General features: G+C 43.0%; 1 protein-coding gene and 1 pseudogene across 3 annotated transcripts; one reads left to right on the forward strand and one right to left on the reverse strand.

Moving 5' to 3' along the window:
- Positions 1–23877: 23877 nt before the first annotated feature.
- Positions 23878–26974, reverse strand: LOC136454750 (transcription factor-like protein DPB; annotated as a pseudogene).
- A 10942-nt stretch (positions 26975–37916) lies between these two features.
- On the forward strand, positions 37917–44548 carry LOC136450058 (zinc finger CCCH domain-containing protein 7-like). 3 transcript variants are annotated; one of them, XR_010758251.1, is made up of 10 exons: positions 37917–39225; positions 39667–39729; positions 39836–39958; positions 40305–40355; positions 41243–41383; positions 41493–42038; positions 42311–42426; positions 43055–43167; positions 43341–43645; positions 43792–44547. XR_010758251.1 is itself a non-coding variant. In XM_066450322.1 (6 exons), exons 1-6 carry the CDS (start codon positions 38077–38079, stop codon positions 42030–42032), a joined length of 2067 nt encoding a protein of 688 aa, XP_066306419.1. In that variant the 5' UTR covers positions 37917–38076; the 3' UTR covers positions 42033–42122. The 3 variants fall into 3 exon arrangements, 1 of the variants encoding a protein (XP_066306419.1); XR_010758250.1 differs by having other exon boundaries at positions 43341–44548; XM_066450322.1 differs by lacking the exons at positions 42311–42426; positions 43055–43167; positions 43341–43645; positions 43792–44547 and having other exon boundaries at positions 41493–42122.
- The last annotated feature ends 27541 nt before the right edge of the window (positions 44549–72089 follow it).

Below are 72089 nucleotides of genomic sequence, written 5' to 3' on the forward strand. Positions count from 1 at the left end.
TCTGGGGTGACCAGATGCTGGCGCAGAGTCCGGTCAGTTCATTTGATCAAGGTGAAATCATCAGGTGTGACCGGATGCTAAGAGGTGAAGTGACCGGACGCTGAGTCCTAGCGTTCGGTTGACTCCAGTAAGGTTCCAGAGAGGGAAAATCATGATCGGACGCGTCCGATCAGTGTTGACTGGACGTTGTCCAGCGTCCGGTCACAACTTAAACACTGGAGTTCAGGGAGAACTGACCGGAGCATCCGGTCAACAAGACCAGAGCGTCCGGTCACCCCGCAGAGGCACATAATGGTTCGTTTTCAGCCATGGTTATAAATACTTCCTCCATTCATGTGTGGGGGTACTTTTGCTCATTCCAATAGCTAAGAAACACCTTTGAGAGTGCCAAGAAGAGCAAGGTCCTAGTGAGGTGATTGAGATTTGAGAATCCCAAAGAGAGCCCTCGTTAGTGAAAGCAAGAGTAGCAAAGTGTGCATCCACCCTTCTCATTAGGCTTGTCATGGTCAAGTGAGAGTTCATGCTTGTTACTCTTGGTGATTGCCATCACCTAGATGGCTTGGTGGTGATTGGGAGCTTGGTGATCATCCAGTGGAGCTTGTGGATGACCCAACTCAAGTTGTGAGTGGTTGTGGGTGATTCACCATGACGAAGTGTCAAAGAATCAACCCGCAGAGAGCACTTGATCCATACAAGAAAAAGATAAGAAGAAGAAAAACAAGCCATACAAGAAGAGAGATGGCAAGAAGAAGGACTTCCACAAGAAGAAGAAAAGTGGAAAGGCATACATCATCGGTGATTGGCTTACGGACATTGATTCATCAAGTTGCTAATCCGATGATGATAGTGATAATAAGAAGGTGGCCACCATTGTGATTGACTCCCCATCATCTTCACCAACACCACCGCTATCATCCTCTACACACCTATGCCTTATGGCCAAGGGTGAATGAAAGGTATCAAATGATGATGATAGTAGTAGTGATGATCATGCTAACAATGATGATTGTGATAGTGATAGTGATGATGATGAATTTGAATCACCTTCATATGATGAACTTGTTAAATTCCTAAACAGATATACTAGAATCATTAGAAAAACTAGAGCTAAGAATGACAAGCTAGAAGCTAAGAATGATAATCTTTTAGCTAAATGTGATATAGCCGAAAAGGCTAGTGTTGAGCTTAGAGAAGCAAATGATGCTATAGCATCCAAACTCAAGGAGCTTAAATCTTCTAAGAAAGAGCTTAAAGATAAACATGATAAACTTGAGAGGATACACAATGAGCTCATCACTAGCCACAACAAGCTAAAAGAAGATTATACTACTCTTAAGATTAATCATGATAATCTTATCATTGCTCAAGAATTTCTATCCAATGAGCCACATGATGCTACTAACAATGTTGTTAAGGTTGATATTGCTACATCATATGATGATTTGATCATTGAGAGCATTAAGCAAAGTTCTAGTAGCAAGGGCAAGCAAGTGGTTGAGGCCGATGATTATGATGAGTTTATCAAGCTCAAGAATGGCAATGAAAAGCTCAAGAAACATCTTGAAGAGATCAAAAGCCACAACACTATTGTGCTAGAAACTCTTGATCATGATAGTGATTTGACTCTTGAGAATGAGAAGCTCAAAGAAGAGAACAAGAAGCTCAAGGAAGAGAAAAATAATGATGCTCTCAAGGAAGAGAACAAGAAGCTCGTTGGAGAAAGAGCATCTCAAGATTGGATTGAGCAAGTTCACAAGAGACAAGCATCTTCAAAGTGAGCTACTAATGAACACTATCATGAAGATGGATAGAAGTGGCATTGGGTACATGGCAAACAAAGAGAAGAAGGCTCAAGATCAACAACAACAAAAGTCAAAGCCAAAGCCAAAGAGATGTTTTGAGTGTGGACAAGAAGGCCACTTTGCCCATGAGTGCCAAACTCCACCACCACAACCCTTGCCCAAGCATGCTAGACCTTTTGCCTTCAATGCTCATTACATGCTTAGAAAGGATTCTAGTGGGAAGATGAAAGTCATGTTCTTAGGACCTCCCAACAAGAATAGGCCTAAGAAAATTTGGGTAGCAAAGTCACTTGTTGAGAAGGTGAAGGGCCCTCAACAAGTTTGGGTTCCTAAAGCTTGATCTCTTGTGTGTAGGTGAACTACAAGACCGGTGGAAGTCATTGGGTTATTGATAGTGGTTGCACACAACATATGACCGGTGATCCTCTTATGTTCACCTCACCAGATGAAGAAGTAGATGGACAAGAAAGAATCACATTTGGAGATAATTCAAAGGGCAAGGTTAAAGGATTGGGTAAAGTGGCAATATCAAATGATCATTCTATCTCAAATGTGCTATATATTGCTTCATTGAGCTTCAACTTGCTATCCGTTGGACAATTGTGTGATCTTGGCTTTCAACGCTTGTACACCAAGAAGGAAGTTGTTGTATCTAAGAAAGATGATGATCAAGTGATATTCAAAGGATTTAGATTCAACAACCTATATCTAGTGGACTTCACCTCTGAAGATGCTAACTTGAAGACTTGCCTATTCACCAAAACAACACTTGGGTGGCTATGGCATAGAAGACTTACTCATGTTGGGATGAGCTCACTCAAGAAGCTAATGAAGAATGATTTGGTGAGAGGGTTGAAGGATGTGAAGTTTGAGAAGGACAAGCTTTGTAGTGCATGTCAAGCCGGCAAGCAAATTGCAAATACTCATGCAACAAAATTTTTCATGTCAACCACAAGAGTGCTAGAACTCCTTCACATGGACTTATTTGGACCAACAACATACAAGAGTTTGGGACGAAATCTTTATTGTCTTGTGATTGTTGATGACTATTCAAGATACACATGGGTATTCTTCCTTCATGACAAATCCTAAGTCGCATCTTGCTTCAAGAAGTTTGCCAAGAGAGCACAAAATGAGTTTGAAGTGAAGCTAAAGAATATAAGAAGCGACAATGGGAAAGAATTTGACAACACAAACATAGAAGCCTATTGTGATAAAGTTGGGATCAAGCATGAAGTCTCCGCAACATATACTCCTCAACAAAATGGTGTAGTTGAGAGAAAGAACCGGACATTGATCACTCTTGCAAGAACAATTCTAGATGAGTACAACACCCCCGAAGCTCTATGGGCGGAAGCTTTCAGCACTGCATGTTATGCATCTAACCGTCTATTCCTTCAAAAGTTCCTTGGCAAGACACCTTATGAGTTGTTCAATGGGAAGAAGCCGGGTGTCTCCTTCTTTAGGGTGTTTGGTTGTAAATGCTACATCCACAGAAGCGACAACACCTAGGGAAGTTTCATAGGCGTTGTGATATTGGTTTTCTTATTGGTTACTCATCAAAGTTCAATGCATATAGATTATTTAATTATGCCACCGACTTGGTTGAAGAAACATATGATGTGGAATTTGATGAATCTAATGGCTCCCAAGGAGCACATGAGAATCTTGATGATGTAGGTGATGAACCATTGAGGGAGGCTATGAAGAACATTCCGGTTGGAGACATCAAGCCTAAAGATGATGAAGATGATGTACAAGTGATTGATCCACCATCTTCATCAAGTGTGCCACAAGATGGTGATAAAGATGGGAGAGTAGAAAATGAAGATACTCATGTCTCCCATGATCAAATGGTGGTACAAGCACAAGATGTTGATGCTCCACAACCTCCTCCTCAAGTGGTCAATAGAAGAAACATGTAAGATCCTGGCCCAGGGTTTAATAGGATTAATAGGATACTCATACCAACAAGTTGCAACTTCTTTTCTGGAAGCCCATCTCTAAAGAACTCTGAGGTTAAGCGTGCTTGGCCTAGAGCAATTTCAAGATGGGTGACCGATCAGGAAATCTTTCCTGGGTGCGCATAAGTGAGGACAAAGTGCGTAGAAAAGACTTGTGTGGGTCTATGAGGGCAGTCTATGTCCTAGAAAAGCTGCCAGATGTAAGCGGGCCCGGCCTCATAGAGGCAGGACGTTACAGAATGGTATCAAAGCTGACTCTCGTGGTTTCACAGGAGCGTGTGTCGTAGTTGTGCAGGCATGGTGCGCATGGCTGGATTGGTCCTAGAGTGGTCACACAGCATGGCACATGCGCTGGCACTAGACACATAGATGTGGCCAAGAGGGGATGTTCCTAGCTTGGGATTGATTGACGGGGACATCGGTCTCTTAAGGGGGTGAGGATGTAACATCCTGGCCTAGGGCTTAACAGGATTAATAGGATACTCATACCAACAAGTTGCAACTTCTTTTCCGGAAGCCCATCTCTAAAGAACTCTGAGGTTAAGCATGCTTGGCCTAGAGCAATTTCAAGATGGGTGACCGATCGGGAAATCTTTCAAAGTGTGCAGAAAAGACTTATGTGGGTCTGTGATGATAGTCTATGTCCTAGAAAAGCTGCCAGATGTAAGCAGGCCCGGCCTCATAGAGGCGGGACGTTACAGAATGGTATCAAAGCCAACTCTCGTGGTTTCATAGGTGCGTGTGTCGTAGTTACGCAGGCATGGTGCGCATGGCTAGAGTGGTCCTAGAGTGGTCACACAGCATGGCACATGCGCTGGCACTAGACATACGGATGTGGCCAAGAGGGGACGTTCCTAGCTTGGGATTGACTGACGAGGACGTCGGTCTCTTAAGGGGGTGAGGATATAACATCCCACCCTAGGGCTTAACATGATTAATAGGATACTTATACCAACAAGTTGCAACTTCTTTTCTAGAAGCCCATCTCTAAAGAACTCTGAGGTTAAGTGTGCTTGGCGTAGTTGTGAGGAATAAGGCAAGACTAGTTGCAAAGGGGTTCTCTCAAGTTGAAGGTTTGGATTTTGGAGAGACCTTTGCACCGGTTGCAAGACTAGAAGCCATTCGTATCCTCCTTGCATATGCATCACATCATGACAGAAAACTATATCAAATGGATGTGAAAAGTGCATTTTTAAATGGCTTTATTAATAAACTAGTCTATGTTGATCAACCTCCCAGGTTTGAAGACCCTAGATATCCTAATCATGTTTATAGGTTGTTCAAGGCGTTATATGGGCTTAAGCAAACCCCAAGAGCTTGGTATGAGCGCCTTTGGGACTTCCTCATTGAGAAGGGATTTACCATTGGGAAGGTTGATACCACACTATTCACCAAGAAGCTTGATGGACATATCTTCATTTGTCAAGTGTATGTTGATGATATCATCTTTGGATCATCAAATGAAAAATCTTGCAAAGAATTTGGTGAATTGATGTCGAAGAACTTCGAGATGTCAATGATTGGAGAGCTTACATTCTTTCTTGGTTTTCAAGTCAAGCAAATGAGAGAATGGATTTTCATCTCTTAAGAAAAGTATACTAAGGATCTTCTCAAAAGATTCAAAATGGATCAATGTAAGCCAATCAAGACACCAATGCCAACTAATGGACATCTCAACCTAGATGAGGGAGGTAACACAGTTCATCAAACTCTCTACCGCTCTATGAATGGTAGCTTGTTATATTTAACCGCATCTAGGCCCGACATCATGTTTAGTTTGTGTATGTGTGCTAGATTTCAAGCTAATCCTAAGGAAACTCATTTGATTGCCGTTAAAAGAATCCTTAGGTATCTTAAGCACACACCAAGCATTGGCCTTTGGTATCCCAAAGGAGCTATATTTGAATTAGTTGGCTATTCCAATTTGGATTATGCCGGTTGCAAAGTAGATAGAAAAAGCACATTCGGAGGGTGCCAATTGCTTGGTAGATCACTTGTGTCTTGGTCCTCCAAGAAACAAAATAGTGTGGCTTTGTCCACCGCCAAAGCAGAATACATTGCCACGGGTGCTTGTTGTGCACAAATACTTTACATGAAGCAAACTTTGCTAGACTATGGTATAGTTCTAGAAAAAGTACCTCTTTTGTGCGATAATGAAAGTGCAGTAAAACTTGCAAATAATCTGGTTCAACACTCTCGCACCAAGCACATAGATATCCGCCATCACTTTCTTAGAGATCATGTTGCTAAAAATGATATATCATTAGAAGGTGTAAGGACCGAGGATCAATTGGCGGATATCTTCACTAAACCGCTAGATGAGGCGACATTTTGTCGATTGCAGAATGAGCTCAATGTTCTTGATTTTAGTAACTTCACTAAAAAATGAGCTTGTGTTGTCCCTTGCATTGCATTATAATATACAACATGTTTAATTTTTGGTAATACATATATGGCTTGTCTAACATGGTTAAGATAATCGTCGTAAAGCGTGTGAAGAAGCTTAACCTTGGATCAAACTTGACAAGCAACTAGATTTACCTTCAAGTATTACATTGCATATGCATGAATGTTGCTTTGTTGTTTATCTTCAAGTGCCCTCTTATTGCCTATTTTCCTAAAAAGAATTATAGCCTAAGGCAAAATATTTTGAAAAATTACAGGGTTTGAGAGAGGTCACTCACATCAATCCCAATTGGTGTTTATTTGGATCTTATTGAAGTTGGGACTTGATTGGAAATAGGCAGCACGAAGGACTTTGAAGATTTGCTGGAAAAAGAGTGATCGGACGCTGCACCGGACTCTGAAGTCCAACATCCAGTCAGTTCATAGGAGGTGAACATGCTACGATGGAGTGACCAGACTCTGCTATTCAGTGTCCGGTCAGATGGTGGTTCAGTGTTTGGTCGATCGAAGATGAAGGAGACTGCTTACAACGGACTCTGGCTACGTCTGGTCGGTCTTCACCGAACATGTCCGGTCATGATTCCAGGGGTTTTGGACCTCTCTGGAATCAATCGGACGCTGGGTGGTAGTGTCCGGTCGCTGCCACTGGAGCGTCCGGTCAGTAAATATCATGCGATTTCAGGACTTCTTCGTCATTGCCGCCGTGCCTCCATCGCCCAAACCCTAGCCACTGAATCCACGTCAGTGCCGCCGCTCGCTACGCCGCCTCCCACACCATCGTGTTGCACCACTGCCTGCCCGTAGCCATGCCGCCGCGCTGCCATGCCCCGTTCACGCCCACGTGCCACCGCGCTGCACCGCGCCTTCTCGAGCCTGCTCGTTGCCGTATGCTCCGCGTGCCACACTACTGTAGCTTGCTCGCACCGAGCCCACGCCACTAGCAGCACTTTCATGTCATGCCCTAGCTCCACTCTGCTCCGCCATCCACGCGCCAGCGCCGCCACCAGACTCACCAGAACCCTAGCTATCCTCCACGTCATGCAGCATTGCTCCAGTGCCCACATTGGTTCTCCACAGCCGATCCACGCTGACCAACGTACCCTAACCCTAGGATTCCTAGTGGTTCCCCATGTGTCATTCCTTTTCTCGTCAATTCACCGGTTTGTCAGGTTGCAAGCCCTCGTTTCAATTCTGTACCTATTGCTTGCTTCTTAGGGTTCGTATCTCTAGATATGTTGTAATTATTTATAAATTCAATATGTTCTAATGTATAGCGAGTCGGTGTTTCTAAGGTCTTAGTGGCAGTTGATAGTCAACTCGGGGTCAAGCTCATGAGTACGGATCGAGGCCAAGCCTCGGAAGTGACAGTTGATAGTTGATCTTTGTTAGCGGCAGTTATTCTTTTCAGATCCATCAGATGGCTCGTGTTAAGAATGTCGAAGGTGGTCCTGGTGATGAGGATCCAAGGCCCCCACCTTGCCAGCCTATAGATGCAAAAGGCAAGGCGATGAAGAAGTTAGCGACGAAGAAGCGCAAGTACCCTAATGCAGATACAGAGAGAGCAACCGCAGTTGCTGAGGCCGCAGAGCGTGCAGAGAGGGGAGGTACTCAGAGTGGTGTTGTTATTGTAGATCAACTTTCTCCATTTATGAGGGCTGCACTTGAGCAGGTTGAGCACCGTCATGGTGGTCTAGCTAGGACTATCATGGTTGGAGGATGGCGTGTGGCTATTGATGAGAGTCAGTCTTAGGGGGAGTCACAGCAGCAGCCATAGCTAGCAGAGCAGACTTAGGAGGGAGAGTATGTCGAGGAGATAGAGCAGGCACCTCAGCCACAGCTCCACCACTCTGGTCGTACCCGTGCTCCAGTCACACCGAGGTCAAAGACACAGCAGAGGGGTTCTTGTCCACTGCCTAGACCACAGGGTCCGCCTCCAGTGACTCATCTATATTTGAGGGCCGCCATAGCCAAGTAGGTGCAGCAACTCATATTTGTGGACTTTGAGCAGTGGTTCCTGTCGAGGAGGGATGACCGAGCTTTAGAGGGCTTCTACACACCACTGCAGGAAATTTTTTATAATGCATATCTTAACAGTGGGGCTATATTCAGATCTTAGAGGGTGTGCAACATTGAGTCCATTGTAGCAGCAGCTGGAGAGCATATTCACCCTTACTTAGCTTACCTATCAGGGCTAATAGATTTACTTGGATGTATAGGCTTAGATGTTCCATCTTGGGTCCGTCAGTTCTATGCTACACTCTGGGTTGACCCGCAGCACAGATTCATTCACTTTGCTTTTAGAGGCAGAGATTACAGGCTGATGAGCTCTAGGGTTAGAGAGATACTCAGGCTTTAGGAGCAGCCCATCCGGCTTCATGAGGTTTGCTACGGATAGACAGCGCCTCCCAGACTCCCTCACAGCGGTCTTGTGCCTCCTATAGATCTAGTCTATCATTGCTTCATAGAGCCTTTTGGTGAGGGGTCAAGCAGGACACCTAGTGATCTCACAACTACTGCTAGAGTGCTTGATGCTATTATGAGGAGGACACTGCTTTCGAGGATGGGGTATCGTGAGGGCTTGACTCGCATACAGCTATGGCTACTGAACTCTCTGATGCAGCAAATAGTGTTTGACATGTGGGATCTCCTTCTATCAGAGATAGAGGATACTATTGCAGAGGGGTTCAGGGTCATAGGCAGCTGCCATATGCTCACTAGATTACATTCTTGATCCATAGGGTAGTTATTGTGAGGCCACCTGAGATGCTGGCAAAATATAGTGGTGCTACTATAGAGTTCCCTACATACAACATAACTCAGATGATCCGACATAGTGTAGTGAGGACACCCAGCCAGCCAAGCCAACATCTAGAGGTGCCAGAGATTGCAGCCTAGTAGGATGAGACTATCAGGGCCATAGCAGCTACTGAGGAGGAGCAGTTAGATGCTCAGCAGGAGAGGATGGTCGAGAGTGACCCCAGTGACAGCTCAGATGAGGACTACTGCAATATCCCTTAGATGCCTCCACAACGACATGACCATGAGGCCGGTAGCTCTAGTTCAGCTCCACCTACACCACAGACAGACCCCGCTCTACTTGCTATACTTGAGCGGATGAGGCAGGATCAGGCTCGCTAGGCTCAGGAGACCGTTGCTACTTTTGCATAGTTCTAGACTAGGTAGGATGAGTTCTAGCGATAGTAGTAGGTGATCTAGCAGCAGCAGGCCATGCATCAGTAGCAGCTTCTCATGCAGCAGTAGCTACTTGAGTTTATGCAGCATGTTGTGATAGCTATTGGCGCTCCACCGCCACAACCTTCACCCCAGCTTGGTCAGCCTGCCACCACTTCTATGACTCCAAATTTACAGCCCAGTGGGCTTCAGAGTCAGGGACCACCAGCGCCACAGTTTCCTTCACCTACAGAGCAGGTGTCCTAGTGGTTTGCTTCGTCAGTGCTAGCCCTGCAATTCACTCCTCTTCATACGGGCTTTACTACACCTCAGAGTTCGTCAGTGCTCACCCCAGTTTCCATGAGCCTTGGTGCTTCATTTAGTGAGTTGACAGAGCAGCCTACTCCGCCAGAGCTACATGTCCTAGGTCCTTCCATAGTTGCACCTATTATCAGGACTATAGAGACGCTCCCTTCATCTGTTGCATCATCAGAGCAGGTAGCGCCAGTTATAGATCCGACCCAGACCGCTTCAGCATTGCTTCCAGCTATAGAGGGTCAGACTGCTCAGAGCTCTAGATCAGATGATGATGGCACATAGTTTCAGCTCACTCCTCGTACCTCAGCACCCGACTCGTCCGTTGTAGCCCCACCGACCGACCCTTAGGTTTTGGTATTTGACACCAAAGGGGGAGAGGGATCGAGTATGTTAGACTTAGGGGGAGCGACTTAGGGGAGCTTAGTATTCTATTTGGTTTTTATGTGTGATACACTATTATGCATTCGTGTGTTTACTTTTATGCATCAAACTATATTTATGTGATAGTGATATCTACGTGATCGTGATATTTGACATGTGTGCTCTCTACTTTGAATCTTGTATATGTCATATCACTTGTGTTATGCTCATTTGCTTTGCTTCTGCGTTTAACTCCAATGCAAATGAGCTTTATTACTTGTACTCATGCTTATTTCATACCTTTGGAGTACATTATGTTGGCTTGGGTCATATATGCTTGCCTAACTCTTTTGTTCTTATTGACAAAAGCTTATGTGATCCAAGCATGTTAAAAACCTCAACTCTTGTAAATACTCGAGGAGGTATTGTCATCAATCACCAAAAAGGGGGAGATTGAAAGCATCTAGGCCTCTAGTTGGGTTTCGGTGATTAATGACAATACGTGATTACTGTGACTAATGTGTGTTTTGTAGAGGCAATTAAGTTAGGTCACGGTAATGGAGATCGATTGGGCTATTATGGTGGTCATGCCCCTAAGATGGAGAACATTTCGATTTTCAAAGGATGGATGACAAGGTTAAGGATGGACTAGTTCTAAGTGTCGATTAGAGTTGAAGAGACACTTAGAGTAGTTTAGGACTTTGTTTTTTCCTTTGGTCATACTATTAAGGGGGGTATGGATGGGTAGCTTGACCTAGGTGAGTCTAGTGAGTTAGGTGTGGTGCACACTTGTTAAATCTAGCACTAGGTAGCTCCTAAAAAGCCCGTAGATCCATTGGAGCAAACTTCATTCACATATGATCGAGAGTTGAAAGTGAATGGAGGGTCAAATACTGACCGGATGCTGGCTCCGGGGTGACTAGACGCTGGCATAGAGTCCAGTCAGTTCATTTGATCAAGGTGAAATCATCTAGTGCGACCAGACGCTGAGAGGTGAAGTGACCGAACACTGAGTCCTAGCGTTCGGTCAACTCCAGTAAGGTTCTAGAGAGGGAAAATCACAACTGGATGCGTCCAGTCACAATTTAAACACTAGAGTTTGGGGAGAACTGACCGGAGCGTCTGGTCACCCCGCAGAGGCATATAACGGTTTGTTTTTCAGCCATGGTTATAAATACTTCCTTTATTCATGTGTGGGTACTTTTGCTCATTCCAACAGTTGAGAAACACCTTTGAGAGTGTTAAGAAGAGCAAGGTCCTAGTGAGGTGATTGAGATTTGAGAATCCCAAAGAGAGCCCTCATTAGTGAAAGTAAGAGTAGCAAAGTGTGCATCCACCCTTCTCATTAGGCTTGTCGTGGTCAAGTGAGAGTTCGTGCTTGTTACTCTTGGTGATCGCCATCACCTAGACGGCTTGGTGGTGTGAGCTTGGTGATCATCCGGCGGAGCTTGTGGATGACCCAACTCAAGTTGTGAGCAGTTGTGGGTGATTCACCGCAATGGAGTGTCAAAGAATCAACCCATAGAGAGCAGTTGGTCCTAGCGTGGATCAAGGGGGAGCTACACCCTTGCGCGGGTGCTCTAACGAGGACTAGTGGGGAGTGGCGACTCTCCGATACCTCGGCAAAACATCACTGCATTCCTCTTGCACTGTAGGATCTCGGTGTGGCTTTGCCTGTAGAGCTCGCCCTCAATAACGACAAAGGACTTGGCGCGACGCATGAGCCACCAAGCCTCCATTTTGTCCATTGGCAGCGCCTCACGGAGGTGGGTAGTCGAGGTAAGGCATCCTCTAGTTGGCCAGAGGGTCGGGCTCTGTTGCTGGATCCTCATCAAGCTCCATGACTTTGGGGTTGGATGGAGCTGAATAAAAGCGTCACGGCCCAGTCCCACCTGCTCGAGCAGAACACACGCCTACCCGCACACGCCCGCACCTAGCCGCCGTGCCCGCCACCACGCCTGCCCGCCACGCCCGAGCCTGCCCGCCGCCGAGCACGCCAGCCGCGCCATGGCCGTCGGTCACTCGCTGCGCCCACCGCGCTCGCACGACGATGAGCCACCCCCTTCGGCCACGTAGCGGGCTGTCCACCGCACCCACCAAGGCCTGCGCCCACGCCTCCCGGCCCGGTCTAGCACGCCACCGCCGTGAGGTACTCCCTTAGTGTATTTATTGATTGAATCGATATTGTTAGTATAGTAAGTTAGTAAAATAAATAAAGTTAGGATAATTAGTAAAGTATAGTTAGTATTTAGTTAGTATAGGTAATATAGTGAGTTAGTATAGATAGTAAAGTTAGGTAGTTTAGTTAGTACAATTAGTGAGTCTAGTTATACATTGTATTTAGTCTAATTAGTTGTTGTAGTTAGCCGTATAGATGTTAATATTAGATTAGTTAGTATAGTTATAGTTAGAAAAGGTATTAATATTACTATGGACATTACGTACGACGATTTCGACGACTTGATGAAGTTTCTTGAAATGCTTTTGCAGATGGATTGTTGTGTTAGAATTTTTACGGAGGAAGTGTTAGGAGAGAAAATGGTTTGTTTGAGGATATGGAAGAAGAATTGAAATGGTTTGATGAATCACCTAGTTTCAACGACCTTTGTGTCTGTTTGAATGCAAAGTTTGGCTGTGATTTCACACTGAAGGAGAGGTTTGATACTAGGAAGACTAGGGCACACTATGTCCTCATGCCCTTGCGTGCCCCTGCTCACTAGTCCCGCTACACTAGGGTGCTCCAATGTTCCAATATGCCCATGGCTGAGGTGGTGGTGGAGAATGGGTACAGGATGCAAGGTGTCCAGAACGGCTCGTCCATTGATGGTGTTGGAGGCAATGAACAAGAATTAGGGGTCAAAGGGGAAGCAACTCAGGGTGACATGGATTTGGACGGTAAGTTGACGTAGGAGCAGTTTCATTCAACTATAGTAGGTTGTATAAGCAATGACTTCGATGTGAACGAGTTCGAAAGGGAAGAGGAGGAGCAGGAGGAGGAGAACAGGATCGGTGATGTAGTTAGCCATGATTCTGATGATGACCAAGGAGGTACACATGCTATGCCAACACCGGTTGATGCCATGCCAGTACTGGTTCATACTATGCCATTACCAGTACCAACTAAGATTTTGCATGGTATCCAGGCTTAGGGTAGACTAGTCATAGATTTGGTAGCAGATGATACCCCCTATGATTCATGGGCCAGAATTAGCGAAGCGCAGCAGTATGTTCCACCACCACCTTACACAGCGACTGAGCTTGAGCAACTAAGGTCGATGAACGTACCTTTCAGGGGTGTTTCGAACTATAGGGATGTCAGCATGATGGATATGGCAGTTTGTGACACCGGTCTCCAGATGTGTAGGAAATCATTATATGACCATGAGAAAGAAACCCTTAGGAAGGGGATGATATTCAATACAATGTCAAAGATGAAGCTCTTCCTTCAGGACTATGTTGTGTATCACCATAGGCCATACACTGTCACTCATTCAGACCAGGAGTTGAGATACCACGTGATATGCAAAAACGGTTGTATGTGGAGGTTAAATGCATGAAAGAGACTGAGTGATGGCAAGTGGAGGATAAGTAAAGTTGTTGAACCCCACACTTGCCTAACAAATAGGGCGAAGGAAAATCATCAGCACCTCACTGCACGTTACCTTGCCCGTCATATATTGGGGCTCGTTGATGACAATAATGACATTTCGGTGTCTTCTTTGCAATAGTCCATATCTAGATTCGTTAAGTACGATGTGAAGTACGAAAAGGCTTGGCGTGCTAAGCAAATTGCCTAGGCAATTCGATGGGGTAGTTGGGAGGAAGCGTACAACAAGGTGCCCTGCATCTTATGTGCAATGCATTACTACAACCCTGGCTTGAAATGGTTTGTGGACACCAGAGGGATGTGTTTTCGAGACCCATTGAGGCATGTCCTCTATCGTGTGTTCTGGTCATTTGCGCAAACGGAACATATATTCTAGTTTTGTCAGCCAGTCATACTTGTTGATGGCACTTTCCTGATAGGAAAGTACAGGGGCACCTTGATGATGGCTACTGTTGTTGCTCCTAAGGACTAGATAGTACCCATGGGTTTTGCTTTGGCAGAGGGAGAGAACAATGAATCGTGGTCATGGTTCATGTGGCTTCTATGTGTACAAGTGCTTGGCCCATCTCGCACTATATGTTTGATCTCGGACCATCACCCAGGGCTTCTTAATGATGCAGCTGAGCATATAGATGGGTTTCCGCCTCTAGTGCATAGATGGTGCATGAGACACTTTGCCGCTAATTTTTGGTGGCGTTAGAAGAAGCAGGAGGTACGTGACAAGGTACAGGCTCTATGTTGTGTACGTATAGAGCACCAGTTTAAGGAGACAAAGAGAGAACTAGACAAGATGGTAAATGAAGCGGGAAAGGCCTGATTAGAGGTGCAAATGGAATAGAAGGCTCAGTGGGCATTAGCATATGACGAGGGGGCTTTTAGGTATGGCATCATGACCACTAACTCCTCGGAGTCCTTCAACCGTGTATTCACCGGAGTTCGATTGTTGCCTGTGTCTAGAATTATTGAGTTCTCCTTTCATAAGTGCAACAAATATTTTGTTAAGAGGTGGAAACTTGCGTAGAGGAATATAGCTGAGCAGGGGCGTTTTGGAAAGGCTGGAGCTGAACATTTGAAGGAGGCCGAGGAATTGGCCAAGTAGCACACCACCGAGCCATATGGACCCTGCCACCATATCTTTAGTGTACGAGGCAAGGGTGGCACAAGCTTGGACGGCGAACGTTATGGTGAACGAAACTACTGAGTTGATCTTGAAAAGGTAGAGTGCAGTTGCAACGTCCCTCAGATCATGCATGCCCCTTGCTCTCATATGATCACGGCCTACAGGGTTCGTGGATACAACTATGAGGATCTACCATATATGTCACCCTTGTATCTCCGTTCGAACACCGTTAGTATTTGGGAGACGAGCTTCGAGCCATACCTTGACCCGACACAGTGGCCACCTTATAATGGTTATGACTATGTGCCGCATCCAAATCTAATGAAGGTAGGGAAGGGTAGGAGAAAGAAGAAGTGACTCAAGAGGGACATGGACGCTATGAGAGGGTACGGCGAAGACATGTACGGAGGGGGAGACTTCAACGAGACTCGTGGCAGGAATCTTTGCTCCGTTTGAAAAGAATCTAGTCACAAGGCTAGCAGGTATAGAAGACAAGGGCAGCATGTGCGTTCATATTGTGTTCATATTGCATAACATGTAGTTCAAATTTTGTAATGCTATATAATGTTAATTTGAATATTGTTAATTTGAATACTCTAACCCTTTGTTTATCAATTTGTAATAGGATGGCTCCTCCCACGCCACACTAGATGTACCCCTTCATGAGGAGGAGTACGACGACGAGGTTTCCAAAAGGCGTTCGAGGGTTCCTTACACTCCTAGGACTTAGTTGGTTATGTCGAATAAATATTGTCGTTCGAAACTTGTAGACTCATGAACCAATGAAAATGTTATGTGGCAACTTGTCAACTTGCGCACGGACTCCATTTATTTGCTTCATATTTGTTTCAACTTGCGCACGGTCGTGGCAGCACTTGTACTTGTTTACAGCACCGACAACAGCTCCTGATCAGCTGGAATTGAGGCTGGTCAGCTTCTGTCTGTGTCCAGGTCCTGCCACGTCGTGGGTCTTGGCGCGTTAGTGCCACGTCGTGGGCTTTGGCGCGATAGAACCTGGACATAGACAAAACCTGGGCTTAGGGTTGGCGTGTCGATTTTGTTTGTTTTGGAAATTCTCAACGCATAGGTCGGAGGGTGACAAATGGATGGGATCACTTAAGATCGACCATGGGTAATCCGAGTACATGATACATGGGTACAATACATCAATAGTTCAAATGGAAAGCAAGACAACACAATGAAAGTTCTGATACGCGGCGCAATTCAAAAACCCTTAGTCAGAAACATACTAAGGCCCTCTTTGGCGTAGCTTCTGGGGGCTCCGGCTCCTCATCTTACGACATTGTAGCAGCACTATAGCGACACTATAGTAGGAGCCGTTTCAGAAATCGAGGCAGAAAATGAACTAGGGAGAGGAGGAGCCAGAGAAGCCATGATTTTGAGCTTCTCCGGCTCCGTGCTATAGTAGTGGAGCCAGAGCCGGTGACAGCCATGCCAAACGAGCCCTAAGTAAGCAACTCGTCGTCCGAGTACCAATCCTCTACCACAACCCTATTGTTGTGCTAGGGTCACCTACATTGCCCTAATTTGTCTTTCACCTATAGTAAGTGGCCTCAGCTTCATCTGTGGTCTCTACGGCCTGAGTGAAGAATGCATTGTCATCCTCCTCCGCCTGCAAGCCTGCCTCTGCTAGAGCGATGAGCTCGCTAAGTCTGGCAGTGCTGTTCTCATCCTCGTACCCCTCATCAGACAACATAATCGGTGATTGAATGGTGCGACCAGCTCATGTTCTGTGCTCATCTAACTTCTTTTCCTCATACCTTGCATGAGCCACCTCTCCATCATGGTCCTCGCTGCGTCCAATCCCTTCATATATAAAATGCAATCAGTTAGCAACGCGATTAAAATGCAATCATGTATAAAATGCAATAAGGCAACGAAAAAAGGCTTTCAAGCACTCACTGGCACATAATACAATAACATGCTCGTTCAAGACCTATATCTGTACTCTTGTCTCCTCCCTTGCCTCCTTCCTTGCCCTCTACTCCTCTAATGTCATCCATCTCTCCAATCCCCATTTGTCAAGCCCAACATCAATCGGGTTACAAATACCGCGCTGTCTAGCAAACTCACGCATCTTGTCTTTGTGATGTTTAACGAATAGGTTGACGTAGTCAGGTCTATATCCCCTCTTCTGTGCAATTACTTGCTTCCCCTTTAGTTCATCCAAGAACTTAGCTTGACCATCATAACATTTCCACCTGCATTTCCTAGTGCTCTATTCAAATGAAAAATTATATCATATATGTCTTCACAAAAGAAATAACATACAATTTCATGTTTACCACAAAAATAACCAACCTCGTCATAGTCAACCATATGGCCGCAATAATGGCCTATTCCAAGCTCTGAAGGGACTAGACCATAGTTGGATTTAACACCACATTCGCACTTGATTGGAGATGCTTTGTACATTAACCATTCTTTCTTCTTTTGCTTTGCCTTTGGCGGTTTTTCCGGCCATTGGTTCTTAGGACCATACAGCCACTCCTTGAAATGACACTTCGCCATTGAAAACACCTAAATAAGGTGACATTAGTACATTAACACATATAGCTCAACATTTCAACACATACACTTTGCACTTACTTCATGCTTGTTTGGACACACAAACTCCAACGTATTCTCAGGGTTTATCACAGCTCGATCTCTGCAATCATGCATAGGAGGTTCCTCGAGTTGTCTAACTATGGCTAAGTGCTTCTCCTTAGCGGCCATTGGAAGGGGGTTAGGGGGAGGTGGAACCCACCGCTTAAAGTGCTCTCTTGGATGTCACCCTCTCCACCAATCGTCGAAAAGGAGGTACCTGGGGTCAAACTTGTCTGCACCGTCGATCCACTAAAAGAAAAAGCACCTCTCATGGGCCTACACAACAAAATTCCAATAAAATATTAATAACCTAGCAATACAAATGAAGAAAAAAACATACGAAAACAATTATTTATATTAAAACGACTGCATGTGTAGAAGCAACGAGCCGCTGTGTCTGAATGTCTCGATTGAAACACGTCGGCCAGACTACCACAGTCATAGTTAAGGACGAGGAGGTCAGGAGGGATGGGGGCATCTTTGCTAGACTCGTCGAGGTACAATTCTCTAGGACAATCCCGTTTTCGCCACAACTGCTCTCGAAACATGTCTTCCATCTATAAAACGGTTCAAATTAAACATCAGTCGAAACAACACAAATTAATTAAAAATATAATCATTTGCATTGCAACTCAAATAATATAACAAACACTTATAGCAACAAAAATAGACATGGTAAACATACTTCTAACTAAATAATTAGTTAAGGCGGGCGGGCAGGCATGAGGCGAGCTACCGGGTGCGGCAGCCGACAAGCGTGAGCGGGCGCGGCGGCCGCGTGTAGGTAGGCAGGCGGGCGTGGGTGTGCGTGCAGGTAGGCGAGCGGGCGCGGGCGTGCATGCGGCAGGCGGCCAGGCGAGCGGGAGCGGTCAGGCGGCGGCAGGCGTGTGCGGTCAGGCAGACAGAGGGAGCACGGCTCACGGGCGATATATATACCGGGAGTGACGCGTCGTGATGGATGGTGCGGTACTACCGCGCTAAGATCGGTGGCGCAGTAAGCCCTGCCACGTCACCCGTCAGCATTTCCAGTCGTCACCACGTCATCCACCTGCCGCGCCACCATGCATGGCGCGGCACAGGCTTTTCGACGCGCCATGGCAATAGACGTGGCCAAAAGTGTTAGTTTAAAAAAAACAGTATTAGATTTAAAATTAATTTACAAAAAGTGTTAAAAATAAAAAAAATCGCCGTGGCGCTAGGGTGCGGAGGCCATAGCATGCATCGTGCTTCGCCCATGGCTGCCGACTTCAGTGCTTGGTGGTGGTTTCGTGGTGGCTACGGTGGTAGCATGCAGATGTTGAGGGCTCTGCATTTTGTGGACGCTTGGAATCCGGGTGGAACCCCTTCCCGACCTTAGCTCTGGGCCAGCGGCAATGTCGCAGCCTGCATCATTTATCTCTTTGGAGGCATCATCAAAGATTCCATTCCGTCATCCGCTTGTTGGCGTCGGTCATGGGCTGACAATCATTCATGCTTGCAGCTTCATCCAATGATGGTGGCGTCCATGAATATCACTCTCCTTTCTTAAAGGCATCGTTGTTGTGCACCTGCCACAGTGCCTCTACTCGATCTATTGTTCATCTCGCTGGTTCTGCTCCTTTGTCGTACTTGTGTATGCCTCGTACTCTTCGCAGTAGTCTATCCTACTAGAGTGCTTGGCTTAGCCACCGTCGTTTGGATCTCAAGGTAGATGCTTTGCCGCCTTCTTCCCCGGCGGATGCTTGGCCCTATTGGTTTCTCTGGCAGATGCTTTGTCTTGATGTCGCTTTGGTCCCCTCTGGCAGATACTTTGTTGTCATATGCACATTAGCATCTCGCATTGGATATGCTTTGCCGTCAAGGTCGCTTTAGTCTTCTCGGGCGGATGCTTTGCCGCTCTTGTTGTTGTTTGTTCGTCTCGCCTTCTCTAGGTGGATGCTTTGCCATCGCGGCTATGTCTTCTATGTAGACAACATTTGCATTGATTTATTTCCTCTTATAGGTTTAGGTTAGTAGGGTTTTAGGGTTGTGGGTTCTTCCCCATCACTGCTCTGTCTTTTTCTTTTTCTAGTTGCTTTGGTTTGCTCCGGGTCGCTTACTACTGGCTTAATGGTTTGTAATCTGTGCTACGAGGGCTTTCTCGTATGCACATCGTGTAATTCTTTTTCTCTTAATGAAAAAAGTAATTATGCACTATCACAAAAATAATCATAGTATTAAGAAACTGTGATATTGAGAATAAGTAATTATGGAACCCTATAGACTTGTAAAACCATTTTTAAAAAAAAGAAAGAGATCTTGAGTGGTCACCGTATGATCCGGTGTGCCTGCGTGGCACCAAATAGATCAAACACTAAGGCCCAATCCTTGGCGTAAGTGACCAGCTCAATGATGCGTGCCATATGATCCTCTGTGCCTCTGTGACTCCTGACAGATCATCCAGTGAAGTCCAACTTGACATAGTGACAAATTGGACATGTTAGTCGTGTGCACTTTCTGATCTGGTGGGGACTTCCTAACTCCCCATTTGATCAAACGACTCTATGCTGCACCATATGTTCGGGTATGACTGTATGATACATCGACATACCATATTTCGAGGAATACTATGGTATATTCCCAACTAGTCATTGTTGAAATCGACCAGATCAGTAGCCATATGATTCGGTATCAATAATGGTGGACAACGGATCATCCGGTGAAGTTTGCATGTGTCATTTTTTCCAATGGCCAGTAGCCCTTTCACCCTTTATACAAGTGCGACCCCTAGCTTATTTGGAGATGTTCTTCCACCGCAATATTCACTACGCCAGATTCTTACACTAGGAACAGAAGCATTTTTACTGTAGGGGCGGCTGGGGTTGGGGGCGCCCCTACAGTGGACGTCCTCGGACCCCAGCAGCTCAGCCGCCCCTACAGATGGCACTGTAGGGGTGGCTGGTAACCTGAGCTGCCCCTACAGTTGAAGCTGATCTGTAGGGGCGGCTCTATCACCAGCCACCCCTGCAGTGCCCATTTGTAGGGGTGGCTTCCACCAGCTGCCCTTATTGTTCGACTGTAGGGGCGGCTGAATCACCAGCCGCCCCTACTGATGGCGCACGAATAAATAGCAGCCACTCCTTCTTCTACACAAAAAAGGTTGGGAGGCCTTAGGCTTCTCCTAAAAATTGCTCTACTAAGGGGGAGGTTTTGATCTCAAATTCTTTGGTGGAGAGGCTCTAAAAGGTAAGAAAATGCTTCTCCAACTCTTTATTTGAAGTTTAATTCGTTGGTTAGTGAGTAATTTGATTTTTGGTTTTCTCTCTCTTCCATGGAGCTTGAGCTAGTTATGAGTGAAATTGGACCCTAATTTTCACTATACTAGGGTAAATTAGGTAGGGAAGTAAAATTGCACCCTTTGTTAGTACATCTTTGTTGATTTTAGTGTAGTATTAGTGAAGTTTGGTGCATGTGTCATGAAACCCTATATCTAGATCTAGATCTAGGATTTTGTTTTTTTTTTCTTTTTCAATTTTTTTCTTTATGTGACTAGGGTTTGCATGTAGGTGAATGTGTAAGATTTTAATTGTTGCTAATGTGTAAAATATCCTCTACCATGGCTACTAATTATCATTTAATATTTATTTTGATTCCTTTCTATAATGTGTGTTTTTAATTAGTTATGGATAAATAGGCCATTAATTAATTATCCTCTACTATGAAATTGGAATGGAGTTTGCATGCAAGCGTTCGATGCTAAGTACAAAGCAGAATTCAGTGATGACCCACGGAATGTACGGTTCAACTTGAGCACCGATGGAATGAATCCCTTCAATGAGAGGATGACCGACCACAGCACATGACCAGTCATCTTGACCATGTACAACCTCCCAACGTATTTGTGTCAGAAGAGGAAGTACCTTCTCCTCACCATTCTTATCTCTGGCCCCAAACAACTAGGCATTGATATAGACGTGTTTTTGGAGCCTCTGATGCAAGAAATGGAGAGGCTATGGAGGTATGGGGAGCCGATGTACGATGCGTTCTGGCGGGAGAACTTCATATGCAAAGCTAGTTTATGTAAGTGTGTCAGTGTTCGTAAGACTACATTCATGTATGTGTGTGTGAGACTACATTTATGTATGTGTGTGTGAGACTACATTTATGTATGTGTGTGTAAGACTACATTCATGTATGTGAGACTACATTTATGTATGTGTGTTTGAAACTACATTTATGTGTGTGTGTTTGAGACTACATTCACGTATGTTTGTGTGAACAATGTGTACTAAGAATTTATCAAATTATGAAATTACCAAAATAAAAGTTGTAGATCTTCATGAGTTATTCAACTTTGGTATTCATTACTTTCTCAGTTGAAATGATTTGGGGGTCCAAATTATGGTTTCAACTTGTCTTTTTTCAAATTTCAAAATTTGAAAGGTTTAAATTTAGTCAAATGATAAGATAACCAAAATAAAAGTTGTAGATCTTGATGAGTTGAACAACTTTTGTATTCATCACTTTTACATCTGAAATCATTTAGGGTTTTAAAATTTGGTTTGAACTTGTCAAATTTCAAATTTTAAAATGTGTAAAACATTGTCACATCCAAGTTTGATCAAACTTAAATGCTGAAGCATGATTTTATAAATTTTTAAGAAAAAAACTATCACATTTGGAGTTAGTACGAGGAAGAACAACTAGTAACAAAGTTTACCCACAGATTAAAAAGAGAAATCACACTGTTCTAGATGATCCTTACGTGATCATAGTGAATAGTGTGATTTCTTTTTTTAATCTATGGGTCAACTTTGTAACTAGTTTTTCTTTCTCATGCTAACTCCAAATCTGATGATTTTTTTCCTAAAATTTTCTAAAATCATTCTCTATCAATTTATTTTGTTGATTTTGTCAATATATACATATGAAAAGTTTGAGCAATTTAAATTTTGAATTTCAAAAAATATAACTTCAGACAAGATTTTGGTACCCCAAATGATTTCAGCTGAAAAAGTGATAAATACCAAAGTTGAATAACTCATCAAGATCTATAACTTTTGTATTGGTCATTTCTTCATATGACAAAGTGGTAATGACATTGTTCATAAATATGACACATCTCTCATAAGGTTTTATAAACTATATGAGACATGTGTAAGATTAGTGAACAATGTGTGCTAAGAATTTATCAAATGAAGAAATAACCAAAATAAAAGTTGTAGATATTCATGAGTTGAACAACTTTGGTATTCATCACTTTTTATGTTGAAATCAATTTGGGTCTCAAATTTTGGTTCGAACTTGTCGTTTTCAAAATTTTAAATTTGAAAGGTCCAAATTTTGTCAAATGACAAGATGACTAAAATAAAAGTTGTAGATATTAATGAGTTGAACAACTTTGGTATTTATCACTTTTTATGTTGAAATAATTTTGGGTCTCAAATTTTGGTTCGTACTTATCATTTTTTAAAATTTCAAATTTGAAAGGTTCAAATTTTGTCAAATGACAAGATGACCAAAATAAAAGTTGTAGATCTTCATGACCTCTACAACTTTGATGTTTATTAATTTTTCATTTGAGATCATTTGGTGTCTCAAAATTATTTTAGTAGTTTTGATTTTAATTTTTTAAAATTTAAATTTTTTCCCCATTTTTAAAGGTTCAATTTTGCAATTTTTAACTGTTGTAGTTGTTTTAGTTATTGTATATGTAAATATATATATATATATATATATATATATATAATTATAAAATTTTATACTGTATTATTTATTATTTACATTTGAATAATTCATTTTGATTTAGAATTTTGAAAAAAAAAATCAACTATAAGGGCGGCTTATAACCTCAGCCGCCCCTATAGTGGCTCTGAGGTATATCAATGACCGTCGTTGTGGCCACCCGCTAAGTGTTGGGCGAAATCTGCCTGTGGACGCCGTCAAGCTGCCCAACTTCGACGGCGGCTAGGGTTTAGGAGCGCTCGCCCACGGCACGAAGGAACCGAGGAAGGAAGGAACCCCGCCGCACTGAGGAGGCGAGGACCACAGGCACAGGCAGGCTCCTGACGCGTCTCCGGCGGCCGGCCCCCTCCCTCTCCCTCTCCGCTCGCCAGATCCGGAGCGTCGTCAACACCGTCTCCTGCATCCGGCGGGACCGAGGGCGCCGGCGATCTCCCCGCCCTGCTCCTGCCGAACGCACGGCGGCGGGGATGCTACCCGCACTGGCACGGCTACGGGTTCAGCCTCAGCGTCGACCTCGATGACATCCGCACCTCGCCCGTGGCACGAAGGAACCAAAGAAGGAAGGAACCCCGCCGCACCGAGGAGGCGAGGACCGCAGGCACAGGCAGGCTCCCGACGCGTCTCCGGCGGCCGGCCCCCTCCCTCGCACACGTCCGGTGGTGGCAGGGCGCGGATCCTTGTCGCGCGCCAGGAGCTCGAGTCTTCGTCGGTTCCTTCGTCGGATCTTCATCGTGCCGATGCCGCCCAGAGGAGGACCTTCTGGCCCACCGCCGACGCCTTCTCCACGTGAGTATCCTCGCCCCCATCCCCATTTTCCTACCTCTTCGTTTTCCCTGGAAGTGGATGTTGTACTTGTTGCCAATAAATATTTGACATGCTTGAGCTCTCACCTCCATTTGATGTTGACTCTTGAGCACCGCCATGTTGTTCTCTTCCACAGAACCGCATTTCTTTTAGGACATATGAGTCATCATGCAGCTCAAATGGGGTGCTGCAGTTTCAGAATACAAATTAGAAAAGAATACAGCAAAGTCAATCTAAGAAGCATATGCACAAATTCTATTTAGACATTTCATTCACAAAGATATCACTGAAACGATGTTCAAAGTTTATCTTTTCTAATTCAGAATCCTGGTGGGTGCTTTGTCCAGTTTAAGCTAGTGTTGCGCACTTGCACCCGCACACCATTCTCATACAAAACAGACACAAAATCGTAAGTAGCAACAACTCTACACTGAGAACCAAATGGTATTTGTATTGATACAAGTTGCATCATTGCCAAACCTAAAAATTAGTTTTGCAAAATCTTCTGGTTAAAATTAGAGCCTATTCTGCATGTCACAAAAATTATTCTAAGACATAGCCAACAGTTAAAGCAAATAATTCACATTAAGAATAATGAACATGATGGTTCTCCCATTGCACAATTTGCAAACCCTTGACAGCAAGCATACAAATGAGATATGAACATGTGACGTTCCCACCAGCAAACTTTCAAGCTAAAGATCAATCAAAGTAATAGCCACATTTGACAAAAAAAGAGTATCATTCCCGGTCTCACCTATTGAAGTCAAAATGCACCAACTGCATATCTTCTGATATTTCAACTTCCACAGTTGCATGAGGTCGGGTCTGCAAGCAAAAGAATAAATATCCGGCATTTAACTCTAAACCATGCGCAGAAGCAGAGTTCACTTCCATTCGGTCCATTATATACAAAAGGAAACAGAACATAGAACTGAAAACATATTCACCTGGACTAGGATAAATGGCAAAGCCACTCCACCAGAAGGTGTGTTTCCTGAACCATATAATTGCTCATTTCATTGAATCAGGTTTTGCAGACCTACATACTTGATATGCCAAAAAAACAGCCCACGGATATGAAAATCACAAATTGGGTAGGCGATAAGAAAATAAGAAATACTAGTTGTAAGAAATAGCAAGCATAAAATATAAAGAAATAATAATTGCAATTGTTTTCTGTGAACCAATACTGTGACAACTGACAAACAAGGTTAGGAATGATGATGGCACACCAGGTTTTCAGTAAAATTAGAGTATGGAATTTCACCGTTTTTCTGGCAGATTACAAGGGCAATTGGTTTCGCAAAAACTAGCTGGTCCAGGAGCCAACCTGCTACAGCTTACTGAATGTGACAATTGTATATGACAATTAACTTATGTGTTCTACAAATCTAAACCAGCACAGAAGCCAGAGTGGTGGACCTTGATATGATGATGTGGAGAACATATGCTAATAAAGACACTGAGTTACACTAAATATGCAGCATAAGAGGCAACTATGCTTCTGTGTAAACAATAAAGAAAATATTTGTGCAATCAGTTTACAGTTGAAAATAACGGATGGCACACAAGAGTATGTATTTGTTCTCCACTGAGACTTTAGTTGTGGTAAAGCCACAATGAAACAAAGTATACAATACCATCAGCTCTTTTGCTCTAAGGGTTGTGACATATATATAATATATACAAGTTACAACTGTATGAAGCAGAGGTGGGAAGAGGAAACTGATGTCATATCCTTACTTGGTCTTGTAGCTCCTGTAAGTAAGCACTTTTCTTCTCAACCCTACCTTTCAGTCCCACAAGCTCCTTCTGTAAAAAAGGATAAAGCAGTGGATAAAAATAGCATAAGAAAATACAATGTCAAAATGCATTGTTAAGAGTGACAAGAACCTTCAATTCTTCAATATCACTTATACTAGTCCGCGGCAAGCCCTTCCACTGGATCTCCTTTTTATCTTTAGATATAATGTCCATAGCCATCAGAACATTTAAAGCGTCATAAACTCTTCGTCGTATATTTTTCTCATCATATTGTTGCTGCATGTTAACATACAGTGAGGACCAAGCACATATCAGATTAAATAAATAAAATCATGCCCAGGAGAAGCACATATCAGTTTACTTTTACAGTGTATCCAACCTTCCTTCCTCTTTCAAATAGTGGATCAAATCTTCGAAGTAGAGCATAGACGTAATACATGCAAAGGAATAAAAGAAACAATGCAAATTTGCAGGGTTTTTTATCAGAAGAAAAGCAAGCCAATCTGATCTAGAATACACTGAATAAATGGGATAATATAATGAAAAGGCACTGACCTCATTATATGTTGTTCTCCCTTTACTTTCAACTTTCTCACAAACTGCAAAGGAACAAATGAAACACGCATTAAGTCACCTATGATATTTTGCATTCACTGCTTTACTGTACCATTCACTATACACGTAGCCTTCAAATGTATCAAGAAATGGATGCACTGATGTGATGGAAACATAGATGGCATACTTTAACTGCCCAAATGTTTACATTTGCACTATGCTCCTATCTTAACTTTCCAAAGATAACTGTCATATAGTGCCATAGAGGTATAACATGGAAGGGGAAAAATAGCCTCACCTTTCATACTAAACTGGCGCAGTCCTCGGTTACATTTATCAGGACCCACTGCCCGTGTGCCTCTCCTTTTCTTCTTGCTGCAGTTTTACAATGCCTCCAAAAGCTTAGATAAGTAACTAAAAGAAAGGATACAAAAGAGAGTCTTAAGAAGTAGAAACTCCTGCTATGAATTTTCAACCTATTTACTATAATAATTAACTGTGTCTGCACAAGAGTCTGTGTAGCCTGTCTAGAAACAGCTACATCGTAAGACAAGACAAACCACATGAATGCTAGCAAAAATATAATGTACATTGTTAATTGTTAGGTTCAATTTATGCAGTATAGGATTGTAGAACAATACAAGTCATATGGCTAATATAACAGCTTAACATGGGTGCATCCTTCAAATAGACAATACATTGCATTCAGTCCACCATTTAAAAAGTTCATCTTGTCTAGCAAGCACTGGCGGAGCTATGGCTCAGCCAACCTGGGCGAAATGTCCATTTAAACTTTTTAAATGAAGCTATGAACCATTTAAAAAGTTCATCTTATCTAGTAGTAGTACTAGTACTACTACTACTACTACTACTACTACTACTACTACTACTACTACTACTACTACTACTACTACTACTACTTGTACTACTAGTACTACTACTTCTACCACTAGTACTACTACTTATACTACTTTTTTTCTTGCATCTCTTAGAACAAGGCACGAAATGTCGCGAACATCAAAGAGGGCATCCCGATGCCCCGTGAATGATGAGCAGCCATCCCATGGAGAGCAAGAACTAGATGACCAGCTTACTCAGAAGCAGTTCGATAACGAGTTAGAAAAGAGTCTAGAAGTGATGCTTACTCAGGAGGATCTTGTCGATGATGAGGATCCAGTGGGGGGAGCCCAGGGAAGAGAAGGCGAAGAGGATGCCCAAGGCGAAGAAGGGGGTGATGATGATGATGAGGATGAGGATGAGGATGACGACACCTCATCAGGGGGATATGTAAGTCCCGATGATCCTTTCCCACTAGAACCCAGACGGAGGCCAACGGAGGACGAGTTGGACAAGGATTTTGATCCGAACGACGAGGTACGGATAAAGCCTTACAAGCTTGTAAATTTGGCTAATGCTATACACAGGTCCATTAAATTTGGCTAATGCTATACATTCCATTACTTTTGACCTGCCGTATACACAGGTCGTCCCTACTCAACCTCTGAAAAGACGACGTCGGCCTCCGGCTCGTCTTGCCGGACAATACGTAGCGGGGCAAAGGAGATCAGAGGAAGGAGCCACAGATACTCACAATGAGGCCTCCGCTCCACAACCTCAAGACACAACCACGACTAAGACTGCCCAGCCAAAGATGAAACGAGGGGGATTAGAAAGCCAAACCAATATCACGACAAGGCATGCTATGTGATAATGGAGGTCGGGCCAGACGGGCAAATCCTTGAGCCATATACATACAGGGCGAAATTCCGTAATCACATCGGGTTTGTAGTTAGAGATAAGTTGAACCCAGCTATCCGTGGCTGGAATCTTGTACCTATGAGCCAAAAGGTAGACCTATGGGAGAAGCTGAAGCAGAACTTTAGGTTTCCAGAGGGAACGCACGAGTTGGTACAAGAAAATGCTTTTAAGATAATGGGGCAGAGCTTCCGACGTTGGCGGTCGGATCTGAACAAGAACTTTATCCAACAGAAGTTAACTCCTTTCCACGAGTATGGCAACATAACTCCTAGCCAATGGGAGGAGCTCGTGGCTGAGAAGACTTCAGAGGCATCATTAGCCCTCAGTGCCCGTAACAGCGAGCAGGCGAAGAAGAACCAACACTACCCTCGTCTAGGCCCCGGTGGCTACGCTGGCAAGCAAGAGGTCTTTAGGAAGATGGACGCAGAGGTCAAAGCTGTCGGGAATACGAAAGTGCCGAAGTTGAAGCCACGCCTCAAACAGTGGATATACGCGAGGAGTGTGGATTCATCCGGTAGTAGCTTCCAGTTTACTAAGCCGGAGACCGGAGAGGTAGTATCAAAGATACTGAAACTTGCTGAAGACAAGGAGAAGGGCGCATTCAACCCTTCCAGAGAGAGGGACGAGCTTACCGTTGCCTTGGGAAACCCCGAGCACATAGGACGCACCAGGGGGCTAGGGAAGAGGATGTCCTGGAAGCACGGATTCGTAGAGGAGAGGCACATGTACAAGAAACATGGCAGAGACCGAGAGTCTAATCTTAAGCGCCAAGTGAAGGCTCTATTTGAAAAGATGTTGGTGGAGAAAGGACTGTCTACGATGGAGCCACAGACACTAATAGGGCCACCCGGAGAACTAGCAGTAGTTGGCAGCCCTCCGGATGTTCCCAGCAGTCAAGGATCCAATGCAACTGAAACCCCCATCGATCGCATACGGGCGCCAACCAGTTGCAAATTGGTGGTTTCGATGGGCAGGCAAAACATGATCATTGAGGTGGCAACGGGCGTGGCACATCCTCCGGGCGGCACGTGGCACAATAGGGACATCCCGCGGGACTACACTCGGGTCGAGGTGCATACCGTGAAGCCCGAGTTCATGACTTGGAAGATAGAACACCCTACTCCCGAGGGGCTCGTGTTACTCGGAGACGTCATGAACCAGTTCATCCTCTGGCACAGATGGGATATTGTATTGACCGAGTCTTCACCAACTCCGACTGAAGTTCATCCTCTAGAGCGACCCGTCGAGGACGGGGAGGTATACTCACCGACCCATGACCATGACCACCACACGCTAGATACTTCACCTCATACCGAGCAAGGGCATGATGACATGCCACATCCTTCTCCACCTTGTACTGAGCATGGGCATGATGACATGCCACGTCCTTCTCTAGCTCGTACCGAGCAAAGGCATGATGAGATACAACATCCTTCTCAATAAGCGCAGTCGATACATGAACAACAAGTGTCTCATGAACAGCAATTGCCTCGTGAACAGCTGATACATGAAGAACAAGTGGCCCCTGGAGCAGGTGATGCACAAGTTGACAAGGACGTGCCCAAATGGGAAGCTCGAAATAAAATCCTAATCAAGATAAGGCCATCGTATGTGGGCATTAATGATGTCTCATCGGTGCACAAGTGGATGGCCCATGACTAGTTCAAGCCTAAGAACCAAGTAAAAGAATTCAGAGCACCAGCTTCTGAGGAGGGCACCACTAGCAAACTGCACAAAGGGTTTAAAAAGTATCCAGCTGTTGATAACCTCAAATGGTCAAATGATTGCCCGGATAAATATGAAAAAGGCAAGAACTTCCTACCAAACTGAGTCATACAGTGCTTGCCACGTGGAATGAGAAAGCTCCATGATTGGTACTTGCGTGCTCAAATAACAGAATTAGAAATCTTACAAGCATGGATCCTTGCCAGCACATTTGGAGCCCTAGGTGGGCAAATTGCCGTTGAGTTTAAGGATATCTAGGCATGCTTCCACCTCGGACGAATGGAAATGAATCTAATTCGTATGTGGTGCCTGTAAGTCCTTGCCCTCTCGATATGATATGAATGTAATCTTTTGATTTTGTTGTAACTAACCCGCGCCGTGATTTGTAGAATGCAAGCGGACTTTGTGAGAAAGAGGCCAGCTCTGAAACACGGGTATATAGACCCTTCACCTATAGCATCAACAAATTTTAATTACCCTAAAGAGTGGGAACTAGATTGCAAAGAACTAGGAGGTGGAAAGACACTTAAGGAGAAAGAGGACATCAGGAACAAGAAAATATTGGAAGAGTCCCTCAAGGTTGCGGCATACATTGCCCTATGTTTTAAAAATCTCCAACAACACGATAATATATGGATACCATACCACTTCAAGTAAGTTCGACTGTATACTTAGCTTTGTTCAATATACTTTGTTCGATGCAAAAGAGCTTATGTGTTCCTTCTATGACTAAATTCATGCAGCGATCACTGGATTTGCATAGATGTCTGGCTCTCACATAGCATGGCATGGGTCTTTGATTCAGCGGATTTCCCAGTCGAGACATACAAAGACTTCATAGCGATTGTCAAGACGTATACATATCGACAATCCTCATTTTAGCTACTATGTTTGTATACATACTTGTAAGATTCAATGTGGGATACTAACAAGTTGCATTTGCTAAAACCATTAGAACAGGACATTCAGGCACTACGTCTAGGAACATAAGGGGAGGCATCATCCAAATAGGAAGGAAAAGTTATATGTCAAAACTCTATGTGCGGTAAGTGTCATTTACTTTGGTACTCCATATATTACGTGTCTGTCAATAGCATTACTTAACGTCTTCATATGCAAAACACACAGTGCCCCAAGCAGAAGCCTGGGAGTCTATATTGTGGATACTACATATGTATTATGATGAATATCATTGGTGGCTACAACAGAAACCCCAATCTGGTAGGTTTGAACATCTTCGCTCGTAGTATGAAAAGTTCGCATATGTTGTGATATAGTAAACCTAAACTTGTTCTCTTGTAGTTGGAGAAAGATAAAGACACGAGAATGAACCCATACAAGGATTACGAGCTCTTAGAGATGGTCGGCGGCCTTTGCAACTTCATAATGGACCAGATTGTGTACCATAAAGATACTTACCATCATCTTCTTTCCGACTTAGGTAGTAATCCTCTATACCAACACCTTCGTGAGACTGATAGGCTAGCCCTAGACCGTTGATGACAATGTAGACTTGTGGTATGGTTTGGATTAGACTTTGAAACGGTTTGGACTTTGTTTTTAATGAACTGTGTTATAACGATGGACTTCATAATGGACTATGTTGTAATGATGGACTTTTGTGAATTATGACTTGTGATGATGTTCTAAATAATGATCTTGTGTTTGTGGATGTATATATGTATATTTGTGGCGGTCAGATTTGAATTAGAATTATATATATATATATATATATATATATATATATATATATATATATATATATATATATATATGTGTGTGTGTGTGTGTGTGTGTGTGTGTGTGTGTGTGTGGTCAGATTTGAATTTGAATTTTTTTTGCTGGAAAATCCACTGTAGGGGCGGTTCTTGATTGAACCGCCCTTACAAATACATACAGCAGGGGCGGCTGGTGATACAGCCGCCCTTACAGAAGTCCACTACAGGGGCGGCTAATATTATCAGCCACCCCTACAGAGAGCACTACAGGGGCGGTTAGAAAACCGCCCCTACAGAGGCACCCTCTGTAGGAATACCCTGGGAAGGGCGGCTGGCGCAGCCGCCCCTATAGAGGCTCTAGAGTCGCCCCTACAGTTAACTTCTGTAGTAGTGATTGCTGACACTTATAGGGAGGATTGTGAAGCCTTTAGAGAGCTATCATCCAAGTTAGGGAGTGAGATTTGATTGTTATCCTTGTGTGCTACCAGTGTTCTTGCTTGGATTTCTTTGAGTTGGAGTCAGAGACTTGTTACTTTTGGTGATTGGCATCAGTTAAACGACTCAGTGGGGTGGATTGGCAACCTTTCTTGGTAGAGTTCTTGTTTAGGAGGCTCCCATTGATGCTCATGATTTGATCCCGTCATTCCAGAGTGGAGAAGGGGTATTCAACAGTGAAGCGGCTTAATGAGTATTGGTGATTTTTTGGTGCTCTAGCATGGGCTAGGGGGTTGTGGCAACAACCCGATAGGAAAAGAATCTGGTTGACTCTATCTTTTTTCATTCTTGCATTACTTCTTGTTTAAGCTTCTTTGTGTACAAGTTTTTCTCAGTGACAACTAGAATTGCATGATGAGTGTTTTATTAGTATAGATTTATGAAGGAATGAAATAAAGTTATGTGCTTTTATTTTAAACCTATGGATCCTTTTGTACAAATGTTTATTGTTTATGGAATGACATTGTGATGTACTCGGTAGATGAAGTAATTACATGCATGAATAAACTGATTCTGGTATACACAACATGACTTGCATTCAGTGCTCTTCCGGTGTATCTCTTCTTCTGCATCGCTCGCCAGGATTTCGCCGACACTGCTAGATTTTATAATTATGTAATGTCCTACAGTAGTTCAAACGGACCATACGACAAGTCTCGCAAAGTGCCATTCGTTCATGATCGACTATCTGGTTTAAGATAGCCGTCGTTGCAGGCTGTGCACCAAGTCAAATTCACATCGTTTTCGTATCTAAAGTCCATGTGAGACGCATATTATCACCTAAGATAAGAATAGTAAAAAAAGTAGTAGCTTTATATCATGTTTACTGGGTTTGAGCATTCAAGCAGGTTTTCTTCTATTTCACTGAATGACATATTTGCTAGCAAATGTTTATTGAAATGATAGAAAGAGAGAGAAAAAAATGTGTGTGTCGGTAGCTCGCTAAGTGCCATTCGTTCATGATCGACTATCCAGTTTAAGATAGCCGCCGTTGCAGGCTGTGCACCAGGTCAAACTCACATCGTTTTCGTCTAAAGTCCATGTGAGACGCATATTATCACCTAAGATAAAAATCACGTTGTATAAGAGCGAGTTTTTTTAGTTGGTTCTCTCTATAATAACTATTTGATCCAGACGTCGTGCTATATGAGCCCTTCATCATCCATGATTTTACATGTAAGATGTAAGACTCCTCAAACAAGATTCCTCCTGGACTTCGAAAAAGGAAGCACACTATAAAAGAGGAGTTTTTTTTAGTGGGTTCTCCCTCTATAATAATTGTTCGATTTAGACGTCAAGTCATCCGTCATCCGTGATCTTACATGTAAGATGTAAGAGTCCTTCTCAAACAAGATTCCTCCTAGACCTCGAAAAAGAAAAATAATAAAAATCTGAACACAAGTGAGTGTAAGACTCCAACATCCATACGAGCTAAATTATCATGTTGAGGACTCCGACGCCCATACGAGCCAAAAAGGACTCGGACGGCCATACAAGCCAAAATATTTATACAAAACATATTTATACGAACCAAAAATATTATTGTGAAACATGTTTGAACTCGATGTCAAAAATACTAATGTGTAACATGTTTGGAATCGATAGTTGCTCAGTAGAAGTATATGCGTGGCCCTATCATTGAGTTTGAACCCATCTATAAAGATATTCTATTTCTATATCTATATTTAAAAATTGTCTATGATATATATGAGCTAATCGGCTCGTTCGCTGGTTGGTTTCTGGGCTGGTTTGGGCTGGCTGAGGCTGGTTTGTTGTGACAGAAAAATACTATTGGCTGGCTGGTTTAGGCTGGCTGAAACCAACCAGCGAACAGACTGAATATATCAAGAACTCAATTAATATTACCATTGTATTTGAAATATTTTTTATAAACACGTGCATGTTGTATGGGCATATTTACTAGTAGGAAAAAAAGTAGTAGTTTTATATCATGTTTACTGGGTTTGAGCATTCAAGCAGGTTTTCCTCTATTTCACTGAATGACATATTTGCTAGCAAATGTTTATTGAAATGCTAGAAAGAGAAAAATGATGCAATAAAATAAAATACTATTAAAAAAGGACTTGTCAGGAGAGGGCAACTTATGAGAGAGCTCTCTTGAGTTTCTTAATCACCTCACCCACTAATTTGTTCGGGTTGCCGCAAGGCAATTTCTTGCCTCACTTCTCTGCGCTGCGCTCCCCTCTGCTGCAAGAGCGAGGGCAGGGGCTCGATCTAATCCGGCGCTCCCCTGCTGCAACGGCAGGGGGCTTTGCCAAACGCAGTCAAGCCACTGTTCGAGGGTCCTGCACCTCCGACGGCCCTCAGCATGTTCGATGGCTGGTTCGTAAAAAAAATATTGTTAATTAGTTTATATGAGAGAAAAATATTATTTTGACTAAAAATTTACGATCATTTACGATAAGCCACAGCCAAATAAACAGGCTCCTGTATCTTCATAATTCACATGAGCAGTTGCTTTTCATTTGTTCCCGTGCTGTTGTACTGTGGCCTTAATATTATATATTAAATGTTGCTATTGTCAAAAAGAAAAAATCCCCCATCGGGTGAGCACCCCTAGCTGGTGGCCAGCTATTTCCGTCTAGACGTCTCCAGACATCTATATACCTAATAATTATTATTATATTATTATATAATAATAAAAAGATAAAATTTCTGATTATTTTTTTCGTCTATCTATTTTTTTCGTCCACTTATCCCTAACTAGCGGGAGTCGCTTATATATATAAGACGTGCTCATAGAATCAGAATAGCTTTTATCTAGCGCGATACGGAGTCCGATTCCAAAACGTATTGAATTGTGTACGGTCTATTTTAACAAAAAAGTCCATACTCATGCGCAAAAAAAGTCCATTTCCAATACGATAACTATATATAGTAAATTTGGTTTTTTCTTTTTCATATACCTTCATCTCTTCGGCCTTTTCCGTTTTCTAGACTATCTCCAATCAAGTTACTGTATCCGATCCGTTTTTTATTTTCTTATTCGTTCCACTTCATTTCCTGATTTTCTCTTTTTGTTTTTTCTTCTCCTTTTTCTCTTTTTTCTTTTCTGGACTATCAAGTCCGTTTCATGTCCTTTCCCTTATTATTTTGTATGTGATTTTTGTTTTCCCGATTCTCTCATGATTTTTCTTATAAACATAAAAATAAATAATAAACACAATATTATGGATCTTTGATCCTTCATCCTTTCCTAATCCTTAATAATAATCAAATATTCCTACTACTAAATTATTGATGTAATTTGATTAAGAATAAAAAATATTCTTATCATAACCTAGATCAGCTAATGATCTAATTAATTAAATCATGAACATAAATTTTAGGCAGTTTATTGTCCAATCTAACTGGGAAGCGGCAATGGGGGTTGCGATGCCAGTAGATGTGGCGCCGCGGGAGGCGGTGGCAGCCGGGTGACGAGGCGGCCATGACAACCTGTTGGGGTGGGGAGGCGAGTGGAGGAGGAGAAGGGAGTGAGGAGGTGGTGGCGGACGCCGGCGAGGTAGCTGCCGCTGGCGGCAGCGACGACGAAGCGGACGTAGCCACTACGGCGGAGCTCGCCGCCCTAGAGAGCGAGGCGGGTTGTCTGCAGGGATTGCTCTTTTCCACTGAACTTTCCGCTCTTTCATGCATAATTAAATATGTTCATATATTTGATTAAAAAATAATATATGTTTATATATTTCTACTTATTTTGCACGACATAAGAAATTTGTTAATTTGGCTGGCATTATTCTAAATTACACTTTTATAGACGGTCAATGTTCTAACGTAGGAGTAATTATTGCTTCATTGCCAATGGATTAAATACAAAATATACATATATTTAGTAACGAAGTAAAGATATAAGTTTTGATTTTCTTTCGTTGCAACGCATGGGCATATGTGCTAGTTAAAATAATCCTTTTGGTACTAATTTTTCTACGAGGAAGCAAAGAGTATATGTATACGCTATATATACCCATACACTGAGCGCATGGCCCTTGCACGGGCTCTCTCGATATTTAAAAGACCGGCCCATTGGTGCTCCGAACACGGTTTTTTCTTTTTGCGAAGGAACACGAAAAAATTGTATATGCAGCGTCTCTAAAGGTGAAAAAACAATTATACATGAAATATCTTTCAAATCAAAATAGAAAAAAAGATGATATGCCAGTTGTCGGATGCTACGTGGCTTCACCTCATCCACTTATAGTACCCACCACAAATATCTGATGCTACACACTGCCTCTCAAGATAAAAAAAAAAATCTCTCACTCTGCAAGCTGCCAGCTACGCACACACGTTCTGCTTCTGCCAGATTCAGTCCACGTACTCTCACTCTTCCCAAGTCCTACAGTCAAAGCACCGCCCGGCGATGGCGTCTTCTCCCCACTTAGTCAAGCTCCGGACCTCGGCGTCTCGCCGTGGCCCACCACCGCTCTCCTCTCCTCCTCCGCAGCCGCACCCTAGCCCTCATTCGCCCCCGCCTCCTACTCCTCCTCACCGTGGCCCTCGCCGCCACCACGATCTTCATCCTGCTCTGCCCCGCCCCTCACCGTCGTGACCACGACGTCTACTGCCACGCGACAGCTCTCCAAGCTCCCCCAAGATCGTGGTGTTGCTCATATCCCCAGATGGCTTCCGTTACGGGTACTAGTACAAGGCCCCTCTCCCTCACATCCGCCGCCTCATCGATGGCAGCACTGACGTCCTCCTTATCACCTCCTCCTGCGGCTAGAGACGGCAAGAACGTCGTGGTGGTGCTATATTTCACGACCGCCTCGAGGCTCGCCAAACATGGTGGTCGCCGTCCACTAGAGTGACGCTTTGACATGTTTCAAGCACATGTTTCAAGTGTTTAAGGGGTTTCATATGCATGTTGCAAGTGTTTCGTGTGGATGTTGCAAAAGTAGATCAGGATATTGCATATGTTATAATGGTTATACACGTATATTGCAAGCGTTTTGTTCTAAATGTTTTATCTATTTTTCAATGTATGTTGTAAATGTATTTATTTAGATATTGTATATGTTTCACACATACGTTGTAAGTGTTTTATCTGGAGTTGCATATGCTTTGCAATGGCTTTTTCAAGTGTTTCAGGTTCTTTCTCCAAGTGTTTCAGACGCATGTTTCAAGTGTTTCATCTGTCTCCAGATGTATGTTGCAAATGTTTCATCTTGATGTTTCAAAAGTAGATTGGGTATTGCATTCCCCTCCTCGCCTTCTGCTATCTTGCGTTGGTGCCTCGTCATCCTCCCAGCATCGGCTGGGCATTTGCCGTCCCCTCCCCCTCTTCTCGATGCTCCAAATTGTTTTCAGCTGTTTCAGACGCATGTTTCATGTGTTTCATCTGGATGTTGCAATGACTATATAGGTATGTTTCAAGAATATACTGCATATGTTGCAACGGTCAGACAGATGTTGCAGAAGAGATGAGACGTTAGGACGGGGGAAGGGGCATGGCTGAGACAGAGTGCGGCTGGGATGGCGTCGGGGCAAGGGGAGGAGCGCGGCGGGCTTGACGCCAGGGCACATCCGGGATGGGATTGAGTCACGGGTGGCCGGACGCGATCGCTGACACAGGATGGGTCGCGGGCGCCCGACGCGATTCGTGGCACGGGATCTGATGCGAGCGCGGAGGCGTCCGATGCGAAGCGAGTGCGGGTATCGGAGCTGCTTGTGGACGGGGGCTAGCCTTAACATCTGGGCGCTAACCACGCCGCAGCATGAATGGTGCAACACGAGTAGAGGTTTTGTGACTGTAATGGTTACTGACCCCGTGGTAGAGTAAGCATACAGTCTACAGATTTTAAAGAAATTTTAAAAATAAAACAACGAACGGGCCTAGTGGGCTAGTCTCACACGAAGCTGGTAGGCCGAATTACTTATGGAGTAGCGCCGCCGTATACTGGACGGATTTCCTACTCTGGCCCACGCCCGCCTCTGCCGAAGGCCTTCGCGATGGCTTTTCTTTCTTCTCCTCTTATTCGCCATGTTCTCTACTTTTTTTTTTCAGCCAACAACGAACAGAGCAAATTAGCGGTACTTTCGGCCATTATCAGGCAAGCGCAATTATCGTCGAGCCGCCCCCGCCGCCGCCGCTGCCGACGGCGAGCTCCCGCGGCGAGGCGAGGCGCCGCCTCAGACCCGAAGCCCTAGTTCCAGCCCACCCAGTCCCTTAATCATGGAGGATGACGTCGCGCCGCCGTCTGTGGCGCCGACTCCCTCCCCCCTCGCCGCTGCTGCCGTCCTCACTCGCCGGCGGTCACACCTCGACAGCGCCTCCTTCCGCACGCTCTCCCGCCTCTTCTCCCACTGCCTCCACATCAACCCGTCGCCCTGCGGCACCGCGCCTCCCGAGCCCGAGCCCGAGCCCGTCTCCGCGGACCCTGTCGGTGGGGACGCCGACGATTCCCCAGGAACGCCTAATGGCGCCGATTTTGATCGGCAGAAGGATGTGGAAATCGAGACGGTGGATGCGGGAGGCCCTTCGCTCGACGGGGCCGTCTATCAACCGGCCGCGGCGAACCCTACCCTCGACCTGGGTGAGGCTGAGGCTCTGCAGGTCGAGGGTGCGGACGCGGTAGTTGTCGTAGAAAGCACCTCGTGTATGACCAGAGCCGAGGTGGAGGAATCAGCGGCACCTGTGGTAGAAAGTACCTCGTGTAAGACCAGCGCTGAGGTGGAGTCAGCGGTTGGAGCTGGATTGGCGACCGTGGAGGACGTATCTTTGAAGTCGGTGGAGTCTCTCTTGGAGACGAAGGTTGACGAATCGGTAGAGGTAGCAGTGGGTGATGATGAAGGTCGTCTTCTGCTTGAAGCCATGATGACAGACTTTACAGGGTTGATTGATGATGTTGATGCTGGAGTGATATCAGCACAGAGTTGTACAGTTTCTGGAGGTGACCTGCAGAATAGCAAGGCATCTGAGGATTTGAAACAACTGGATGGTGGGATTGAAGAGGGAGAACCTCTTAGAAACTGTGATCATGGGCAGAACGATGGTGGTGGTTTCGAGGAAGGAGAGATTGAGGGCGAGTTTCAGGATTTGGGTTCAGAAGAATCTGGAGATTCCGAGCATGGAGATGAAGATGGTGAAGATGAGAAATTGAAAGGCAATTCCGTCAGCAGAGGCTCAGGGCCAGATAAAACTTATGATCATGGCACACGGTTTGGGAATTTGCACTCAACACCTGAAATAGGAAATGATCATCTTATACTGAACAGGGATGCTATTGTCAGAGGTGATGCACAAATACCTGTTACCAAAGCTCAAGCTGTCACTTATGATGACGTTGTGGATTGGAATGAGACTCCGCTACCTGACAATGAGGTATCCGATACTGGTTTCAAATGTTATTGTTTGTTTCTTCTTCTGTCTAACCATGCATTTTCCAGTTCATTTATCTAGTGAGGTTTAATGTTCCTTGTGCTGCCTTTTTTTAAATGAATTAAATATATTTTTTAATCTTACATGTCAAGGTTATAAGCTATACCTTAAAAGTTAAAATGATACATGTGCACTCTGTAAGGGCCTGTTCGTTTCATGTCAAAACCAAGGGGATTGGAGGGGGATTAAATTCCCTACAAGTCAAAATCCTCCTCAACCCCCTTGATTTTGGGATCAAACGAATAAGGCCTAAGAGGAGCACAAAACTCCTTGCTGCAGATCGCCATCTTCATGCCTTGATCACATAGGTTCTTCTCTGCTGATATAATTTTTTTTTGGCTGAATATACTAACTTTCAGTATCTGCCCTTCCAATCTATTACAGGCTCCCAACGCTGGGAAGAAGAGAAAACACACACTGACAGAACAGAGGAAGGCTAAAAAGACGGTATGTTATAGTCTTGACACCATTTGAGTTCCAATCGCTTTTGTATGAATTGTTTCTTCTAAAGTGTGAAATTTGCTTTCTAATGTTATTGACAATTGACATCCAGAAAAATAAAAGAAGGAACCGGGCACTGCAACGGATAGCTGATGGAGTCAAAAGACCAAAACTTACTCCTGTTGTAAAGCCAAAAAAACCTTGCCACTTCTATGACCATGGGAAGTGCCAGCAGGTGAGTATTATATGGCCAACCTAACTTATTTCCTTATATCTATTCACTTCAAGCAGATTGTGTTTTCATCTAATGCTACTTTTCTTTTTACATTCTTTGCCTTATTTTAGGCTGAAAGTTCATCAATGGTTCTGGTTTCCTTGTACTGTGATTTAGTCATCATCACAAATTCCTGATTGCTAGATATCATGGTCGAGCCGTATCAAATGCGAAATTTGTTTAAATAATGAAATTCTCCATTTTATACTTAGTGGATATTATTTTTAAAATAACAAAGATATATTAACTATTTTTTTTTTTGCTGATTGTTTATCAATTCTTCTGATTCTCCTTTTCTCTTTTGCAGGGTAATAATTGCAAGTTTTCCCATGATTTTACGCCTTCAACAAAATCTAAGGTACCTATATATTGAACTTATCATATGATTGTAGTGTTTTTTTATGCATTATAGTTATTATAGTTACACTATTATGTGGGTAGTTCACTAGTTTGTTTCTCAAAAGCAGTATGTCCTTCATAGTAAACCTATTTTCCAAAGCCATCACTCAATCCATACTGAGTTACTGTCCTAATTCTGCTTTATATTTAGGAATAGGGTACCACCCACTTAAAAAAAGCAGAACACATTTCATCCTCACTTATGCATACTTAATATGTCAATAATGCTTCATTTCGACCTGTGCAAGATGCTACTCCCTCCGTTCCAAATTATAAGTTGTTCTGGCTTTTCTAGATACATAGCTTTTATTATGTATCTAAACATAATGTGTATCTAAGTGCATAGCAAAAGCTATGGATCTAGAAAAGCTAGAACGACTTACAATTTGGAATGGAGGGAGTAAAACAAAATATCCGTATTGGTGCTTATAATTAAGTTTTGCACGATGGGTGCTAACATGGTATTTGTAATTGGATAATTCCAAGGATCTGTTCAGATGGGGTGGAGTGCTAACTGCTAACCTTAGCTTTATCAAAGTGCATCTAAATTTCCTCTTACATGGATTTGTTGCATGCCATGTTTTTTCTAAGGAAAAAGTCTACTTAACCCCCCACCTTTCATACTTGGTCTACTTCACCCCCCCAACTATGAAACTCTAGCAAACCCGCTGTTACTGTAGCAAACCCGCCGCTGAAAACCGCCCAGGGGGTAAAGTAGACGGTTTTAGAAAGTTCAGGGGGTAAAACAGACGGTTTCATAGTTGGGGGGTGAAGTAGACCAAGTATGAAAGGTGGGGGGGTTAAGTAGACTTTTTCCTTTTTCTAATGTCTTCTCATTTTTTGCAGCCCTGCACACATTTTGCATGTGGTTCTTGTTTGAAAGGAGAAGAGTGTCCATATGACCATGAGTTGTCAAAGTACGAATGCCATAACTATAAAAACAATGGCATGTGTGCCAGAGGTGATAAATGCAAATTCTCTCATGTGGTACGTAATGGACCTAATTATTTCTGGCATTTTATACTTATTTAAGTGTAATAGCCTGGGACAATTTAATTTCCATTGAGTAATTTATACAAATTTCATTCTTTATCAGATGCGAACTACAGAAGGTACTCCCACACAAGATGCAAAGACTTCTGATGGTTCACTGGCATATGAGAAAACAAACCTCAAAGAGCATACAAGAAGCCAGAAGAACACAACAGTTCACAATGGTGCTCCTAGTAATTCTATCCTTAGAAACCTCGCTGGTGTCTCCAGCAAATCTCAGAATGTTTCTAATCGTATTCCAAAGGGCGTGCAGTTTCGTCCCTTTGGTAAAGGTCAATCAAATTTGAGCAGCCTGCACCTGGATGCCTTGTCCATGGAGAAGCAAAAGAATGCAAATGTTACTCAACATAACCTCGGAGGACATGAAGCCGAAAGGCAAAAAATTGTGAAGCAAAATAGCCAGACACCGAATCTATTGCTAGAAGATAAGAATTCATCAAAAGAAGCCAATCCATGTTCAGACCCCAAAAAAACTACTTTACTTGTTGATTCTATTGCAACACCTGGATCAATACATACTCAGCATGAAGTCTCAGAGGCTTCTAGGATTTTGCAGGAGTTCTTGTTTGGTACTGGCAGTTAGAGGAAAGTATGTGTGAACTATTCTGCCTTTTGATACCTGTATTTTGCACTATATATTAAGCCAATATAAAATTTCGCCAGTTGCTGTTTACATGGATTTATTCATACCCATGTCTATTTGACTCTTCTGATACTCTGCCAGTTTCCTTGCTGTAACTGCATATCAAAGTTTGTTTTCTATTTTGGCTTCTTGTAAGGTCAACAGGAAAATTTCACTGCAGGTGAATGTATATAGTTGTTTTGTTACTAATAAAGTTGACCGAGGACTTAATTTTGCAGAAGTTGGCACATATTTACTATTTCTCCAGTCGTCAAAGGATGACTTTTGTGGACTCCGTGAACAAGTTGAACCCACACTGTAGTTACATGGAGCAAATAGTTGGATGAGCTTACTGGTATGACAGAATGCCGCCTCCAATTAGTACTTGCATGAACTAACTCAATATGTAATTGTCATGAGTACCTCCTTGGACTAACTTTGACATATAATTATAGTGAACTTCACTTTGGAAGTCATTTCTCAGTTAAGATGTGAACTTTACTTTAAATGCGGTTTATGTGAATTTGTGCATAATAGTAATCCATGACTTCTCAACCATCCTCATGTTCTTGATATGCTTTGTTTAATGTTCATTATATTGATGGATTAATTCTCCTTGTGCCACCAATAATTCATGAATTCCCTATATGCCATCGCCTGTGTTGGCATATAGGGATTTCAGTGGTTTTGCTGTGGCACAGGGATAATTGCATCAACTTGTGTGTAATTCCTCTGTTCAAATTTATTGATGCTGTTCTTTCTCTATGCAAAATGGAGGAATGATACTTTTCATGATTTTGATGGACTTTGACAACTATATCTTGCCTTTATATATCCGTAGTTGTTTAAGTGTTGACAATTTTTGTAAGGGCCAGGCGCCAGGGGGGTGGTATCCTGTTTCTGACAATAGGGCTTGTTTAGTTGATTCCTTGTGAGTAATCCACAGCTTTGATACAGAAATCTGACGTGATCCCTTTTCTTAGATGTCATGGAAAAGTTGAACCTCAAGTCACGAGGTAGCTCAACGGGACTTGATGTGTCATTATTCGGTTCCTAACAAGCGGACTGTTTTGTGAGGCACCTCCCCTCCTGTCAGGTGGGTTCCGTACATTGCTTTCTGTTGAGCTTTCTATTGAAAGATGCTTCCCCATGAAAACACACTGTGTCTGGGCCGATTTCTCCAGCTGCTTTGGTATCAAGCTTCTGCCTTGCCTTAGAAAGAGTTTGAGGAAAGAAAAGTGATCTTGTCAACTTTTTTTTTCATGCCAGGGAACTCAGATTCCCATTCATTCCTCCATGCAAGAGCTTTACGTCCGTTTGCCACATGAGAATGGCAGGCAGCTATCGGGGCTGTTGTTTAGTCTTAGATCATCATCATGATTCGAGACACATCTGTGGCAGACTTGTGGGTACCTTGCTGGTGACCAACATTAGCCTGGTGCAGTGCATGGTCTGGGCTTTGCATGCATGCAATAGCCCCGGGATCTCCGTTCCGATCTCTTGGGTTCAGAATTACTTGTGAAGTATTATAGCTGAAAAGATTGGTACGCCATAGCAGATGCTGAAGGCCCCAGGTATGTGCTGGACTGATCCGTGCGGCTGCTGCCCCATGCCTAGTTGTGTGCTGTCGAAATCTCTGCAGATGATGCATGCATCGTTTCAGAATTACATTCACATGGTCACTGAGAGGGTTCACATGTTGATTCATTCATCACTGCAGCTTGCCATGGAAGCAGCAGGCATGTGAGTTGTGTCCCTCTACGCCTGACTGTCGTCACATGACCAGGTGACAGTGACGCTGTTTCTCACTACTACAACAGTCAAGTTTGTTCTGTCCATCATATGATGGTGTCCAATTCCTTTGAACAAATTACCCTACCTTCGGCAGTAAACCCACGGCACCGTGCTCTGTTGTTTCTTTGTGTATGTTTGCGCTTGCACGCGCGTGTGGAGGGGTTCACATGCAACGGTCATTTTCCATTTACCAAGAATCCGGGCCGAGGTGTGTGCGTGGTGGTTATCTTAATTTGCCAAGTATTACTGTCACTGTCACTCTCGAAAGGAAAGCAACTGAGTCGAAATTATGGTCTGAGCGACTTGTGCGCCTCAACATATACTCTGTGCTTCACGTCATGGGTACTGGATAAGTTCATTCACGTGTCGATCTGGCGGTGAAAATCATTCCCGATAATGTGGGCGTGGCTAATTTGTCGCTTTCTCTTGCTATTTGTGCAGAATTTACGTTTGCAATTATGAGTTTACCAAGGGTCCACTTGGATATGTGGTCGCACGAAAGATTGTAATTTGTTCAGTTGCAGTGAGTTTACCTGTATTCCTGTATTATGAGGTCAAGCAGAATACGTGTTTTCTTTTTTAAAAAAAAATTGGAAACTATGTGTGTGTGTGTGTGTGTGTGTGTGTGTGTGTGTGTGTGTGTTATATAGCATAAAGAGGAAAAAAGGACAATATTTCGGCTGTTTAGCATAAAAGAGAACAGCAGAAAAAAGGACAACATATGCTAATGTTTGTAGACCTAGACAAAGTTTGCTCGGCTTGGTTACATACCACAAAATATCTTTCCATTATTCATTTATCATCATTATCATGTACCACCTTGATGTAGCTAAACACAGCCCGCTTTCTCCAGCATTTCGTCATACCTATCAGTTGCCCTTCAAGTGATCTTATGCGCCACAAACATTTTGAGCAGCTGAGGCAGGGTTGAACGCTTTCTGTTTTTATTTGGTCAACATTAGACTGAACCAAACCAATACACTTGTCAGATGCACAGGCTCTGGTTTTGGAAGGAAAACATAATTGCATGACTCTTTAGGGCATTTCTTTTCATATTCAGGCTCTGTGTGTCTCCCATTTGTGGTTTGTCACCCTTGACATCACGCCACTTGCATTCTGTTTTTATGCTTCAGTACTTGCCATTTCCTTTTGCACTGTTCTCATGAATGTGCGTGCAATAGAGGAATGAAAAAAAAATCATAAATATGCAAGAGAATGATAAAAAAAATATCATGAACATTATGCAGTTACTACCTCCGTCCCAAAAAGAATGCAACCCTCGCATCCCAAGGAGTCAAATATTCTTAATTTTGACCAAATATAAATAAAAAATATTAATATTTATAATGTGCAATAAGTATTATTAGATTAGTCATAAAATATTTTTTTTATAATAAACTTAATTGGAAATCCAACTATGGATAATATCATCTATAAATTTGGTCAAATTTAAAGATTCTTTGACTTCTCGAGAAGCGAAATTTGCATTTTTTTTTGAAAGGAGGGAGTATTTTCTTGTAAAAAAACCCACATTATTTTTTCTTATGAACACCCCATTTCCAAGATAGCAGCTAGTCTGTAAAAAATTTAGGCTCATCAGATGAATTGTTGGACCGCCGCAAAGTGAGCAGAAATGTGATGCATGTACGCTATTTTTCAAAGATGCCCTGTTCGCTTGGATTATAAGTTGTATTTTTTCAGCCAACAAATAGTATTTTTCTCTCACAACAAATCAATCAACAATACTTTTAGCCATGGTTTATCAGCACCTGCTGTATTATGAGCCAACAATACTATGGTTGATGCCGTTTCTTGTCTTGTCTTCTACTCTTCTCCCCGCACCTGCTGTATTAATCCTGCACAGGCACTACTGAGGCTGACAAAACAACTCCTCGGCTATGTAACAGGGAAAAACCCCGGCATCATTCAGGCTGTGTTTAGTTCGTGAATTTTAAGAATTTGGCTACTATAGCACTTTCGTTTTTATTTGGCAATTAGTGTTCAATTATGGACTAATTAGGCTCAAAACGTTTGTCTCGTAATTTCCAACCAAACTGTGCAATTAGTTTTTTTTCGTCTATATTTAATGCTCCATACACGTATCGCAAGATTCGATATGATGGTTACTATAGCATTTTTTGGGAATTTGGTTAGAAACTAAACAAGCACTCAGCTAAGGTTCTGAAGAACATGGATGGCCCCTCTGAATTCAGCTGGAACAGACGCTTCCTGAGACGCCTCTGCTCCCGCTGAATTCCTAATAGGATGCCTCCTGTATGTATTGTGCACTACTACGTCACTGTTTTTAAACTGTCTTTACTTTGACCGCTGTGCAAGAATAACCTTTGTTGATGACTTTCAGTCGCTTTCCCAGCCTTGTCAGATCAAACCGCTGCAATAACAAGTAGTACAGTTTATTTATACTCAACTGATAAATAAATACTTAAACCTCCTGGAATTAAAATGCGTCATTTCTTCCCTCCTTTTTTTGTCAACTTAATTACATGTTTAGATCAGATCAGACATGTGGACTGAGGTTATGATGACGAAGCGTTTGAGCAGCAATCAGCAGCTGGTTACTCGCCATCGCTCGACACTTATCGATAAGTATGAGGAATTTTTGGGGAGGCTAATCATGGGTTCCGGACCTGTGGACACTGCTGAGCCTTTTCCAGTGCCATCTTGCTCGCGCTGTACATTCATCCATCCATCCCCTTTCTTGGCCGCCGTACATCCTGTTCGTTTGGCTTATATGCCATACTTTTTCAGCGAATGAATAATATTTTTCTCTCATAACAAATTAATCAACAGTATTTTTAGTCATGGCTTATCAGCCAAACGAACGGGACAGTATTTGGTGAAGAGACAGTGGGCATCATGAGCGCGTCCTACCAAAACTCGATTTTCTTGGCGGCAAAGCTTGCAGGAGAGGTACCTGTCGGCCTCCTGCTTCCTGCACCTTCGCCAATGGCGCCCCGCGCCCCGCCCTAGCGTCCAAACAACCTCCCGAACGCGATTGATGCCGACGAATCCTTGAACCCTGGATCGTGCCTCGTCCAGTTGTCCTCATGCTCACCGCAGACATTTGTCTCCCAGCCTACAAAAACGCCTGTGCTTCTTCTCTCATAAAAAGGTGTTATACATGCGTATCCTGCTCCTCATGCTGTCTACTATCTCGTCTGTCCAAATCCAATCTTGTACGAGATACGTACTACTAGCTGACTAACCAACCATTTTTGTATTTCAGCAGTTCTGTTTTCTTGTATCGACGACGTCGACAAAATGAGCAATGCACCGGTGCAGGAGAGCGTTCGCTAGCGCTGTCCATGAGATTCTTGTATTCCAGCTTTCTTGGCTCATGCTCTGCCTGAATCCTGAGCCGCTTCCTTGTCCCAGATTCAAAAAAACTGCGTCTGCATTCCGCAACCGCAACAGGGAGGGGCCGCCTGTCCTTTTCTTCGTGACACGGACGTGCCTATATCCAGGCTCATAATTCGCGCCTTGACCCGCCCCTTTTTTTAAAAAATCATACACGATTAGAATTTGAGTACATTGACGCTGATATAAATGGCCCTACTGTCATTCATGCAAGTAGAAACACGCATCAACATGCTTATTTTGCCCTTGTTTAGTTCCATCCCAACTTCCAAAAAGTTGCTACAGTATCTATCACATCGAATGTTTGCGGCCTGTGCATGGAGCATTAAATGTAGACGAAAAGAAAAACTAATTGCACAGTTTGGTGGGAAATTGCGAGACGAACGTTTTGAGCCTAATTAGTCCATGTTTGAACACTATTTGACAGATAAAAACGAACGTGCTACAGTAGCCCCAAAATCTAAATTTCTCCAACTAAACAAGGGCTTTATTTACTACCGGTGTCTCAAAAAAAAAACTACCACTACGAGCAGCTAGCTAGCTAGAGCATGCAAACTGTGTGCATTGACTGCTGACGTGTAACCGTGTTTGCTGCATTTCGCTGCTGACTGGGCAGCTTTGCTGGCACACAATGCCAAGCAATTACTCCTGCCGGCTAAGACTGTGTTCAACAAACCGACCCAAAATATAAGATTTATTCGTTATTTGGGTAGTGCTATAGATAAAGAATTCAATATCTATTCAACATTTTCTGCAAATGAGTCTACAGAAGAGAGAATACTCAGATTTAGATTATGCCTCTTCTGGTATCCAAAATAAGCCTTCTATATAGATATTCTATTAAAGGCTATAGATATTATGTTAGAGACCCATTTTAAGTTTGGATTTCGTAACATGTCTGCTGAAGACGGTCTACTAGCAGCTCCAGTGCTAAATCGAGCTGAACTGACAAGGTTCGGTTGGGTATAGTTCGGTTTAAGGGATTCTCTGGCCGCTCCTAAAATTCATATCACATCGAATATTTAGATACTAATAAAAAATATTAAATATAAATTAATTACAAAACCAATTACATAGATAGAGGCTAATTTGAGAGACGATTTTTTAAGCCTAATTAATCTATCATTAGCACATGTTTACAGTAGCATCACGTTGTCAAATCATGAACTAATTAAGTTTAAAAGATTCGTCTAGTAAATTAGTCGCTAATTGTGTAATTAATTTTATAATTAATCTATATTTAATACTCTATACATATATCTAAATATTTAATATGACAAAAATTTTAGAAGAGCACGCAGAAACCAGACACCCCGTATTATGGCGTCGGTGTTTGCTCAAAGAAACATTAAACAAATCGGAAGTGACCCTGGCTACGAGGTTTCACAGGCAACACCATCAATGGTTTGTCCTGTGCAAGGAATTTTTTTATTGAAACAGCCACAGCACGGTTCGACGCTTGAGTTTGGTTCGCTTTTACTTCTGACAACGAGCAGCCGAACCGTCTAGTGTTCTCGGTTCGATTTTTGCTTCTCCCTCGGTACGATTCTGCAGTACTCCACTGGAGGTGCCCTAATGATGGTCGCTGTTGTTGTTGTTCACGTGGATCATCCTTTTTGTCTGGTTGTGCTGGGAGAAGGCTGAGGCTGGATCTAATCTTTCTCTGGATCGATGCCAAAACACCTGCATGCCACCTTTGCTAGCTGCTGCTCTGCAATCTGTCAATGATGCGCTGAAAAAAGCCAGATCAACAAGTCGTGAAGTGGATGACCGCTTTTGCAGCCCCAAAAGGACCGGAGCATAATACAGGGAGCGAATACATGTGCTTCCTGGTATTGGCATCAGTTTCTTTCTCCAGGGTGTAACACTTTGACTGTTGGATATACTATGAATATAATATTTAATAAATCCTATGGCTTGTATTAATTAATGCATGATCTATGGTTTAATATCATACACGATTTTGACTCAACGTTGACTCAGTTTATATGGTTGGACATTGTCTATCTATATTAAGAAGCTGAGAAAATGATGATTGATGTGCCACACGCGCGCGCACCGCCCGCCGGGCCGTGGGCGTGGGCGTGGTAGGCGAGCGGACGGGTTTTGCCAATCAAATCACATAATTACGGGAGTTACTTTCTTTTTGTGTTAGTAGCGGCTTCGTGGTGGAAGTTTCGCCTGTTAATGCCGTCGGCGGCTTCATAGCGGAAGTTTCGCCTGTTACTGTCGTCTCCGTCCTTCTGCGCTCGCACGTCTTCTCTGTCCTCTGATCTCCTTCTGCGCCCGTTCACTTCCATGGCTGTGAGTTTATAATCTCGGCTCCTCCGCCAGTCATCTTCTTCACTTCTGAGACAACCAGATATTCAGCTGCCCCAAAGCTTCTCCGTCCCCGTACTTGCGTGCACGAGTCCTGAGAGAGTAGGCCTCCGAAACGCCTATCGGCTACGAGTTTGCCTGCTCGGGTGGAAGGCGGTAATCACGTTTTTGGGGAGTGTCGTTGGTGGCACGACTACTCGCTATTGGGGAACTCCATCTTCGGTGATCGACACTGACAGTCATTATGTCTTCGAGTGTATTAGGCTCTGCCGCTGGGTATGTTACTGTTAATCCAACCTTTCCCATAAGGTTTTTGGCTTCAATCTCGTTTTTTAGTATGTTCTACATATTAGCCGCAATAAGATCACACAAGCACATACATGATGTCAGAATTTTTTTTATTATTGCTATTTTTGGATTAAATTATTACTAAAATTACCTAAAATTCTAACAATCCAAAAACATGATAAGCAATTCTCGATAGTTGGCTTTACGGGTATGCTGAAACCAAATATTTTTTAGGGCACTCATTACAAGAGATGGCGAAGGAGATGCATTCTATGGTTGACTGCTATGCATTGCTATTTTGTTGTTGAACCTAGGGCTGTTGGGCCGCATACTCCTAAGGAGGAGCGTGCGTTTCAACATGTTGATACTATGTTCAAGACTGTAAATTTGAGCGTGCTAGGAGACTCCATAGTGGATGCATATGTGCTGCTACAGACTGGTAAAGAGATGTGGGATGCACTTGGGTTCAAATATGGAGTTTCTGATGCTGATAGTGAGTTGTATGTCATGGAGCAGTTTTCTTGACTATAGGATGGTTGATGACCGTTATGTAGTAGAACAAGCTCATGAGATAAAACACTGACAAAAGAGCTCAAAAATTTTGGTCGTGTATTGCCAGATAAGTTTGTGGCGGGTTGTATTATTGCAAAGCTGCCACAAACTTGGACAGATTTTGCTACTTCTCTAAAACATAAGAGACAGAAGTTTAGCATTGTCGGCCTCATTGGCTCTTTAGATGTTGAAGAGAAGGCGAGAGAAAAGGACGTTCATGGCAAGAAAACTGTTAAGGGAAGTTCTAGTGCCTATGTGGTGCAGAAAAATCCTCAATACTCCCACAAAAAAAATCCAGCAAGAACTCAAACAAAAAACACTACACCTTTTAAGAAGACGAAGAATAAGGAAAAGGACAATTGTTTTACTTGTGGCAAGCCTGGGCATTATGCAAAGGATTGCCCAGATGGCAAGTGTAAGCCCAAGAAGAAATCTGCAAACATGATTGAGGCTGATGGAGGAACATCGGGTTATGGTAATTTATTACATACAGTTCTTTCAATTTTTCATTCACCTGATTGGTGGGTGGATACATGAGCTAATATTCATGTATGTGCTAATATTTCTTTGTTTTCTTCTTATCAGGTCAGACGAACTTCCTCCTTGTTGATGGGGAATGGGGCACATGCGGCTGTACGTGGTGTTGGTACGGTCGATCTGAAGCTTACTTTGGGAAACACCGTGCAACTGAAGAACGTGCAGCATGTCCTCTTAATAAGGAAGAATTTGATTAGTGGTTCTCTATTATGTCGTGATGGTTATAAACTTGTGTTTGAGTCAAATAAGTGTGTACTTTCTACGTATGGAATTTTTGTTAGAAAAGGCTATGAGAGCGGAGGCTTGTTCCGCTTGTCTTTAAATGATGCATGTGTTAATTCTATGAACCATGTGAGTTAGGTTAATGAGACAAAATTTTGGCTTCACGCTTATGTCATATTAATTTTGGTTGTATGAGGTTTAAATTTAATTTCAAAATTTGATTTGGTCAAAGGTTCTAAATGACATGTATGTGTTGAATAGAAACAAACTCGCAAGCCTCACAAGGCTGCTGTGGCGAGAGACTTGGCACCACTAGAACTAATTCATTTTGATCTGTGTGAAATGAATGGTGAGTTGACCAAAGGTGGCAAAAGGTATTTTATAACATTTATAGACGATTGCACTAGATTTTTCCATGTGTATTTACTAAAATCAAAAGATGAAGCATTGTATTATTTTAAGATCTATAAAGCTGAAGTAGAAAACTAACTTGAGAAGAACATCAAACAGTTGCGGACTGATCGTGGGGGAGAATATTTCTCAAATGATTTTTTTGAGTTTTGTGCTGAGCATGGGATTATTCATGAGAGGACACCACCATACTCACCACAATCCAATGGGATTGCCGAGAGAAAGAACCACACTCTAACTGAGTTGGTTAACGTCATGTTAGAGACGACGGGACTATCTAAGGAATTGTGGGGTGAGACGATATTGATAACATATCATGTCCTGAATAGAGTGCCCATTAAAAACAAAGAAGTTACACCATTCGAGGAATGGAAAAAAAAGAGATTAAATCTCTCTTACCTATGAACGTGGGGTTGTTTGACAAAGGTAAATGTGCCAATTAACAAAAAGCAAAAGCTTGGATCAAAAACCATTGATTGTGTCTTTCTTGGTTATGCTATTCACATCGTGAGATATAGACTTTTAATAATAAATTCTAGGGTGCCTGATGTGAATGTTGGTACTATCATGGAATCTAGAGATGCTATATTTTTTTAGAATGAGTTTCCTATGAAGAATACACCTATCACTTGTAGTCATGAATCTATTTTATTACCTGAGACACATGAACCGGTAATACATACTGATGTTGAAACCCATGAAGAAAATTGAGAGGAGGATAATAATATAGTCACTTGAAAGAGTAAGAGACGGAGGGTTGCAAAATCATTTGGTGAAGACTATATTATATACCTTGTGGATGACACTCCTAAAACCATAGAAGAGGCATATTCATCTCTGGATGTTGACTTATGGAAGGAGGTTGTTGAGAGTGAGATGAACTCTATTATGTCTAATGGAACTTGGGAGGTGGTTGATCGTCCTTACGGGTGCAAACCTTTGGGATGTAAATGGGTATTCAAAAAAAAACTTAGGCCTAATGGTACTATTGAGAAGTACAAGGCGAGGCTTGTAGTAAAAGGCTATACACAGAAAGAAGGTGAAAATTATTTTGATACTTATTCAGCAGTTGCCCTTCTAACGACTATATGAGTGCTACTTTCCTTGGCTACCTCACATGGTCTTCTCGTTCATCAGATGGACATTACGATAGCTTCCTTGAATGGAGAGCTTGAGGAAGAGATCTATATGGATTAGTCGGATGAGTTTGTAGCAAAGGGTTAAGAGGAAAAGGTATGTAAGTTATTGAAATCCTTGTATGGTCTAAAACAAGCACCTAAGTAGTGACATGAGAAGTTCGACGGAACTTTGACATCAGTCGGCTTTGTCGTGAACAAAGCTAATAAACGTGTTTATTATCGGTATGGTGGAGGAGAAGCGTGATCTTATGCTTATATGTGGATGATATACTAATTTTTGGAAATAATGTTATTCTTAGCATAAAGCTACTGAGAGAAGGAAATGGTGGGGTAACACTTGTGCGATCCCATTATGTGGAAAATGTGTTGAGTCGCTTTGGATATAGTGACTGCACGCCTGCTCCAACTCTTATGACCCAAGTGTGCCGTTAAGGAAAAATCGAAAAATAGCACAAGATCAATTGAGATATTCTCAAATAATTAGCTCACTTATGTATTTAGTTAGTGCAACGAGGCCTGATATCTCATTTGTTGTGAGCAAACTTAGCTGGTTTTGTTTCAAATCTGGGAGATAATCATTGGCGTGCTCTTGAGAGGGTATTATGCTATCTAAAAGGGACTATGAGCTATGGCATACAATATATTGGGTATCAAGGGTACTAGAGGGTTATTGTGATGCAAATTGGATATATGATGCTGATGAGATTTACGCCACAAGTGGATATGTGTTCTCACTTGGAGGTGGCGCTGTTTCACGAAAGTCTTGCAAGTAGATCGTCTTAACAAGGTCAACAAATGGAAACAGCATTAGATACCGCCACAGTTGAAGCTGAGTGGCTTTGTGAACTCCTTATGGATTTACCGGTGGTTGAAAAACCTATACCAGCTATATCCATGAACTATGATAATCATACTATGATAATCAAAGTGAACAGTTCTATGGATAACATGAAGTCTATAAGGCATATGAAGAGGCGGTTAAAATATATAAAAAAACTAAGAAACTCTAGAGTGATAGTGTTGGACTATGTCCATACATCTAAGAATCAGGCAGATCAATTTACAAAGAGACTGTCACGCAATGCGATAGATGGTGCATCGAGGGAGATGGCTTGAGACCCACTTGAAGTCATTCCATAGTGGTAACATGTCCTATGTGATCGAAGATCCCGTGAAGTAGGATGGCAAAACAAGCTAGTGGTTGATTGATGGAGAAACCCCTTACATTAAAGTCCAAATCGTTATGAGATGCACTATTTCTCCTATGTTGTATGGCATGTTGGTTAATTCCTTAATATGGTCCGAGTTGCTTATTTAAGCAGGGATGTTGCCCTACAGAACATCCTAGAAGGAACACACCTATATGAGTTCGACTGCTAATCATAGTTTATAAGATGTGGGTAATCTCTAAATACTCATGAAAGGTATCGAAGTGTGACTTATATGCTTCAAAACAGAGGGGATGCTTGTAGCAGCCTAGTACCATGAAAGAAGTTTGGTGAAACTTTTTTCGCACAAAACTGTCAAATCAAGGCGTAGTCCATTGTTCAGTTGTGAATGAGTGGAACTTCTATTCTAGACGAATGTTCAACTTAACAGTCTCCGTTGAAACTCTGGTATATCAAAGAAATATGGTTTTAAGACTATCTTACTACGAACCCTTGAGTTTGGTGGGGATTGTTGGATATATTATGGGCTTGACCCATATAATATTTAATAAATCAAATAAACTCTACGGCTCATATTAATTAATGCGTGATCTATGGTTTAATACTATATGGAATTTTAACTTGACGTTGACTCAGTTTATATGGTTGGACATTGTCTATCTATATTGAGAAGCTGAGAAAATGATGATTGATGTGCCACACTGAAAGGTCCTAATATGGCTAGAGGGGGGTGAATAGCCTATTTAAAATTATACAAATCAACTAGAGCAATTTGATTAGTAAGACAAATAGCGTAATGCAAACTTGCTCTAGCTCTACGAGGGTTGCAAGCCACCTATCCAACAATTCTAGTTGCAATGATTACTAAACACACAACTTGCTAAGTTACTACTCACTAAGAGCTCTCAATCTTGCTACTCTAAAAAGCTCCACTAGATGAACTTAAAATAACAAAGCAAGCTCTCAATTCTAATTACACTAAAGAGCTTGCCACAACAAGTTTGCAAGAATATAAATGAGCGAGTAGGGTAATTATATCGCCGTATAGAGGGATGAACCAATCACAAGATGAAGACTAAGCCAATCACCGGGAGAATGCAAATGACAAGAGACAACCGATTTTTCTCTCGAGGTTCACGTGCTTGCCAACACGCTAGTCCCCGTTGTGTCGACCAACACTTGGTGGTTCGACGGCTAAGAGGTGTTTCACAAACCTCGTCCACACGATTGGACACCGCAAGAACCTACCCACGAGTGAGGTAACTCAATGACACGAGCAATTTACTAGAGTTACCTTTTGGCACTCCACCGGGGAAGGTACAACTCCCCTCACAATCACCGGAGACGGCCACAAACAATCACCAACTCGTGCCAATCCTTCACCGCTGCACCGAGCCATCTAGGTGGTGGCAACCACCAAGAGTAACAAGCGAAATCCGCAGCGCAACACGAATACCAAGTGCCTCTAGATGTAATCACTCAAGCAATGCACTTGGATTCTCTCCCAATCTCACAATGATGATGGATCAATGATGGAGATGAGTGGGAGGGCTTTGGCTCAGCTCACAAGGTTGCTATGTCAATGAAAATGTGTAAGAGAGGTGAGCTTGAGCCGGCCATGGGGCTTAAATAGAAGCCCCCATGAAATAGAGCCGTTGGACTCCTCACTGCACTGAACACGGGCCGACCAGATGCTCCGGTCAGATTGACCGGACGCTGGACCTCAGCGTCCGGTCGTGCGATGTGTGCCACGTGTCATCGGCTTCAAATGTCGTTCACCCGATTTCAATGGTCAATTGATGACCGAACGCGTCAGTTAGAAAGTGACCGGACGCTGGACCTCAGCGTCCGGTCGTTTCCAGTAAGGTTCCAAACACGAATTTTCATGACCGGACGCGTCCGGTCATGCTTGACCGGACTCACCCAGCGTCCGGTCACTCAATGTCTCCACTGTGCACCACACGTTAGCGTACGTCCGCATTGACCGGACACACCTTGCCAGCGTCCGATCACTCTTCGCACCAGCGTCCGGTCACAAGACCGAGACGCGTGCTCACTGCTGCTACTGATCGGACTCTGAACCCAGCGTCCGGTCACTACACCACCAGCGTCCGATCACTCTGTGAACCCCTGTCTTTTCTGTCTAGGGCGCCAGTGGAGTTTCTTACCCTTGCACCTAAACTCCACCACCCTTGATCAAATGTGCCAACCACCAAGTGTATCACCTTGTGCACATGTGTTAGCATATTTTCACAAACATTTTCAAGGGTGTTAGTACTCCACTAGATCCTAAATGCATATGTAATGAGTTAGAGCATCTAGTGGCACTTTGATAACCGCATTTCAATACGAGTTTCACCCCTCTTAATAGTATGGCTATCTAACCTAAATGTGGTCACACTCGCTAAGTGTCTTGATCACCGAAACAAAATGGCTCCTACTATTTATACCTTTGCCTTGAGCCTTTTATTTTTCTCTTTCTTCTTTTCCAAGTTCAAGCATTTGATCATTACCATGCCATCATCATCGTCATGATCTTCGCCATTGCTTCATCACTTGGAGTAGTGCTACCTATCTCATAATCACTTTGATAAACTAGGTTAGCACTTAGGGTTTCATCAATTAACCAAAACCAAACTAGAGCTTTAACACACGCGCGCGTGCCGCCGCCACCGCAGGCCGGGCCGTGGGCGTGGCGAGGCAAGGAAGGTAGGCAGGCAGGCAACGGTGAGTGAGCGGACGGAATGGGTTTTGCCAATTAATTTACATAATTACGGGAGTTACTTCCTTTTTGTGTTAGTGACGGCTTCTTGGCGAAAGTTTCGCTTGTTACTACCGTCTCCGTCCTTCTGTGCTCGCACGTCTTCTCCATCCTCTGATCTCCTCCTGCACCCGTTCACTTCCCTAGCTATGAGTTTGTAATCTCGGCTCCTTCATCGGTCATCTTCTTCGCTTCCGAGACAACCGCATATTCAACTGCCCCAAAGCTTCTCCGTCCTAGTACTTGCGCGCACGAGTCCTGGGAGAGTATGCCTCTGAAATGCCTACTGTCTACGAGTTCGCCTGCTCGAGTAGAAGGCGACAATCACGTTTTAGGGAGTGTCGCTGGTGGCATGACTACTCGCTACTGGGGAACTCCATCTCTGGTGATCTACACTACGTCGAGCGGGATGACTACACCGATAGACACTATGTCTTTGAGTGCATCCGGCTCTACCGCTGGGTATGTTACTATTAATCCAACCTTTCCCGTAAGGTTTTTGGCTTCTGAAAGTGCATCTAGCCCTTTAGTGGGTTTTGGATGATTGAATGACAATATGATTAAAGGTCTAACCCATTTGCTAAGTGTGAACAGGTAATAGGTTATCTCACAGATACTTAATGAAAAGCCAAAATGATGTGTTGTTGTATAAACAATCTAGTTCAAGCACAAGACAACAATGCAAATGAAACTCATACAAAGGCTTATCTATTGTGGGATTCCATGTACTATGTGATAGCAAGCTCGTTAGGATTAATTAATGAGACATGAGGGATTACATATGGAATGGTCTCTTAAGTGAAGCTTGCTAAATTGAAATGAAAAAGATGACAATACATGAATGGATGATTCAACACAAGATGTGACTTGATGGCTTGAGATGGTGAAGATAGCAAGGAAAGGCTTCGAGGTACTAAGCAAGGGTGAAGGGCAAGCGACGGCTTGGCGGCCGAAGAACCTAGCTAGGGTGAAGAAGGAAGTACTTGTATTTAGTTGAGGTACTAATCAAGCTATGATGGCCATGTTTATGTGGAGGATCAAATCACTATTGGAATGTTTGATAGAAGTGACTTGATACATTTTGGAGTTATTCATATTTGATGAATGGAATCAAGTCACATGCTCAAGATGGCTATGATCAAGTGACAAGATCAATATTGACATGTTGACACCCTCACTTGATGAAGATTGAAAGACACGGCATCAATTTTAAAGAAAATCAACTCAAAAGGTTTAATTTCGTATTTCTTTTGATCTTGAGTTAATAGGTATGCCGTACTATTAAGAGGGATGCAAGTTTCGGTGGTCTGAGGAAGATAGAGTGCTCAAGCATAATAATTAAATTCAAAGAGAGACACTCTAGCACTTCACGAGCACATAGAATAATTTTCTGTGACTGTCGGTGTCGGAAGTCCCGACGTAAGCCGGAACTCCCGACAGTCGGCAGTCATGACTCTTGCCGGAAGTGCTGACTCCCAGTCACAGCCTGCGCGGTGACTATGGACGTCGGAAGTCCCGACCCAAGCCGGGAGTCCCGGCATCGATGGTTCTACTGACCTGCTGTTTGTGCCCGTCGGAAGTCCTGACGATCGTCGAAAGTCCCGACCGTCGGAAGTCCCGACGTTTGTCGGGAGTTCCGACACTGACTTGACCCAGGCCGGGAGTCCCAGCATCAGTGGTGCTGACTGTTTGTTCAACTGTGCACGTCGGAAGTCCCGACGAACGTCGGAAGTTCCGACCGTCGGAAGTCCCGACGTTTGCCGGGAGTTCCGACACTGACTCGCACCCGTGGACTTTTGACCTCGTGTGAACAGTGTTTTCTTCATACGTCGGAAGTCCCGAGATCTGCGTCGAAACTCCCGACGTAGATCTGAACGGTTAGATTTTCACTTGGGGTATAAATACCCGTCTCCTCCATTCTAACCGTTGCCCACTCATTTTCATTGCGACAAACACTCGGCCAAAACAGCCCCCAAGCATTCTAGGCTCCCCTCTCTTCACTCCTTTACTTCCAACTTTGATTCCCAAAGGGTTTGAGTGATTGGAGAGTGGATTGAGTGAGAAAAACACTTTGAGCAAGCTTGAGCACTTGATTTCTTCGTCAAGCCGGTTTGATTTGCATTTGTTACTCTTGGGGATTTTTCCCTAGCCGGCTAGGCGTCGCCCAAGAGCTTCCATCTTGTGGAAGAGCCTTGGGAAGTTTGTATTACCCTTGATTTCTAGTGAAGAAACTCAAGTGACCTTTGTGGTATCCTTGAGTGAGGCAAGGAGGTGGAAGAGACTCCGACCTAAGTGGTCACCTCAACAACGAGGACGTAGGAGCTCCTTTGTGGGGCTACCGAACCTCAGGATAAATTCTTGTCTCCCGCGTGCTTGTTGTTGTTGTGATTTGCTCGAAATTACATGTATTTGGTTGTCTTCCTCTCTCTAGCTATTTCTTAGGGTTTGGGACTCGATCTATGGAGTGGTGGCTTATCAACATCAAGAGAGTGACCCAACACCTTACCTTACCACTAGGAAGTGGGTTTGTAAGTTATCGGCATCACAAAGTTCATTTTAGCACTTGTAGTTCATTTCCCGTAGGGGTCGGAAGTGCTGACAGTTTGCGTCGGAAGTTCTGACCCAAACTTGTCAGGACTTCTGACACGTCGGAACTTCTGACCAAAACGTCGGGACTTCCGACATTAACTGACTAGTGCATTTTGATTCAACTCTTTGGTTGCCGCTGTTTGGCTCCCTAGGTTTATCTAGTATCTTTTATATACTTCGTGGCTAACTTGTGAGGGGTTGTATTACTCTAATTTGGAGTTTCCTTTTTGGAAACTCCTATTACTAATCGTTTCCGCTTTTAAAGGTGTTGATTTTTCAGAAACGCCTATTCACCCCCCTCTAGGCGACATCCTAGGTCCTTTCAGCTTTAATCTCGTTTCTTAGTATGTTCTACATATTAGCCACAATAAGATCACACAAGCACATACATGATGTCACGATCCTTTTGATTATTGCTATTTTCTGGATTAAATTATTACTGAAATTGCGTAAACTTTTAACATTGACCTTTAAAAAATACACTAAATTGATTCTTCTATGTGTTCACAGTTCATGATTGAATCTACTAGTAACAGTTTCTTCTAAACTCTAAAATCTTTAGAATTCCATTACTTCGGAATTCAAATAAAACTATATATACTTCTTGTTGTGTTGCTGTTCCCCCTTATCTTCAAAAATATTCATGCAAAGGACTTAGACTCGAGTGGGCAAATTCCACCCCAAGGAACCTAACCACCTGAGGTACTCTACCCTAGGCAAAAGGAAAGGGATCACCATTATCTTTGGTTGTGATCGTTTCTCTCATTCCTTTTTGTTTGTTTGGGGCCCAGATGGGTTCATTTTCTGGGGACTATAGATGTGAAAATACAAGATGTAGTTTGACCAAATGCCTTGGATATGATCGGCAAGAGAAAGATGCAATTTGATATAAGGAAGGTAACCAAACATGTTGTTCCATCGTGAAACACCATGAGTAGCATGATGTTGAGTTCCGGAATTCAAAGTGAAAATTTTTATTTGCTCCTTCGTAGTCGTCATAGGAAACAAATAATTCCCCTAGAGCATGTCCAGTACCACTTGTACTCAAAATGCATCCTCGCTAGTTGCCACGTTTTTAGGACTGAACGACACCTCACCTGCATGCATAAGTATGGCTGATACAAGGTAGGTGGTACAACCCAACTCGATTAAATGATGAAATTTAGATTTTCGCAATTCGATTATCAACTTGTCTTAATTGCATAAAAAATGGCTTAGTCCCCGTTTTCTACAATGTCACCTTCCTGCGTGGACAATCAAACGAGGCATGATGCATTCAAGGATGAATGTAGTAGAACAAAGAGGAGCCACATCTTTTCCTAGCCAGGGAGGATTCAAGGTCCTTGGGATTCCATTAAGATTGAACATTTAGTCTCATTCCCGGTAACAACATCTGGTTTTGTTTGTTTTTTTCTTTCAAGAAACTTTTATTTCTTGCAATTCTACCAACTTTGAATGTGTCATTTTCTCCATTTCTCAAAACTTTAATCGTGGAATCTCGGCCCATTAGGACTCGGTGGGATTTCTATAAATCAAGCTCTCAGGGGTGGAAGCTAGGACCCGCTACTAGATGAAGCTCCTCAGAGTTTTTTGGTTCCTGTGATGATATACTAAAAAAACAAAGTTAGACAACAGGAGCAATATGGGAAAAAATAGTGCTTTTCAGTGCAGTGAGTCAAGTTTCTAGTTTGATAATAGCTTACCATGATTGCCTCACGGTGATCAAGCTTCTAGTTAACCTTATAATGATTTGAAATTCTTGCTAAAACCACTCCAATCCAGAAAAGCATCGTAGTGTAAACAAAAAGTATCATATTGTAACACTTGTTATAGACTAGTGTTGTGACCCACTATTATTTGTCACAAAACGTGTTTCTTCCTAGCACCTCTCTTGTTTACTAGCAAATCTAATAAAAACTTTATAAAGGAAAGGTATGTCCTAACAAAACACAGGACTAGAACCATAGCACAAGGTACCATTACATTACTGTCACTTTTCTTTGAAGCACTTCTTTGATCACAAAGATTACTCGAGCAACCCGGTCCTATATGTAAGCACAACCACCTAATCACTAGGCGAGCCTAAATAACTCCGTATCACCTTTTCAGACATTGTAACATTTTTATATCTATTTTTATGTATTAATATAATGAAAGTACAACCAAATAGTTGCTAGATGGAGATTCACTATTTTCCTAGCACATTCTCAAACATTACCTTAGTGATTAGACTAGGATTCAAATCATAGTGACAACTAGTTTACTCAAATCATAGTCAAACTACCCATCGGTGGTTAGACGCCCACAATAGGTTGGTCAAACCACGAACCATTAGAAGTGTTGCATGCAGCAGATCATCTCCTTCACAACACACCATCTTTCTTATCATGTTCACTAGCATCCTAAGCTCACCATGTGTTTTCTCACCATCGTTGCCACTCCACCTTGAGCCCATAATAAGCGCTTCGATGTTCGGTTGCCCACTCGCCAATCTCATTGCTTGCCGAAGTCACTACTACCATTCACGATTTCTTCTAGCCATGCCAATGATCTTGGGCATCATGTCTGACCAACCCAATCAAACAAAGGGCAAGACACCCTTGAACTCGGTTTCCAAATCTAGATTATCACCATTGATATAGCACACTGAACTATTCAAGATACATACTCAAAGTATCTATTAATTGAGTCATCGGTCGTTCATGCTCCACCTTGTGCCATATCGTCCTCAGATACCATGTGCATCACTTTTGTGCGGTGTGAAACACCCCTCTCACTGAGTGCGATGCGTTTCTCTCTCGCCCCCTTGACCCCTTGCCCCACCCTCCACACCGATGCCACCACCGTTTCCACCTTCTCCACCGCCGAGGGCAGCACCACTTTCCTCCCTTTCGTTCTCCTCTCCGGCCACTCCCCTTTCCTCGGTTCTTCCACTTCACCGCCGGCTTAGGGGCGAGTCTAGGCTCATCAGGATGGCCCGACGACACAACTAAACTACCGTCATGTGTTGCCGTGCCTAGCTGCTGATGGAGCCCACATGGTGACACGACACGGCACGGCACATGGTATACTGTTTGTGCTCATCGGGCTGTGCTTGATTGGATCCTTGGCCGTGCCGCTCACCCTAGGTGCACCCAGCAAATTAGCTGGGTTCCTCCCTGCACGCTGCATGCTATGATCACGAGGAGGTAGAAGGAGAGGAGAAAAAAAAAACAGAAGAGATAATTCTAAGCGTGGGAGATGAGGTGGCACATGGCATGTCCGGCCCCTTGACGCTTGTCCGGACGCGACCCCAGCTGCCGCTAGCTGAATCCTCCTCCTACTAGTAGTAGAATAAAACCAGAGCAGGCAGCAGACAGCGACCCACTGCTAGCTTGCTGCGTGCGCGTCCAGCGTCACTGCTAATCAGCCGTTGCCCATCGTCTTCTCCCCCAAGATTAACTAGCTGATTAGTATATAACGCAAATAATTAGTTAATATATAATCAGTGGCAGGGCAGAACAGGGCCGCGATAGATCGATGGATGCAGCCGGCGACATGATGGCGCCAAAAAGCGGCCCCGTGTTCTGATCGCCTCGTGTTTAGGTAGTCTAATCTAATCCAATTGGTTAAGTCCCCTGATTAACTAATTATTAAGTGATGAGCAGTTAACCTTTCCGGTCTGGCTCGGCCAATCTGTGCTTTGTTTTTAGGGGTTGGAAGCAACGGCCGCCTGACGATGCTTGGCCCGGCAGAGATTACGTATACATATGCACCTGCTGTTCTACTATTTGTATATTTACTATATATAATCATCATCCGTCTGCCATCGAGTTGCTGTTTCCTTAATAATCATATATAAATATAATGCATGTAAATAAATAAAATAAAATGCTTCCGGCGCTCCTAGTGGTTGGGCGCCGATTCGGGAATCGAAGTATCCTATGCTGAACTCAGCATAGTTTAGTTGATCTCTTGTATATTAACAAAAGAGAAATGTGTGGTAGATTTCGTGGGAGTACATCGTTTGTACTCCCTCTGTCATGGGATGCGTGTAGGTCAAACTTTTTCAATTTTGATTTAGGTTTATAGAACATGCGTGCAACATTTATATCTCTAAATATGTTTATTATAAAAGTATATTCAACAATCTATCTAAATATCAATATTATTTTATATATAATTGATCAAAGTAAAAAAAATGATCAACTTCTTGAGAAACGAGAACGACTTCTATTTTAGAACAGATGGAGTACAACTTCACTGCTTGCCAGCTGTCACCTCAGAATGTTCAAGTTTCCATGCATCGCCTGGTGGACATGTGGAGTTTGGAAATGCGGTGAGAGATCAAATAATTGTAAGCTTAATTAGAAGGTGTTTTGAATTATAAGGTGTTTTTCGTATAATCTTTTTCTCGTGGTGGCACCCGAGTTTAAGTGCTCGACTTGGCATGATAAAAGGTTCTAATATGACTAGAGGGGGGGTGAATAGCCTATTTAAAATCTACAAATCAACTAGAGCAATTTGATTAGTATAACAAATAGTGAAATACAAACTTACTTTAGCTCTACAAGGGTTGCAAGCCACCTATCCAATAATTCTAGTTGTTATGATCACTAGACACACAATCCACTAGGTCACTACTCACTAAGAGCTTTAACAATTGCTACACTAAAGAGCTCCACTAGATGAACTTAATCCACAAAGTAAGCTCTCAATTCTAGCTACACTAAAGAGCTTACTATAACTAGTTTGTGGGAATATAAATGAGTAAGTGAGGTGATTATACCGCCGCGTAGAGGAGTAAACCAATCACAAGATGAATACTTTATCAATCACCGGGAGAATACCAAAGAGCAAGAGCCAACCAATTTTATCCCGAGGTTCACGTGCTTGCCAACACGCTACGTCCCCATTGTGTCGATCAACACTTGGTGGTTCGGCGGCTAAGAGATGTTGCACGAACCTCATCCACACAATTGGACACCGCAAGAACCTATCCACGAGTGAGGTAACTCAATGACACAAGCAATCTACTAGAGTTACCTTTCGGCGCTTCGCCGGGGAAGGTACAAATCCCCTCACAATCATGGGAGATGACCACAAACAATCACCAACTCGTGTCAATCCTCCTCCGTTGCTCCAAGCCGTCTAGGTGGTGGCAACCACCAAGAGCAACAAGCGAATCCCGCAGCAAAAACACGAACACCTAGTGCCTCTAGATGCAATCACTCAAGCAATACATTTGGATTCTCTCTCAATCTCACAAAGATGATGAATCAATGATGGAGATGAGTGGGAGGGCTTTGGCTAAGTTCACAAGGTTGCTATATCAATGCAAATGGTCAAGAGAGTGAGCTTGAGCCGGCTATGGGGCTTAAATAGAAGTCCCCATGAAATAGAGCCGTTGGCTCCTCAGTCCACTGAAAAACGGGGTGATCGGACATGCCAGTCAAATCGACCGGACGCTGGACCCCAACGTCCGGTCGCGCGATGTGTGCCATGTGTCCCCTGCTTCAAACCTTGATCGCCCGATCTCAACGGTCATCAGTACATTTAAGTTGTGACCGGGCGTGCTGCTTGAAAGTGACCGGATGCGCTGCTTGAAAGTGACCGGACGCAGGACCTCAATGTCCGGTCATTTCCAGTAAGCTTACATTCCTAAAAATTCATGCCCGACCGGACTCACCCAACGCTTGGTCACTCGGCGTCTCCTCTGTGCGCTGCCACGTCAGCAGGACCGGACGCACCCCATCAACGTCCGACCATTAAGTGACCCAGCGTCCGGTCAAAGACCGACGCCAGCTTCTTCATGCTTCCACTGACCATACACGTCGGTCCTACCAAGACCGGTGTCCGGTCACTTATAGTGACCTCCATTTTTTCTCTATAGTGCACCGGTGGAGTTTCGAACCCTTGCTCAAATGTGCCAACCACCAAGTGTATCACCTTGTGCACATGTGTGTTAGCATATTTTCACAAACATTTTCAAGGATGTTAGCACTCCACTAGATCCTAAATGCATATGCAATAAGTTAGAGCATCTAGTGGTACTTTGATAACCGCATTTCAATATGAGTTTCAACCTTCTTAATAGTATGGCTATCGATCCTAAATGTGATCACACTCACTAAGTGTCTTGATCACTAAAACAAAATAGGCTCCTACTATTTATACCTTTACCTTGAGCCTTTTATTTTTCTCATTCTTCTTTTCCAAGTTCAAGCATTTGATCATCATCATGCCATCACCATCATCATGATCTTCACCATTGCTTCATTACTTGGAGTAGTGCTACCTATCTCATAATCACTTTGATAAACTAGGTTATCACTTAGGGTTTCATCAATTAACCAAAACCAAACTAGAGCTTTCAATCTTCCCCCTTTTTGGTAATTGATGATAACCCTTACACAAAGATATGAATTGAGATTTAATTGAATCCACAGTTGCTTGCCCAAGCATATTTACCATGTGTAAAAAGATATGGACAAGTTCCATGAATCCCATTTGGTAGCAATTGCTCCCCCTACATATGTGCTAAGAGTTTGGATTGAAACTTACACATATGCTTAGCTAGGAAATGTAGGAGACAATGTCTACCAGATGATGATAAGGTATAAGAGATGGACCTTTGAAGCATGATATCAATCGGAGTGCACCAATATACTATCCTTAGCACCATTAGTAACTAGACATACACAAAAACTAGAATACCCTATGAGATCAACATTACAAGTAAGGGTCTAGTTTCCATAAAATGAACATAAGTCTAGTTACTTTAGCCTATGCATGCTAGTTTTTTATTTCACCATTCAAGCATATAACTAGCATACACCATACAAGCATGGATATTGAAATTTAAAACTTGTGCCATGCAAGCAAATATATGAAATACACATTCAAATTGCAACATACAAGTTTATGAGCTTACTCCCCCTACTTGTGTGCATTTTGATTGATTGATCCCCTTACAATATCATTTCATTTGTTTGCTCCTCCTCCTATCTTACTATCTTTGTGAATATCTCTCCCCCTTTGTCAATAATTAGCACAAAAGGTGAGCTCAAATTATAGATAGGTTGGGGGTGAAACCATTGTGAAATGAGGATCATTTTCCTAATTTGGTTCAATCTAGATCACTTGCAGAAGATATTTAACTCGGTTTGATCCAAGGATAAGCTTCTTCACACCTCTAAATAAGGGTTATCTTGTACCATGTTGAGTTAAACACTTATAGCTTATTTTCTAGATTAAACACTAGGTTTACAAGCCTACAAACATGTCATATGCTATCCACTAGATCATTTCAAACATACAAGCAATAGTGGTACCATAGAAGCATCAAATTCATTTGATTTTCATGAATGTGCCTAGGACATGATAGGAATGACTAGATGCACTAAACAAGTCCTTAGCAATGGATGAATGACATGACAATCAACTTTACCTTGCTTTGCTCGAAGGAGAGGCATGTCATATAATGGGGGGGTGAATCAACACATATTTGAGAAGTCAAGTATGTTCAATTCATTCCTTAGCTTGCAAAACCTCTTTTCATCAAGTGGCTTGGTGAAGATATCAGCAAGTTGATCCTTCGGTGCCCACACTCTCAATGCAAATGTCCTCTTTTTGTTGGTGATCTCTTATGAAATTATGGCGGACATCAATGTGCTTTGTTCTTGAATGTTGAACCGGGTTGTTGGTGAGCTTTACAGCACTCTCATTATCACATAGCAATGACACTTGCTTGAATTTGATTTCAAAGTCACTCAAAGTAGCCTTCATCCAAAGTAATTGAGCACAACAACTACCGGACCGAATATACTCCGCTTTAGCGGTTGAAAGTGCTACACTATTTTGCTTCTTTGATGACTAAGATACAAGTGATCTTCTCAATAGTTGACATATGCCCGATGTGCTCTTCTCAACTTTGCATCCCGCATAATCAGAGTCCTGAATATCCAATCAACTCAAATCTAGCTCCTTTGGGATACCATAATCCAATATTGTGTGTATGCTTCAAGTACCTCAATATTCTCTTTGTTGCCTTCAAATGACTTTCTCTTGGTGAAGCTTGAAATCTAGCACACATACATATACTAAACATCACATCCAGCCTTGATGCGGTCACATAGAGTAGGCTTTCAATCATAGACTGATACATCTTTTGTTCCACCATATTGCCACTAGCATCACTATCCAAGCTTCCACTTGTCCCCATTGGTGTACTAATAGCTTTAGCATCATCCATTCTAAACTTCTTAAGTATGTCCTTGATATACTTGCCTTGACTTATAAATGTGTCAATCTTCATTTGCTTGATTTGAAGACCGAGGAAGTAACTAAGCTCTCCAATCATGGACATCTCAAACTCAGTTACCATCATCTTGCCAAACTCTTCACAAAAATCTTGATTTGTTGACCCAAATATAATATCATCAACATAGATTTGCATTACAACCAAGTCATTTCCAAGCTTCTTGATGAAGAGAGTGGTGTCAACCTTTCCCATTTTGAATCCCTTAGAGAGTAGAAAATCCCTCAATCTCTCATACCATGCTCTAGGTGCTTGTTTCAATCCATACAAAGCCTTTCTCAACTTGTAAATATGGTTGGGTTCCTTTTCATCTTCAAAACCAGGAGGTTGCTTTACATACACAAGCTCATTGATATATCCATTGAGAAATACACTCTTCACATCCATTTGGTACAACTTGAATGTTGTGGGCACAAGCATAGGCTAATAAGATCTTAATTGCTTCTAATCTTTCAACCAGGGCATATGTTTCTCCAAAGTCAAGACCTTCAACTTGAGTGTAACCTTGAGCCACTAATCTTGCTTTGTTCCTTATTACTATCCCATCTTGATCTTGCTTATTCCTGAAAGACCCACTTAGAGATGCTCAAGTCATTGGATATTGCAATCTTACTAAGCCCTTTGACCTTGCCTTTGCCATTATCACCAAATGTGATACTATCAATCCCTGTTGCTACTTGTTTTCATTGATTGAATTGAACATTCTTAGATCACCAGGTCATGTAGTTGTGTGCACCTACTATCAAGCACCCAATGCCTTCCTCTAGGCTTTATAATTGACCTATACAAAGAAGATCAATTTCTTTTAGGTACCCAAACTTGCTTGGGTCCTTGTAGGTTAGTTACCATGGTCTTTGGTACCCAAATAGACCTTCTTCTTTGGGCCCACAATTGGTGTACCAATGAACATTAGCCTTAACATCATTGGCACCCTTAACAAGCATATAACAAGAATTAAATTTAATTGAGGATACATTAGGTAGCTTATTCTTGTTAATCTTGCAATATTGCTCTACATGTCCAACTTACTTGCATTATTGTAAAACCGGCCATTACCCTTCACAAAGCTAACTTTGGGAGTGACAAAGATCGCCTTGTCTTTCTTGGGGGTATAGCCTAATCCCTCTTTATTGAGAGAAAACCTTTGGCTACCCAAGCACTTTAGCAAGCGGGCATCTCCACCATAGGCATTGCCTAAGGCACGAGTGAGCTCATTCACCTCCTTCTTGAGGGTCTCATTTTCCACCATTAGTGAGGCATCACAAGTGAGACCATCACTCAAAGGTGAGGTAGAAGTAGTAGTGCTACAAGAAGTGTTAGTGGGAGCAACTACAATGGGCTTATAAAAAGATTCATCAATAAGATCGCATGTTAGTCCCACATCACAAGATACGATCACTTGCTCCTTCTTGGCTTCCTCCTTCTTGACTTGCTCAATGAGAGAGAAGTGATCTTTTTCAAGCTTAGAGTGAGCTTTACCAAGCTTCTCATGGGATTCCATTAGCCTCTCATGAGTGGCATTGAGCTCATCAAAGGATTGCTCAAGAAATTTAACTTTCTTACGTAATTCTTTGCACTCCTTTCTCTTCATTTCAACGCAAGTGTGCACTTGCTCACACATGTCCAAGAGCTCCTCCTTGGTGTACTCTTCCTCCTTCTCATCATCATCATCACTCCTACAAGCATCACTTTCACATTATCATCATCACTCACATCATATTTTACCTTGGTGGGCTTTGCCATGAGGCATGTCGATGGAGTGTCGAAGATGGAGGACTTGTTGTTGATGGCGATGCTTGCTAGTGCTTTCTTGATAGATTTCTTATCATCATCACTAGAGCTATCACTATCCGAAGAGCCATCACTATCCCATGTGACCACATAGCCTCCACCTTTCTTCTTCTTTTGGAAGGTTATTCTCTTCTCCTTCTCATTCTTTTCTTTCTTGTTCTTCTTGTGCTTCTTCTTTTCATCCTCATCATTGTCACTATTATAGGGACAATTCGCTACAACATGATCGGGGCTCTTGCAATTATAGCATCTTCTCACGTATTCTTTGCTTTTGGTGTGATCTCTTCTCTTTCTTGCACCATAGGCCTTCTTCTTCATGAACTTTTCCATCTTGCGTACAAAGAGGGCCATAGCTTCATCAACAATATCACTAAGATCATCATCATCACTTGATTCTTTCTTGGATTTTCCCTTGTTCTTGGATGATGATGAGCTAGCCTTGAATGCTATACTCTTCTTCTTCTTGTTGTCTTCTTCTTTGTTCTTGTCATCCTTGTCATCCCCCTCCCTTTCCACGCGGTATGTCTCTTGTGTCATGACATCACCTAGTACTTGGTTAGGGGTAATCTCCTTCAATCCTCCTCTTATGATAAGCAATCTCAACATCTCAAATCTTGAAGGTAGGCACATTAAGAACCGATGAGATACATCATTATCCTTGATCTTCTCTCCCAAAGCCTTAGTCATTGACAATTACTTGCAACCGATGGAACATCTCCGGAATGCTCTCATCATCCTTCATCTTGAAGCTTGTCAACTTATCCTTGAGAAATTACAACTTGGCACTCTTCACCGCCGATGTGCCCTCATATGTTTCCTCCAATCTCCTCCACATCTCATTAGCTCTTTCACAATCCTTGTTTTGCTCAAACACCTTGGAATCAATGGCATTGTATATGGTGTTGAGAGCCATTGTATTGCATTGCTTGTTGATCTTATCTTGGTTGGTGGGATTATCGGGATCAATGATAGCATAGTTATTCTTGGTCATCTCCCATACTTGATCATTGATTGAACCAAGATACATTCTTATTTTTCTCTTCCAATAATCATAGCATGTGCCATCAAAGAATGGTGGTTTGCCCCCCACATGGTTGAATAGAACTTGAGCCATAATTTGACACCAAGGTTGTTAAGCCTTTAATCAAACAGTGACCACGGCTCCAATACCACTTGAAAGGTCCTAATATGGCTAGAGTGGGGTGAATAGCCTATTTAAAATCTATAAATCAACTAGAGTAATTTGATTAGTATAACAAATAGCGAAATGTAAACTTGCTCTAGCTCTACAAGGGTTGCAAGCCACCTATCCAATAATTCTAGTTGTTATGATCACTAGGCACACAATCCACTAGGTCATTACTCACTAAGAGCTCTCACAATTGCTACACTAAAGAGCTCCACTAGATGAACTTAATCCACAAAGCAAGTTCTCAATTCTAGCTACACTAAAGAGCTTGCTATAGCTAGTTTGTAGTAATGTAAATGAGTAAGTGAGGTGATTATACCGTCGCGTAGAGGAGTGAACTAATCACAAGATGAATACTTTATCAATCACCGGGAGAATACCAAAGAGCAAGAGACAACCAATTTTCTTCTAAGATTCACGTGCTTGCCAACATGCTATGTCCCCATTGTGTCGACCAACACTTGGTGGTTCGACGGCTAAGAGGTGTTGCACGAATCTCGTCCACACAATTGGACACCGCAAGAACCTACTGAAAGCTCTAGTTTGGTTTTGGTGAATTGATGAAACCCTAAGTGCTAACCTAGTTTATCAAGTGATCATGAGATAGGTAGCACACTTCAAGTGGAGAAGCTAATGAAGATCATAACATAACAATAGTGATGGCATGGCAATGATCAAGGGCTTAAACTTGAAAAGAAGAAAGAGAAAAACAAAAAGCTCAAGGCAAAGGTATAATCCATAGGAGCTATTTTGGTTTTAGTGATTAAGACACTTAGAGAGTGTGATCACATTTAGGTTTGATAGCCGTACTATTAAGAGGGGTGAAACTCGTATCGGAATGCGGTTATCAAAGTGTCACTAGATGCTCTAACTCATTGCATATGCATTTAGGATCTAGTGGAGTGCTAACACCCTTAAAAATATTTGTGAAAATATGCTAACACATGTGCACAAGGTGATACACTTGGTGGTTAGCACACTTGAGCAAGGGTGAAGAAAACGGAGGAGATGCCAGCGTCGGTCAAGTGACCGGACGCTGGATCCAAATGCACCGGACGTTGACTACCTATGTCCGGTCGCGCTGACTTGGCGGTACAGTGGCTAGGGTTTCCCAGCGGACGCTAGGCTGTGTCCGGTCAAGGTGGACCGGACGCGTCCGGTCGAGGAAAACCGGTTTTAGACCCTTACTGTACTCGACCAGACGCTGGGGCTTCAGCATCCGGTCAGTTTTGCTGGAGCGTCCGGTCAGCTTCGTAGCCGTTGAAATCTGACGAACAGCGTTTGAAGCCAGTGACACGTGGCGTTCATCAGTGGACCGGACGCTGAGTCCAGGGTTCGGTCAGTTGGACCGGTGCGTCCGGTCAGAGCGCAGTGTGCCTAGTGAAGGGGTACAACGGCTCTATTTCATGGGGGCTTCTATTTAAGCCCCATGGCCGTCTATAGCTCATATCTTTGGCCATTTTCATTGACATAGCAACCTTATGAGCTAAGCCAAAGTCCTCCCACTCATCTCCATCATTGATTCATCATCATAGTGAGATTGGGAGTGATCCAAGTGCATTGCTTGAGTGTTTGCATCT

Source organism: Miscanthus floridulus, chromosome 5 (assembly GCF_019320115.1).
Source record: "Miscanthus floridulus cultivar M001 chromosome 5, ASM1932011v1, whole genome shotgun sequence".
Lineage (NCBI taxonomy): Eukaryota > Viridiplantae > Streptophyta > Magnoliopsida > Poales > Poaceae > Miscanthus > Miscanthus floridulus.

Bases quoted from the DNA above. Each gene is read 5' to 3' on its own strand.
- LOC136450058 (XM_066450322.1), top strand. From the start codon at position 38,077: ATGGAGGATGACGTCGCGCCGCCGTCTGTGGCGCCGACTCCCTCCCCC. The intron at 39,226-39,666 runs GTATCCGATACT...AATCTATTACAG, and splicing joins CTCCGCTACCTGACAATGAG to GCTCCCAACGCTGGGAAGAA. The intron at 41,384-41,492 runs GTACGTAATGGA...ATTCTTTATCAG, and splicing joins AATGCAAATTCTCTCATGTG to ATGCGAACTACAGAAGGTAC.